Below are 72,089 nucleotides of genomic sequence, written 5' to 3'. Positions count from 1 at the left end.
CTGTGTCACCATTTGTGATACCAAAACCTGTTTTGGCCAAATCTCATTTCTTTATCAAAACTCATTTTTTTTCAAAAACTAAATATACCCTTTTATAGATCTCAAATTCAATATCATCATTATATAAATTTTTGAGTGTTTTGATTAGTTATAATATGTTATAATCTCAAAGTATTATAAGTCGATATTTCAACATTTCAGAAGATGCTCCCTAAAAAAAGGGGGAAAAAAGTAAATCATATAAAAAAATTAAAAAATTATATTTATCTCTAGAGGAGAGAATCCTCTTCACGAATATGTAATTTTTTTTCAAGAAGGTATAGATTTGATAGGAAATTTTTGACGGGAGGGAAACAATGTTGGATTCTGATAAGGTCAAACTTGAGTACTTATAACAAAGAAAATATACATAAAAAATAATTATTTCTTTTTTTTTGCACTAGCTATACATGTGATCTATAAGATATTTTAGAATCAAAACAAAAAAAGATGATTTGTATATACTTTTTTGACGGGAACTACACCCTATATTTTTTACAGTGAAAAAAGGGACTTCAAAATAAAATAAAATGAATAAATTCCTACTCAAAAAAATTATAAAAATTATAGGCATAAAAATCACCCAATTCTACACATTTCATCAGTTTACATCATCTTCATATTTTAAACACAAATACCATTTTTTTTTGTCACTAATGTTGAATTGTTACCTTTTGATATCATGTTTCTTTATAAAAGGTGACACAGGTTTGTGCTTTTACCCTAACATGAACACATGAGACACCAGGATTTAACGTGGAAACCCAATTTGGGAAAAACCACCAATGTAACTAGTTATTAATTTTCATTCTTTTGAAGTTAGTCTTGTTAGGAGCCAACCCTGTTAAAAGTTACAAAATACACTATTAGGTGTGACCCTATAAGAGGATTTAATCACCCTACTAAGAGTGGCCTTGCAAGAGGTCTTAAAACAATTCAATGGAATTGCCACCTTTTTAGAGGATTTACAACTGGTTGTGAAACCAACTTTGTCAAGAGATTTTAGATCACTACTACAATGGTTAGAGACTAACAATGAAATGACGTGATTGTGATGCAACTAAATTGCTAAATCTAGACCTCTTTTCTACTTATACTTGATCCTTCTTGATTGAATATTATTTTCTACTCCACAAGGATACCTACTTATCCTTTCAAGTTCACTTCCTCTCTTTTCTTTTCAATTCTATCAACACACTTACAGATAGACTAGAAATCTCAACTAGACCTTTTATTTATACCTTCCAAATTGTCAAGTTGGCCCAAATAATAAGCAATATTCATCATCGTAGTCAGCTAGAATCAATACATAAATTAATTAAGCTTCATAAGCAAAAATAAGAGAAATCTTTCATAAGCCAACCTTGCTTGGTAGAGACTAACTTTGGAACAATTCTTTGTGTTAACCAATAGAAGCTTAGTTAACACTACGAACTTGTAGAAATCCTTTGGCAACTGAGTGAACTTGGTGAATACTAACTCTATCCAACTATCCCTTCATTAACCGAAGGAGCTTAGTTAACACTCTTTTTTGCCTCAATTCCTTTGATGCCTAAGTGAGATCAGTAGATACTGTCATCTATTTAAAGTAAACCTATGAACGCTTGATAGACAAGGAAAACTATCTTTACTAACCAAGTGAGCTTGGTAAGCATTGTCTATCAATTGATATGGCATTTGTGTAACATCAAAGACAACACATAATTAATCAATTGCATCCAACACATATGTCCCTAGGGGTCCTAGGACCCCTAGGGACATATCTTATTGTTTGAATGGATCAAAATTGTGACCCATTTTATGAAAAAAAAATGTCCTTATGGGTCCTAAGACCCCTATGAACATATCCCATTTGTTTGAATGGGATAAAAGGGGCCATAGGGTACCTTGTGACTCATTTTGACCCATTTTATGACACCATACATCCTTGGGGATCCTAGGACCCCCAACGACATTAAAAAGGGGTTATAGGATACCCTATCACCTCTTTAAAGTCATTCCATGATAACAAATTTATGTAGGTGTCTTAGGACCCCTAGGGATATATCTCATTCGAATGGGTTGAAAGGGGTCATAGTGTACGGTATGTCATATTTTTACCTATTGCATGACAACATGTATCTCTAGGGATCGTAGGACCCTTAGGGACATATCTTGTTTGTTTAAATGGGTTGAAAGAGGTCAGAGGATATCTTATGACCCCTTGCATCCCATTTTATGAGAACATACATCCTTAGGATTATAAGACCCCTAAAAATATATCTCATTTGTTTTACTGGATCGAAATGGGTCATAGGGTATCCTTAGACCCTTTTTGACCCATTCTATGATACACATACATCCCTAAGGGTCCTAATAGCCCTAAGAACATATATCATTTATTTGCATTGGTCAAAAGGAGTCATAGGGCATCCTATGGCCACTTTTGACCCATTTCATGACAAAAATATGTCCCTACAAGTCCTAGGACCCCTGAGGCAATATACTATCAAAAAATGGTTTAAAAGAGGTTATAGGGTACCCTTTAAACCCTTTAAACCCATTCCATGACAACATATATCTCTAGGGGTTGTAGGACCCCTAAGAATAAAAGTCATTTGTTTGAATGGGTCGAAAGGTGTCATAGGATGCTCTATACCCATTTTTCTCCATTTCATGATAATATATGTCCCTACGGATCATAGAACCCCTAGGAACATATCTCATTTGCTCAACTGGGTTGAAAGGGGTCATAAGATAATCTATGATCCCTTTCAACCCATTCTATGTCGACATATGTCTCTAGGGGTCCTAGAATCCATACAGACATATCTCATTTGTTAGAATGGGTTAAAAGAGGTCAAAGGGTATCATATGACCCCCTTTCAACCCATTTCATGATAAAATACATCCCTAGGGGTCCTAGAACACCTAAGGACATATCTCATTCCTTTGTATGGGATGAAAGGGGTCAAGTGTGTTCTACAACCCCTTTCGACCCATTCCATGACTACATATGTCCTTAGGGGTCCTAGGACCCTTAGGGACGTATCTCATTCTTTCAAAATGGTTGAAAGGGGTTAGGGTACCCTGTGACTCCTTTCAACCCATTCAATAAAAAATATGTCCCTAGTGGTCCTAGGGGCTCTAGGGACATATCTCATTTGTTAGAATGGGTCAAAAGGGGTCATAGGGTATCCTATGACACTTTTCAACCCATCTAATGACAACATAGGTCATCTCATTTATTTGAATGGGTGAAAAGGGGTCATAGGGTATTCTATGACCCCTTTCAACCCATTCCATAATAATATACATTCATAGGATCCCTAGGGACATACTTCATTTATTTGAATAGATCAAAATGGATCATAGGATATCATATGACCTCTTTCAACCCATTCCATTTTAAAAAAATGTCTTTAGGGGTCTTAGGACCCGATGGAACATATGGTGTAAATGAATGAGATACAAGTGGTCATAGGGTTCCGTATGACTTATTTTAACTCGTTCAAACACATGAGACCATTAGGAACATATGTTGTCATTGAATGGGTTGAAAGGGGTCATAGGGTACCCTATGACCCCTTCCAACTTATTAAAACATATGAGATATATCTCTAGGGCTCTTAGGACCTATCTGGGAACATATGTTGTCATTGAATGGCTCAAAAGGGCTCATATTTTATCTTATGACCCCTTTCAACCCACTTGTACATATGAGATATGTCCTTAGGGGTCCTTGGAACTCTAGGAACATATGTTGTCATTGAATAGGTCAAAATGGGTCATAGGTTACAATATGAACCTTTTCAACCCATTTGTACATATGCAATATGTCCCTAGGCATCCTTGGACCTCTAGAAATATATGTTATCATCAAATGGGTTCCAATGTGTCATAGAGTACTCTATGACATCTCTTAACCCTTTCAAACATATGAGATATGTTCCTATGGGTTGTAGAACCTCTAGGAAGATATGATATCATTGAATTGGTCAAAAGGTGTCATAGGATACCCTATGGCCTCATTTGACTAATTTTATCATATTATATGTGACCCTAGGGGTCCTAGGACCCCTAAGATAATATGTTGTCATTGGATGGGTTGCAAGGGGTCATATGTTACCCTATGTGCCCTTTCAAACCATTTAAACATATGAGATATGTCTCTGAGGTTCCCAGATCTCGTAAGAACATATGTTATCATCAAATGGGTTGAAAGGGTCATAGGGTACCCTATAGCCTCTTTTGATACATTTGAGCATTTGAGATATTTCCCTAAGAATTTTTGGACCATTAGGAACATATGTTATAATATAATGGATTCAAATGGATCATAAAATACTTTATGACTACTTTCTACCCATTCAAACAAATGACATATGTCTCTAGGGGTCCTAGGACCCCTAAGAAAATGATTTGTCAACAAATATATAGAGTTTATTTAAAAACATGATATATTAAATATATAATATATAATAAAACCTATACTATAATATATACTATAATACAATATATATTATAATATAGTGTATACTATAATACAGTATATATTTAAATCTATATTATAATTCAATATATATTATAATTTAATAATACTATAATATATACTCTATATTACAATATATACTAGACATTATAAATATATATAAAATAAATAGTTACTTGTTATATATACCTATAATCTTATATTCAATTATAGAGACAAAAAAATTCATTTGGGCGACAATATATTAGGTATCTGATATAATGGGTATCTGATATATTGGGCATCCAATTAGGCTTGGTAATTACCAACCCTAGTTGGTGAACTCAAAAAATGTGATTTTGTCCCATTTAAGTGACTACCAGATTTTGAGGAGGTACCACAACTTTTCATATGATCAAATTTGCTAGAATGAAAAGGGTTTTATGAGGATGTCCTCAACTTTCCAGTGATATAATTGTTGTCAAAATATAAGTTCAATAAGAAATTATTACTTATTTCTAAATGAAGATATCTATAAAGTGTTGATGTACATGTTGATTTAAGAATGGATATAACTTTCAAACCGTAAAACATTTTTGAAATCTAAAAGGTGCGTCACATTCTAAGTTTTTCCTACTATAATAAAATTAAGGTGGTTAGACATGGGACTTTTATTTTTCTGAAAACATTTTAGCAAAAAATTCATAATTAATTATTTTCTTAGAACAAAAATATCCAAAAATATGCGTCACAACTGGGCATAATTCTACCTCTTATATCTAGAAAATATTTTTAAAAATTATTATTTGATTATGATTGAGGTGGTCAAACATACACCTATTTCTTATTTTTGTCTTTAAATTATTTTAGTGTTGCATTGAAGTATAAATTTTTGATAGATCAAATTACATTATTTTTAGATAAGACCTAGTAGCTTAGAAACTACATTCAATTTCCTATATATTCTATTCATACAAATTTTTAAAATAAACTTAATAACTAGTTCAAAATTGCACGTCAAGATAACATAAACCTAATTTGTTGATTTTAACTACACTTAAGGGTATAGTTTGACACACTTTGATCATGCACATACTCGAATATTTAACAGACAACCTTTGCGTGTCATTGACTATAGTTGAATATCTTAACTTTTCTCTTACAAATATTATGTTAAAATTTTGAATCACTCTAAATTTTTAATAGTAGCTTAGTTGACAAGTCTTGTACTTATATTTAAGATTACAAGTTCACATCATAAAATGTGACGCCCCATTAATATGGTATACAAAAACACTCCAAAAAGAGATCAATATTTTACATCTAGTCATGTTTCATCAATGCATTACATAGTATCACATAATTTATTGCCTTTTACATTAAATAAATACCTTTTCACTTAATTTAAATAACCAAGCAATCAATACTAACCATTTTACAATTAATCTAAAATATGAGATAGCACTAGGCTGACCGAACCATGTGGAATGTACGAGGTGTTGAATCACTCCATCATTGAGAGAATTTTTGGTATTAAACAACTCAGTAAGAGATCAATTTGAACATTTCTCTATTAACTAGCACTTGCAACAATCAGTGTAAGGGTCTAGCCAATTTTGTTAGAAGTTGTTGTGAACATGACAGTGTAACAAAAGAGTTTCAAAATGAGTTATTTCTTAACTATTTTATTTACTCAATTACTAATTATTTTTAGTAGAATCAAGAAAGAAACACCAATAGAAATGAGCAAATTTCTTCACAATATTAGTAGATCACAAGGAAATTGGATTAACTTTTGGACAAACATTACAATATAGAGTCAAATTTTTTGAAACAAAACTATAGATTGTGAGCTGTGGATATAAAAAATTATTGATGACAAGTATTGTGAAAATAGACATTCTCATATAACCTCCACCTATACTTAGAAAATTGCCATGAAAGACTTTGTACAATTGGCTATAATGGTAACCAGTCTTTCTCATCGTCAAATATTTCTGATTTCAAAATTCATATACATGACACCTCCAAGTTATTTTTTACTAGAGCTAGATGATTCACAAAATATTTTAAGTCTATGATGTAATTAATGGAATTATCTTTTTTGTGCATATTCAAATCACTTCACATTTTTATCATGTTTTTATCTATGTTTAAAATATTGATTTGAAATTGTTGAAGTTGAGTTTGTGGACACTAAAAACTAGAGTTATCCTTGCCAACGTTCTCCATTATTCTATGAGCTTGATCAAGAAAATCATAATATGAACTGATTTTAGTATTTGGACTACCAATAAACACTAGAAAAATAAGCTCATGTTTTACTCTTTTTAGTTGGGACAAAGGATTGTCCACAAACTTTAGATATTTGAAGTAGTGAGATTACACAAGTTGCCTTCTTGAAATGGCTAAACTAGGTGCAACACAAGAAGCTCTAAATAATCTCATTGGGTAGATCAAAGAAATCAATAATGCTCTCTCAAAATATCCCAGCCCAAGATTGAAGACAGGTCTTGTAAATTACACCACATTAAATTTGAAGGTCATTTTATTAGAGAAAGTTAATAAGAAAATATGGTAAAGTTGGGTTATCAACCAAACTTATTGACATTTCAACATTTAATAGCTACAAAAAATGATACATTTACCAACATTGTGACAAAAATCAAACAGAGAAATTGAACCAAATATATTTATAGATAAGTATCACTCCTAGAATGTTTTCAAGCAATTGGTTTGAAAACTATTTATCTTGGGTAATTGAAGGAAAAGAGAAAGATAAACACACACAAAAGAAATTGATTTTATTTCCTTGCCATATACATAAAGCCTCTATTTATAGAGGTGTAAGAACTCTAGATTACCAAACACACTTATTACATCACATAAAATATTAATATATTGCATTGAATATGGGCAACTAGAGGTAGTGGGCTTGACGACATTAAATGGCTAAGGATGGCTATGTGTAGCTTGTTGTCTACTAGTAATGGCAAGATTGTTGGTAGAGGATGACTAAGTAGTTGGGAGAAATTACTCCACCAACACTCCCCTTTAATTTCTACCACTAACATGTCTTGCATGAATACTATCCAATTTTTCTTGTACCCTTCAAAAGTTACTTTTTGGTAATACCTTAGTGAAAATATCTACCAATTGATCTTTAGATTTAAAAAACTCAAGGTAGACTTCTCCATTGTTAATCAATAATCAATTCCTTAATGAAGTGGTACCTTGTATCAATATGTTTTCTCTTTTTATGAAATACATGATTCTTGGATAATGCAATTGTTTATTTGTTGTTGCAAATGATTGTTGTTGGTTCTTCTTGATTATGTTGTAGATCTAAGAGAACTTGGTGGATTATACAACAAGTGACATACTATGAAAGTGGCAGCTGCATATTCTCCTTTAGCTAATGAGATCATTACTATAGGTTGCTTCTTTGATACCCATGACACAACTTTTTATCCAAAGTGAAAGATATACCCAGAAGTGATTTTCCTATCATCAATGCTACCTAAAAAATCTTTGTCAGTATAGCCAATCAATCCAAAATTGTTAGCTTTGGAATATAGGATTCCATATCCTATTATTCCTGCAACATATGTCAATATCCTTTCTCCAACTTGCTAGTGAGAATCTTGAGGTGACTCCATGAACCTTGACATAAAACTTACACCATACATGATATCTAGCCTTGTAGCTGTCATATACATCAAACTTCCAATAAGTCTTTTAAACATAGTTGGATCTACATTTGAGCCCTTCTCCTCCTTGCTAATTTTTTTTCTTGTTGCCACTAGAGTTGACACTAGATTGCAATTTATCATTTTTAATCTCTTCGAGATATCCTTTATATACTTGGATTGACAAATGAAGATATATTTGTCAGATTGAATAACTTCAATGCCTAAGAAGTATCTCATAAACCCCAAATCTTTTTTCATTTCTCACTTGAACATCTCTATCGATAGATTTTTGGTGAATGTCAACTCATCAACATACAAACACACAATCAAAATCTGACCTTCCTTATTAGTCTTTAACTACAATGTGGACTCATTATCACTTCTATTGAATTGATTACTTATCATGTATGAATCAATCCTCTTATACCACACCCTAGGTACTTGTTTCAAACCCGAAAGTTTCTTGTTTAATTTATATACTTGGTTTTCATGCCCTCAAACCTCATAACCAAGGGGTTGTTTACATAGACTTCTTCATCAAGAAAACTATTAAAAAAGAATAAGTTTACATCCATTGATACACTTTCTAATTATTTTGTGCAGTTATTGCTTAAATAGTTCAAACTGTATCAAGTCTAGCAACTAGAGCAAATGTTTCATTATAATCAACCCCATGTTGTTGTGAAAAACCTTTATAAACTAGCCTTGTCTTATGTTTAACAATTTCATCTTTTACATCACATATAGTTTTATAAACCCATTTGACTCCTATACATTCATTTCTTTTGGGTAAATCCATTAATTCCCATGTTTTATCTCTTTTAGTAGAGTCAATTTCTTCATTCATTGAATTGATCCATAAATATCTTCTTAATTGCTTCTTCAAAATACAATGGATCACAAGAAAATAAATTAAAATTTGAGTATATCATGTCTATATTCTCTTCTTCTTGATCATATATCTCTTTTAAGCTTCTTGTTTTCTTACCTTTGTAACTTGATTTTAAAAATGTAGTATCTGATTCATCACTTAAATTTGATTGTGGAGGTGATGCTCCTTGCACAAAGTTTCATAGTGGAGTACTAGGTGGTGTTTGAGTACCTTCTTCCTTAATTTGCTTCATTTTCACTTTGAAAATTGGGTGCTCCTCTTGTGATTTTTAACATTATCATTGCCATCCCACGAATCTTCTTTTTCAAATTTAACATCCTAGCGATGACAAATTTTTTTGGAACAAGGTTATACAACCTGTAAGATTTTAATTCTTCACTGTAACCGATAAATAAACATTTTTCACTTCTATCATCTAATTTTATTCTCAATTCAGCTGGCACCAATGAATAAGAAATACATCCAAAAATTCTAAAATGGGATACACTAGTTTCTTACCATTCCATTCCTTCTATGGAATGTTGTTCTTAATTCTTTTTGTAGGACTTTTGTTCAAGATGTATATAGCACATGCTACTACTTTTGCCCAAAAATCATTCGATTGATTTTTGGCCTTCAACATACTCATTTGCATTTCTGGGTAAGTGCAAGAGGTTGGTCTCACTTTTGGGTAAAAGGTGGTAGTGTTTTTCCTATTTTTGAAATTTCTTGTCAATTGATGTCAAATTTTAAGGCATTTAAAGATCAAATATAAAAACCTTTAGAAATAAAAATTATAGTGTTCATATTCTACTTTTTGAATATGTAATTTATATGTATACCCATATGATAATTTTTTTGGTAGGAATCATTAAAAACCACTTTTTGAAAATGCATGTTTCATGACCATACCACACTTGTGTACGAACACAATAATTTGACACAAATAAATGAATTTTTATAAATCCTTTTAAAGGAAGTTACCACATGCCAAAGATTGATAAAAATGTTTTTCCTTAATTTTTTATTGATTTTTTTAATATTAATTATTAATTGGCTATAAAGGTAAATTATGAAACCTCTAATCTACAAACACCATAATTTGATCAAAATTTCACCTTTTTTCAAAAAAATTTATTTTCTTTTAACTTCAAAAGAATTGTATGTATATTGATGACATATATATTAATTTAAGAAAAACCATAAAATAAAAAAGTTATTAAAGTTTTAGTGAACCTCACTATTTTACATTTAGGAACCACCTTTGATTAAAAAATAATGCCAAAATAGTAAATAAAATCATAACACTATAAAATTTATATTCTTGAAATCAGGATAGTGAGAACTCTAATGAGGTTTGCCTCATGAAAAAATTTGATTCGGAAGACCCTCTAAAAATTATGGCAAGGCTTGAATTTGTCAGTTCAATGCCTTAGCCAAATCTTGAGAGGTCAAGGCCTTGAATCAAAAACCAAGGCGGGAGAAATAAATCTCGCCTCATATTGTAAGAAATGATTGCTTGTTATTTGAAATTCAAAAAGTGGGTGCCTATTTGAAAAAGTAAAATCGATGTTTAAAATTAAAATAAAATAAAAAGAGCGGGCACTCGTATATTTAAAATAAAAAATGGGTAAGGCCATTTTTAAAAAAATTGAAAGATTTCATTTTCTTAAAAATGGGCACCGGATTTAAAAATAAATGGGTGCCTATTTTTTGAAATTTAGATCGAGCATCTGAGCCTAATATGAGTACCCATTTTTTAAGAACGAGCACCCTTTCTAAAAGAGTATGATTTCAATAGCAGACTTCCATGGTTTTGAGACTCAACTTCATGCTTCTACCTTTGAGTATAGTTATGTTCTTCCTCTTTGCTAAACCATTTTTTTTTGGTGTGTATGTTGTGGTAAATTGCTTCTTAATTTAATACAAAAGTCTAGAAACTCATTAGAACTGAATTCCCCATCTCTATCAAATCTTAATACCTTGAATTTTTCAAAAGCTTCACTATTTTGTTTGAGAAAGTATATCCAAGTCTTCTTGCTAAAATCATTAATACATGTTAAGAAATATATACTTCCTCCAAAAGATGGAGTTTTCATAGTTCCACATATATCAGTGTGAACTAATTCCAATGGTGCTCTTGCTCTATATGAAATTGTAAAACTTTAATGTACAGGCCACTTTATTTTTGAGCTATTTTGTTTGAGAAAGTATATCCAAGTCTTCCTACTAAAATCATCAATAAATGTTCAAAAATATATACTTCCTACTAGACAACTTTCTTATGTTGTTTTGCCAATATACAACTTTCAAATGAACTTGGAGGTTGCTCTATTTGAGGCAATCCTTTCACCATATTGTTCTTTTGTAACAAGCTCAAAGCATCAAAATGAAGATGACCATACCTCAAATGTCATAGCCATGACTGATTGCAGAATATTGTCTTGAAACTGACTTCTTCTACTCATTGAATGTAATGAATCTAAAGTGGGAACATTCAATTTTGTGTCATGTTGACCCTTTCAATTAACCTACTACCATGATTTCTATACAAAATTGTGCAAACATCATCATCAAAGGAAACTTTGTAACCTTTTTGTATTAGTTGACCAACACTCATGAGATTATGCTTTAATCTACACACAAAATACACATCAGGAATAAACCATTTTCCTACATTTTTGGTCAAGACATTTATAAAAACTTTTCCCATTAGATAGACTTTACTATCATTTCCCATATTCACTTCATATTTTATAGAATTATCCAAATGAGAAAAAAAATCTTTATTTCCAATTGTATGATTACTGCATCCACTATCTAGGAACCATATATCAATAGAATTTTCTTGAGAAACATTACAAGTCATGAATAAAATTCCTAAATTTTTATCAGATACATCTAAGTAATTACTACTATTCTTTTCATTCTCCTTTTGTTTCTTTCTACATTCACTTGAAAAATGACCACATCTCTACAATAATGACATTGAATTTGAGATTTATCAAATCTTGATGATGGGTTTTGGAATGGACTTCTCCCACGTCCTTCGTTCGAACTCTGAATGGATTGATTTGTTATTTCTTCTTTTTTGGAATTACATTTCCATCTATTCTTCTACCTCTTCCTCTCCCTCTCCCTCTTCCTCTTCCTCTTCCTCTTCCTATGCTAGAAGATACATGCGATCTAAAAGCATTCTCTGAAGAAGAATTGTTATTTATGTTCATTCTTGATTCATGAGATCAAAGTGAACCTGTTGACTCATCAATAGAGAGTGTTGTTAAATCCTTAGATTTTTCAATGACATAAAATTTTCTAAGCAAATTCTGAAGTATCTTTTCAACAACCTTTTGATCAACCGAATCATTGCTATAAAATCTAATCTGATTAACCACATTCATTACTTGATTTAGAAATTTATCAACTAAGTCTGAATCCATCATATGCAAATTTTTAAAATCTCATCTTAAAGTTTGCAGTTTGCTAATCTCTACTTTTGATGTCCCTTGATATGTTGTTTTAAAAATATCCCATGCAATCTTAAACTTTTTAATTTTAAAAACCTTGGGAAAATTTGATTCATCTAAAGATTGTTAAATTAGAAACAATGCCTTAGCATCCTTTTTCCTATTATCTTGTAATTTATCTTTTTCATCTTTTGGTAATCCGAACTCATCTTGTGATGCTACTCCCTAATGCCATATTACAACTTTAGTTTACAATTTTAAATTTTCCTTTGCAAAATAACTATACCAATCAAGTCTAAGACAATGAAGTATAGCTTAAACAACCAACAATACAATACTTATTTTTCCCTTTCAACAAATATTTTCTTGTTAGACTTCAATCTTTGAAATCAGCTCATACCTTCTCTTAAACATTAAACTGGCAGTATCTTTGTAGTAACTTGACTCTAGCTTTACAAACTTACTTGATCTATAATCAACATAGCATTAGAAACCCAAACCAAAAAATATTTTTCTTTCAGTTAGGCTTTGATACCAATTTGAGGGCAAAGAGAAAGATAAACATACACAAAAGAAATTAATTTTATTGCATTGCCATATACATAAAGCCTATATTTATAGAGGTTTGGGCGAATGCATCAAGTTGTGTTGCCAAAAAGATGACACACAACTCAAAGTTTTAAAATTCTAAAAGCATGTGGTTGGGCTTGGGCTCCACAAGCCTAAGGCTTGTGGAGCTCAAGCCTAACTGCATGCGCACTATAGTGCATACACACTTTTAAAACCTAAAATTCTTTATATATGGGTTGTAAACCTGTGGCCCATTCTATTTAATTTTATTTCTTTTTACTATCTCCTTCTTTCCCCTCAACAACGCACAAAGGATTTGTAGAAGTTGAAAAAAATTCTCTCTCTCCTCCTCAAAATGCCTCCTTGTTGCTGGAGATCAAGATTGGGAACACGTAGTATATTTTCTGTTGTTGTTTTTGCATTATTTTGTATGTTTTTACATTATTTTGTATGTTTTTCTAGTTTTGCTTCAAATTTGTTTATTTATTTAAAATAAAATTGGTTTCTTAATAGGAAATGTGAATAATCAATCACTACATCCCTAGCTTGATCAACAAATCAAAATGAAAACCCTCGACAAGATCAAAATTAACTTCCACAACCTCCATCGATTCAAAGACCTCCTCCTCGCACCCAAGACAATATAATGAATGAAACAAAAATAGGGAAAAATGGATTAGAAGCAATCATTGGTAGGTTGAATGCTTGTGGGAATACTAATCCTATGAGAGCATAATTGGCATCCTCTCTTGAGTCCATTATGAACTATGTATCTTATGTTAATGGTCAATTAAATAAGTGGCATGCTAAGAGAGAAGAACAAAGAAGATATTATGCAAACAAATTATCCTATAAAGATGTAAGAAAAAAGGAAATATCGAAAGGTAGCATATGTGCATTGTTTAAAAAGCCTGGAGAACAAGACATTTTTAAACATACAACTAAAAGTTTCTCCATCCATTGGTGCATACATGATGATATTAAAAATAACTTTTGGGATAGATGGTGGATGTTCTTTGATGCCCCTTCTTGCAATAATCACAAGGTTTCAATGTATTTCTTAAAGAAACTATATTGTGAATTTGTCCTTTGGGAGATCTCCAATTATTTTGATATGTTAAGTTCTCAAGGTGGAGGTGGAGGGTCATCACAAGAGGCTAGGGACACATCATGACCCTAACGTAAATATTGTACATGTTGTCAAGCCACAGGGTGAGCATGTGATTATTCATTCAGCTATGAAGGAACATGTAGAGACCAGTATTATAGGGACTATCAATGCTTTGGCATATACCCTCATTCATTATGTCAGTCCATTAGTTGAGGAAGAGCCTTCTTTGCATCACAGTCACATGTGCACATCATGTGGATCCTTATGCATGTTTGGCAATCATGTTGAAGACATTATGGATGATAGGCTAGTCGGGCTAGTCACTAATGACGTTCTTGAGTGACACATTTGGCATTGACACACACATAAATTATAATAATAATAAACTAATTTGATAACATTTCATATGTATAGTGAGTGACTAATTAATTAACATTTCTTGACATTGTTCAAAATTTAGGGTAAGAGCATTGATGGCCTTGGTACAGATTCTTAGCCCTATTTTATGTCTCGTTGATGAGTCAAGAGGTATGTATCAATTTAATAATTTAAATTAATACATATATTTATTAAGTAACCATATAAAGGATTGACAAATTTTTTTATCCATGTGCATTAGTTCTCTACTGGACCATGGACATTCACAAGGGACTCTAAGCCTAGGCATGATACAAGCTTCCTAGAGGTACATTTGTTTCATGTTAATTTGATTCATTTGATTATATTATATTCTATAAAATATTTAAATTGTATTAAATGATTTTCAGTTGTTGACGTTAAAGACTCCTCATCTTTGCTAGTCCATTGATTGTGGATTTGCTGCCATGATGGCTAGTTCAAAGGCATTGACCAAGGTATGAAAGATTTTTCATAGTTTTTAGTTGTTAATTATAATAGTTAGTATTGAAATTTAAAATTGTAGTTATAAGTAGGATCAAGTGATTATATTGATTGAATATTTGTAGGGCCTTGTTACTCTTGATTGCCAGTGAGCCTTTGAGATGAATGTATAGAGTGACTATTTGATAGTGGTAAGAAAATAATTAATTTTGTTTGTACATATATTTGATTTCAATTTATAATAATTATTTTTTCATATCTACTTTGTTTGTATCAGCTCTAGTTAGAAAATAGCCTAAACAAGAGGATGGGCGAGCATGTGAGGAAGACCCCATCATCTCCCTCCATGCAATGACCAAAGACCTCTAGGGATTTGTTTCCTTCCCCTCGTGGGAATGAGAAGATATAGCGATAGACACACATGTATAGGAATTAGTGGACATATATCTTGGATTTTATGTTAGTGGACATATTCGACATACATTTGATGTGTATATGACATTTTATATTTGATGTATGACATATATTTGATACATGACATTATTAGACTTATAACATTATTGGTTATCATAATATATGATATGTTTGTTCATGTATGCCATTATTGGTTATCATAATATATTATATGTTTGTTTATGTATGACATTATTGGTTATCATTATATATACCTTATTTTTCTTATTTACATTTTAAACACATTTCTTGTATTTGATATTAATGTAATTTGCATCCAAAATGATGTAGAGTGCTCACACCAAAAGCTAGTGGATTTCCAACAAGAACACTTTTAAGGAAAACTACCTTTCCTACCTTCCTAAGTGTCTTCAAAGACTCTTTCCAACTTGGTTATAGCACTAAAAAAACTTCTACCCACCTACACAAAACTACTTGATCACTTTCCCTATTCAAGACTTGGGAAGCAATAAGGGAAAAATGAGCAAATTTGAGAAATGGAACCTAATCAACTTCTTGCTTCAAACTAACACCTTAGACACTTCAAGGAACACCTAATGATGAGGTTTCTACAACTAGTTTACTCTCCTAACATGCATTTTGCAAAATTTCTCTCAATAGGCCTAATTTCCCTTGTAGCCCTTTTTGTGGTTTTTTGCCAACAAATTTGTTTTTCTCCACTAAACCTAGCAAACAAAATAGGTATTTGGATATTGATACAAGAAGAAGGTGGTGGTACTAGATTCTTATTACCATACTCTCATCACTAGGCTTCTTTCAAGCCTACCAAACATATTACCATCAGTCCCTTAGGACTCTTCCAAGGCTAGAGACCAAGTGGTTGGCCTATTCCTTATGACAACTTCACCTATTCCAAATGTCTCTATGTAACCCTTAACAAACTCAACCAACTACCTCTCGCAATACCCAACACCTCCACTACCTTACACCCTCTAGGATCTTTCACAAAACCATACCCCAATAAGCTTCCAAAAGAATTAACTAATTTCTATTTAAGTGGTTTCAACATTCATAAGGTGCTATACACCTTAGTGGGCTTCAAAACATCAATTCTCACAAAAAAACCTTAAGAGGCTCTTTCTTGTAGTGCTACATTTGGGATTTTAAGGTATGAAATCAAGATATCTCCAAACAATTACCAAAACCAATGAGGGATTAAGATACCTAATACTAAGCTTGACTAAATTCCAAAAACATAGACTCCCAATTGTTCAATAAAGCATATAACTTATAGACTTGAGTCTAGACAACTAGGTCTGAAACATACCTTCTAATTCCCAACTCATTAAACTTTGAAATAGCAATAACAAATGAACTTGTTTATAGGTGACCTCAAGTTCCTTGACCTTAAAAACAAGGATTTCTTTATTACCATAAAAAAAACATGTTTAAAATGAGGTACGTGATCACCCCTTTACCTTCTATCATGAGTCTCCATCATTGGATGAGATGACATATCCAATTTCCACCTAGGTGCCTTGTACCACAAGTTTCAGCATCACCCAAGATAGGGCCACAAAATCAAAATAGAATCTAATCTCTAAAAAGAGAGAGAGAGGTTATTGTAAATGTCAACAACATGATCGTGTAGCACTTGGAATTGCATCCACACCTCGCATGAGCTCTAAGAAATGCCTCGTCAAAGATTGCTACCCTATGGTATTTAATGACTTGTGGTCAATTTGGTTTGGTGTGCCCAAGAAAATTTGAGTGGTCAATGGGATGGGATGATCATGGAACTAGGGCTTACCTGTCCACTCAAAGCTAACATAATAGATAGTTTGATCCCATCACGAATAGTTAGAGAGATTCACTAGTTGGTGACTTTGTACTAGCCAACACTACAAGTTTCAGCATCACCCGAGATGGGGTCGCAAAATCAAAATGAAATCCAATTTAAAAAAGTGAGAGAGGTTATTGTAGGTGTCATCAACACAATCCTGTCGCACCTAGAATTGCATCCATACCTTTCATGAGCTCTAAGATATGCCTCATCAAATATCACTACCCTATGGCATTTAATGACTCTTAGGGTCAATTTGGTTTGGCATTCCTGAGAATGATAAAGAGGTCAAAGTGATGGGATGATATTGGAACTAGGGTTTACCTAGCCACCCAGAGCTAAAAAAATAGATAGTTCAATCCCACAATGAATGGTTAGAGAGATTCACCAATTGGAAACTTTGTACTGGCCAACACTACAAGTTTTAGCATCAGGCAAGATAGGGCCACAAAATCAAAATAGAATCCAATCTAAAAAAAGTAAGAGAACTTATTGTAGGTTTTGGAAACATGGTCCTATAGCACCTATAATTGTATCCATACCTTGCACGAGCTCCGAGATATGCCCCATCAAAGATCATTTCCCTATGGTATTTAATGAATGTTAGGGCCAGTTTGGTTCGGTGTGTCCAACAATGTTTGAGAAGTCAATGAGATAAGATGAGCTTAGAACTAGAGTTTACCCAACTACCTGAAGCTAATGGAATATAGAATTTGATCCCATGATGAAAAATTAGAGAGATTCACCAATTGGTGACTTTGTACTAGCCAACACTACAAGTTTTAGCATCACCAAGATGGGGCCACAAAATCAAAATAGAATTCAATTTCCAAAAAGAGAGAGGTTATTGTAGGTTTTGGAAACATGATCTTGTAGCACCCAGAATTGCATCCATACCTTGCATGAGCTCTGAGATATGCCCATTGAAAGACCACTGCCCTATGGAATTTAACGACTCCAAGGGTCAATTTGGTCTGGCATGCCTGAGAATTCTTCAGTGGTCAAAGGGACAAGACAAGCTTGGAACTAGGGTTTACCCAGCCACCTAGAGCTAACAGAATAAATAGTTTGATCCCATGACAAATGGTTAGAGAGATTCACCAGTTGGCAACTTTGTAGTGGCCAACACTACAGGTTTCAACATCACCCAAGATGGGGCCGCAAAATCAAAATGGAAACTAATCTCCAAAAAGAGAGAGAGGTTATTTTTGGTTTTAGAAACATGATCTTGTAGCACCCATAATTGCATCCATACCTCACACAAGCTCGGATATATGCCCTATCAAAGATCGCTGCCCTATGACATTTAATGACTCTTAGGGTCAATTTGGTTTAGTGTGCCTAAGATTGTTCAAGTGATCAACAAGATAGGAAAAGATTGGAACTAGGGTTTACTTGGCCACCTGGAGATAATAGAATAGATAGTTCAATCCCATGATGAACAGCTAGAGAGATTCACCTATTGGTGACTTTGTACTGGACAACACTACAAGTTTCAGCATCACCTAAGATGGGGTTGCAAAATCAAAAGAAAATTCAATTTCAAAAAAAGAGAGAGGTTATTATAGATGTTGGTAACATCACCTAGAATTGCATCTATACCTCGCATGAGCTCTGAGATATGCCCCATCAAGGATCATTGCCCTATGGTATTTAATGACTCTTTGGGTAAATTCAGTTTGGCATTCTTGAGAATGTTTGAATAGTCAACAGGATTGGACAAGCTTGGAATTAGGGTTTACCTAGCTACATAGAGCTAAAAAAATAGACAGTTTGATCCCATGATGAACGGTAAGAGAGATATGAACAAGATATGTATGCCTAGGCCACTTTGTGCAAGATACGAGAAAAAGTTGCTAATTAGGTAAAATTGGGTCTTTTAGAGTTTTTGCTAAAGATAGGCCAGGATTAGGGTTTTTTTTTTTAAAAAAATTTGGAACCTTTTCCAAGTCCTAGAATTGAAATCTAGTGAACTTTGCAAAGTCGCACTTTTTGTGCGAAATTGCAAAAGTTGCTAAAAAATGAAACTTGGTCAGAAAGGAGTGTGAAATATAAATGGAAACCTTCTAACCTTTCAAAATATGTTTCCCATGCTCATATACCTAAGCATGGGTAGTTAAAACTTCCCAAACCTCCATTTGGAACTTTTTGCAAAAATTGCAAAAGTTTCTCAAGCAACTTTTTGAGCAATACAGGAGGGGTTTTCAGAGTGTCAGGGGACATAGAAATTAGAGATGTGATAGAGAATGAAGATGGGGACCCATGTGACAAGAGCAGAGGTTTAGACAAGCCTTTTTCACCACCCAAGGTGGATCGGTCTGGGGAACTTTTGACAAAATGGTTGTCTCTTTTTGGAGTTAAACCTACTAGTAAGTCTTCCTTTCCTCCGATTAAAATTCTATCTAGATTGGAAAAGGGTTCTTGTACGATTGCTATTTTAAATGAGTTGATAGATCATAGCATTGCTTCAATGGCTTCTACCTTGGTGGGTAAGTTTATTGGGCCAAGGTTGAACATAGATATTGTAAGATCTTTCACTTAGAAGAAATGGAACCTTAAAGGACAAGTCAATGTAATGACAATGGTGAAAAGATTCCTGTCTTTTGATTTCACTTGTAGTGAGGACTTGTCAAACATCCTATGTGAAGGGCCTTGGAGTATAGGTCGCTCAACCCTAGTGCTCCAGAAGTGGTCTTCAAAGTTGAATTTGAATGACTCATTTTTTGTGCAAGCACATATTTGGGTAAGACTTCTAGAGCTACCTATGGAGTTCTGGAATGAGGATGTGTTCATGGGGGTGGAAAATTCCTTTGGTGATCTTTTATCTATAGACTCAATAATGGCTTCCAGAAGGAGACTAACGTATGTTAGGATCTATATTGGAGTGAGGGAAGGGGTCGATATGCTAGAAGTTGTGTGTTTTCACTCAAAACTTGGAACACATATTCGAAAATTGGATTATGAAAGTGTTCCTTTTGCTTATTTTCACTACCTAAAATCTGAGCATAATGTGAATCAATTTCCTAAGGGTAAAGCTGAAAATAAAAGGATTCCAATTTTTGCTAAAGCTGGAAAGGAGAAAAAGATTTGGAAAAAAAAGGATATAATGGAAGGTCAAAAGACCCAACAGATTTTAGAGGAGGTCCCAGATGCTCCAATCATAGGAGGGAATGAACTAGTCTAGAATGAACCAAAGGTAGAGAAGAAAGTGGCTAAGGTCTTGTCTTTACCAAATATTATTGAGGTGGAAGACCTAGTTAAAATAGTGGAAGGCCCTGTCAAAGGAGGCAATAAGTCATATCATAGTGACTCAAATGTAGACAAGACAGTGGATAAGGTTTTGTTTGGATCTAAGTTAAGTGAGGTGGAAGAACTAGTCAAGAATCTTGGATGCCCCGAAGTCAAGGAGGTGAATTCCCCAGCTAAGGTGGCTATTTTGGTTTCATCTCAAGTGGAGAGGAAGGAGAATAGGATAGAAAATGATAGTTTGTCGGAGAGAAAGGGGGTACAAGCATTGAGTAATGAAGGGGAGTTAGAGAGGGAAAATCAAGAGGAAGTTTTGGGAGTTCCTTCTTCTTTTAGGAAGGACAATTTTGTTTCATGTAATCTGGAAGAGAGATTTGAGATGGACAATTCCTTATCTCTAGTTAAGATGGAAAGGGTTGATGACTATTTTAAGGAAAATAAAGAAAAGCCTAAAAAGAAAAACAACTAGGAGCCCTCCCAAGCTTCTCCAACATAGGCCAGGAGTGGTGGAAGACCGAATGTGGGAGGGAGGTTAAGGTTAGAAGGAAGGAGGCTTGTTAGTCAAGCCATACAAGATGAGGCCAAAAGGAGTTTGGCAGATGGGAGCCAATAGACTATTTTGGAATGTGCTTCTAATTTGAAATGAAGATAATTTCTTGGAATATAAAGGGCCTCAATGGGGTCCATAAGCAAGAAATTCTTAGGAATATGATTAGAGATCAGAGACCTGATATTTTGATTATTCAAGAGACAAAAATGAAGGAGATTTTGGGTAAGATGTCCTTTAGCAATAATAAGGTAGGTGAGTTTGCAGACTCTAAAGGTGTGTCAGGAGGTTTGCTTACTCTTTTTAATAATAAATAGTTCAAATTTACCTCATTTTATAATGATGGTAATATTCTCTTTTGTAAAGTGTTTCATTTGCATTCCAATGATTATTGGTTCCTTTTGAATGTCTCTATCCCTAATTCTAAAAGGGAAAGGAAGAATTATTGGACTAAGATTTGTGATATGGTTCAAACCAATAATATGAATAAAAGTATCATTATGGGGGACTTCAATACTCTTCTAATGAATGAGGAGAAATTGGGAGGTTTGGCCCCAGATTGGGAAAGCAAGATGGATCTCTCCAATTTTATTAATAGTTTGGCTTTGTTGAATGTGAATCTTTCAGGTGGAACTTGCACTTGGTCCAATAAAAGCATTGGAAGTGATTGTATTCAAGTTTGTTTGGATATAGCTCTTATTTCTCTAGACTAGCTAAATTATTTCTCTTGCAAGCTATCCCTACTCCCAAGATTTGGCTCAGATCACTCCCTTATATCCCTCTCGCTTGTCTCTCTTGAACCTACACTAGTACATTTGAGACCATTTGAGACCATTAATGGTCAAAATTTTGACCCAATTTTCGACCAAACTTCGACCAACTTCAACCAACCCATTGGTCGGAATTTTTTCGGTCAAAATTTTGACCAACCTTATGTTGGTCAAAATTTTGACCAATACGTTGGTCGAAAAACCTCAATTGCCATTTGCAAGTTCTGACAGGAATTGGTCAAAATTTCGACCAATAAAGGTAGAAATTTCCACCAATGAAGGTCAAAATTTTTGACCAAGCAAGGTAGAAATTTCGACCAACGAGGGTTAAAAATTTCGTGGATTAAGGTAGAAATTTTGACCAATGAAGGTCAAAAAATTTCACTAGTGAAGGTCAAAAATTTTGACCAATGAAGGTAGAAATTTCAACCAATAAAGGTCAAAAATTTTGACCAACGAAGGTAGAAATTTTTACCAACAGAAAGGTGTAAATTTTTTTTCAGGCATTCTATAAAACAGTCACATGTCTTGCGTATGATATGACATTTTGCATGCATCCTGCACTCTCTCATCCGACTGATGATGGATTACGGAGAGTGATATGAAACCATGATGCTAAAAAACACACACAATCAAATCCAAAATGAACTTGCATTACAAATGGATTGTGGAAATCTGATATTGTTAATTTTGCATGCATGTCTACCAGGACAAATATATGTTTAAGTTGTGATTGTCCTGGTAGACATGCATGCAATTTTACCAATATCAGATTTCCACAATCCATTTGTAGTGCATGTTCATTTTGGATTTGATTGTGTGTTTTTTAGCATCATGGTTTCAGATCACTCTACGTAATCCATCATTAGCCAGATGAGAGAGAGTGTAGGATACATGCAAAATGTCATATCATACGCAAGACATGTGACTATTTTATAGAATGCCTGAAAAAAAAATTACTAGTGAGTTGGTCAAAATTTCGACCAGATAAATTTTTACCAATGGGTTGGTCAAATTTGGTTGAAAATTTGATCAATGAAGGTGGAAAAATGAACCCAAATGCACTAGTATGCTCGCCAAGTTGACTCTTTGAGTTCGGTCATCAAGTCACCCCACCAAAGTGCCTCAACAAGGTCAATCTTTAGATCTGCTCATCGAGCTTACTCACCAAGTCAGCTCGCCATGTCACATCTCTAAGTGGCCTCACTAAGTCGGCTCGCCAACTTGCCCCACCAAGTTGCCACTTTAAGCCCACTCACCATGTTAGATCGCCAGGCCGGCTCCCAGCCAAATCAGCTCACCAAGCTGACAATTGAAGTATGCTCACCAAGTCGACTCTCTAAGTTCGCTCACCAAGTCCGCCCCCTAGGCCAACTCTCTAGGTCAGCTCACCAAGTTGTCCCAATGGTTTTACCACCTTGCCCCAATAAGTGGGCTCACTCAGTGTGCTTACAAAGTTGCCCCATATAGTTGCTTCTCTAAGCTCGCTCACCATGTAAACTCACTTGGTCTGCATGCCAAGTTTTGTCATCAAGTCACCCCACCAAAGCACCTCATCAAGGTTAGTCTTTAAGTACACTTAGTAGGTTAGCTCACCAAGTTGCTTCGCGAAGTCACCTCACCAAGTGGCCTCGATAAGTCAGCTCACCAACTTGCACCACCAAGTTGCCACTTTAAGTCGACTCGCCATATCAACTTGCCAAGCTGACTCTCATAGTCAGCTCGCCAAGCTGACAATTCAAGTACACTCACCAAGTCAACTCTTTAAGTTTTCTCACCAAGTCTGCCCTAGGTCAACTCTCCAGGTCAACCCACCAAGTCACCCCCACCGAGTCACCTCAATGAGTTTACTCTTTAAGTCAGCTCACCAAGTCTATTGTTCAAGTATGCACGCCAGGTCGGCTCGCCAAGCCCACCAAGTCATGTCACCAAGTTGATTGTTCCAGCTTTGTTACTTTTATACCAACTAAAGCTTGTGCTTGGACTATTGACTTGACCTATCAAAGGCCCTGCAAATGATTCTTCTTTTACATTGACTGAAGGAAGTGTATAGCCTGAAAATTTTTTTTGTACTTGCAGAGTTAAGGGCACTACTGAAAAATGGCCCAATTCCTGATGTTGATGGTTGAACTTCCTAAAATAAGAAAAGACGACATCAATGCATCAAGCAAATTGTTATGTGCTCTACTTTTCTAATAGAAATATTGGAAAAGCACCCAAATACTATTGTAATAATCGATAAAGCACACAAAATAATAATATGAAAGATTAAATTGTATAATGAACATATAACCCAGTCAGACATATAACTTCGCATTTCATTACTTTGTAAGTCCAATAAGCAGGAAAGCCAACCTGGTTTAATATAGTTTTTCCAATTATAGTTACCTTTTGGTCAACTTAACTAAATTGCTAATATAATAATATTTTTAGCTCAAAAAAGGGACATGTCCCCTTCTCAGTCTTAATCCATATTAAAAACTTGGTGTATGCAATGTAAAGGCGGAAGGCGATTCAATGATCATTAGCCATGCCATTCAAAGCAGGAGATTTTCAAACTAGACAAGCATCAATATTAAACAAAAACATTGACTTGTCCTATATCGTCAGAGCCCTTTCCCTACACCATGCATATAGACTTTAGAGAAATCAATGATGAAGCAACTAATCAACTAACTATACCATTGATAAAGAAGTGGAGTGCGTAATTGACAAACATGTAGATGCATAGAAATCTTTTGATACTACGAAATTATTAAAAAGTTGCTATCTCCAGCATTGATCTTCAATCATATAGTTTGGCAAAGGGTAAAATTTCATAGGATTTGGCCTTACACGATAAATTATTGATGAGCAGCATTGGTGACTTGAGAAGCATGCAAATAAACTAATTTCATAAAGAAACATAATGGGTGAGTACAAAAACTATAATGACATTTATGTAGGAAGAATTATGAACATTAAGTTGAAAGTGACATCTATGCTAGTTGTGATATTCATATCTGTTGATATATGACAGCTTCAGTCAGATTATCTTCATAACAAGTCTAAAACTATACCAGCTTCATATCTAAGTAAGTTGAATCATGTGCATAATATATATATTCAATATCTTGTATATGGATCAATTATATTGGATTCAGTGAGTTACTGAACACCAACTAATCGTGACCTTTCACAATTAAGAGCCATGACCGATCCTAAAGTTGCTATTGAATATAATATATATATGCTTTCCTAATGGGAAGATACACATTGAAATCAAGAAATGTGACATACTTCCTACAGTTTGAAGATCATCATATTTGCAGAACAATACTTATCATCTTAATCAACTATCTCATCTTAGCTAGTATCAGAGCAAAATCTGGGAGACATAAAAGTTACAATAGGATAGTCAATTGGCAGGTGAAAAGGATTCTAGTTGTCCTATATGAAAATAACTTCATGAAGCGATAATGGAAGAAGGGCGTTAACATTAGAGGAAGTATTTCAACACCTTCTTAAAATCGCAATATTAGAGCCACTCGATCTTAGGGGTCTTTCGAAGGACTAAAGTTGAATAAAAAATGGATTGCTGATAAACGTGAACTTATTATGAATATTTGGAGCACAGGTGGTGAGACAAGGAAGTGAGAGCACATGTCCCAAGTTTCAGATCTCCTGCACAGTGTTGTGAGATCAATGTTTGGACATGTACTTGTGTAGGTCATAGTATAGGATGGAAAGCTTCAATGATGAATTAGAAGTCTATGTCACTCATGAATGTATATACAATGCTTCTTCACTCTTTGCATGGATGTCTTAGCATCTGTGGCACATTTTGGGACCACTTGTAGCTCCCAATCCATGTTCAGGTTGTTGAACACTACAAAACTCAGGCAAGTTAGGCAATCAATTATCAATGTTGTGATAGATGCAAAACATGTTCAACATTCTTGTTTGCACTTCAATGTTGCTGAACATCGGAGGGAGATAAGATGGACAATGCCAAGAAGAGATATTGGAGATTGTTCGATGTCAATGCTCATGGGCACCACGACTTGGGAATGTTAGAATGCCAATGGTTGATTAATGTCAGTGGTCAAGTCAGCACCAAATATGGGCACTGTCGATGTTTGATGTTTGTTATGGCATTGCAGATTAATCAAAGTTTGGATCACATGATGCTTGAATATGGTTGCTTCAAGGAAATGTCACATGATGTGCTTAATCTGCTGATACAATGTTCTCGGAACATTCTGCACATCAAATGTCTAGTACAATCAACATTGAGATGATTTCTTTCAAGGCGCAGTAGAATATACTGAGCACTCCTTATTTAAAGATGAGGATTTGCAATGAACATGGTAGATGCTTGCAGATGATGCAAATTTAAGAGAAATACTCATCTTTCCAAGCACTTGTTGAATGGACTTTAGGGATGACATGACAGTGCTGAGCTGGAGATGTATCGTTGGGTTTGATGGATCTATATGCTATTGGGGGATTGGGCTTGCTAGGTGGATGTGTAATGCTATGACAAAGCTCTGCAATAATTGACTTCTCTAGATTGAAGATAAAGATTCATGGTGGCTTGGTGTAGATAGCTCAGCCACGATATGAATGCTACCTATGTGACTCAGCTGATCATTTGGAGTAGATTGGGTGGTTGCCAGGAGAGATATAAAGTAACAAACTTTGCATCAAATCAACCGGAGCTCTTGATTAATATCTTTCTTGTGATTTGATTGATTGCATTTGTACCTACTGAGAAATCACCATAACATATGAGGCAATCATTGTTGGGTAGTACAAGCAGTCATCTAAGAAATTATCGCCATGCAAGATTACAGAATCATAATCAGAAGAAACAGTTTCATTTTTCAATAATGTTGTCCAATCTGCAAACTTAGTGTAAGAGAGGTCACAGGGAAGGACTTCCATCAAGCCAACTAGCTTGGAGGAGAAGTAGGAAATGAAACTAAGACAATTCTTGAAGAAGCATCTAATGAAAACTTTCTTTCAAAATCACAGGCTCCTGTGGCATTGAATGAAGAAGAAGTCACTGTTGTAACTTTGAGGGGGTTTGGGATCTTGCATTTGAACACCCTCATTCATTTGAAGGCCCAAAGATATTTTTTTACAGGCATCGTACTTATGAGGCCTATGCCAAGTTCAAGATGTATCCAAAATTTTATAGTACAGAGGAAGTGAATGAGATCAGAAATGATGAGTATGGGTTATCTAGAAAAGACTGAAAAGACTTTGAAGGGTTACTTGGCTTATTGTGGATTTGGACTCTTTTCTTACCTAAAGCAGTTGCAGCATTGGGAATCTTCTTCATTTGGTTTTATCAGCAATATCTACAAACTTGAGCTCACATGCACTAATTGAGTTGCCTAAGGAAGGAATTGTGGAGCATGATATCAGTGATAGGATAATGGATTATCTTAGTATTTCTCAAATGAATCAATTAAATGGATGGCACAAACTGCAAGGGAATGAGCCTCGTGATAATGGAAAATTGATGATAGTGTGATAGGGAAGAGAATTCAATAATAGAGGCTAAGTATACTTTATTTTCTAAGTATACTAACTTCTGCTAATTCTACTAACTGCTACTGATAATGGGGCTCCAGGACTGCCACTCCTTGTCCATGCTTGCATTGTATTATTCTTAATGAGAAGGGTTCAAAAAAGAAGACATTCCATCCAGGAAGACCAAAAGGTCAAAGGAATAACCTCCAACTTGAGCACCTAAAACAACACAAACAAAACCGAAGTAACATAACAAAGTAGAAAGTCTACATGTAAAACTGAGCAAATAGAAGCTAGCAACAAGTATGTAAGGAAGGGTTGGGTACTCCTAAAGCAATCTCTCCATGTAGATAAAAATGTTCCTAGTCTAAAACTCATGGACATGTAACAAAGATTTTGGAACTATTATCCCTTGCTTAGCCACCTCAAAAGCATGCATACAAGTGGCTTTGTCAACTGGCCTTTTCCTTCACTTGATCGTATACTCTTTGTATTCTTTTCCTTTTATGTTCTTGGCTATTTGGATATCTATGATAGCTTGAACTTCTTTTCTCTTTAGGGGCAATTATCATACCCAACTTTTCTTGTAACCTTTTGAAGCTGCTCCTTGTTTTCACAATTTTGTTCTTGCTAACAATAATATGAATCAATATAATGATCATTAGAAAGGACTGAATTCACTAAATCATATTAATGAAGTAGAATTTTCTAAAATACAATGTTGTTTCACATGATGATACTTTATATAAAAACCCTACTCAAATTATATTTTCATCTAATACAAACTAATTCAACTCTCTCTACCTCAAGAAACTTGAAGTCTAGTTGAAGAGTGAAACAGATTCCTTCTTGAGTCAGCAATGAGTGAATAACAAGAGAAAACCTTTTAGGTATGCGTATTGGATACTGGTACACGAGTCTGTTGAATTTTTTTGCAAATAGAGACTACACATTAATTTCATTAAAAATGAGATTGCCAATAGGAGTTACAACACATGAAAATTAAGAGAATAAATATAAGACTAAAGAGAGTGGAGGACATGAGGATCACTCTTTGCAATTCTAAATAATATCTTTTGAATTAAGAAATTGATCTCTGCTTCATCAAGAAACATTAGATTGCTTCTTTCTTTAATCACTAATAAACTAATAGAGCCACCCAGAAAAGAAATATGAGGACTAACATATAGAAAGAACTCAAATGTTAGAGAAAAAAGAAACTATTTATGACTAAAGAACTCAAAAAAGTTCAACACAAAACTTTGGTTTAGAAGATAAAATCATACAGATTAATGCATCTTATGCTTATACACTTTGAACTGTTGAACATTAGGATGTAAAATTTAGATTAAGATCACCAAAATCCAAGGAACTTAACATTAGGTGACTACAGGTAATGTCAAAATACAAATTCAATGATCCACTAGAATAGGATCTCAAAAAGATAGGCAGGTATGATGTAATATTTAATTTCTACATATATAACTGTATCTAGAACTAGTTTGTTATTAACATAAATATTAAAATTTCACCTGAAAAAAAAAAACTGTATCCCAAACCATGTCTAATTCAAAGGATACCATCATTGAATATTTGAATCAGTATTGATAGTATGAAAATCATACATGTATCCTTAGAAGATTGCACCCTCCTTTCCTTAGTTGATTTGGCGAAGCAAGGACTGGTTGAGTTTCACCTCACCATCACTAATATCTTGCATGTTGAAGTGGTCATAAAACTTGCATCAATAGGTACATTTCCCTCCTAAAGAACCGATCACCTTTTACAATAGGATTTAATCAAACCTAAAGAATGAACCTAACATGGATCACTCCAAAAATGATAGCCTGTTTACAACTTTAATAAACAAGAACTCCATGAAACTATCTCCATGACATTGTAGATAAGTTATAACAATGAGGAATTCACTGAGCCATTTAAATTAATAAAACAAATCGCCATCCTTTAAATATAAATTATTTAGGGCAATGATCCTACATGTATCAATTTTTAAAATATTAACATAACCCTACGAGAAGTACAGCCATCATAATAATGAAATTAATTGTCATCATTTTCACATCATAGGGACATACTTATGACACTCCCATTACTCTTGGCAACAAAATGCATATTTGTCTCAAATTTTTGAATTTTTCGTTGTTGACTGGAACAACGTGCAGATATTATTCAGCCTTTAAATTCTTACAAAATTAAATAATATAATGCATTTTGTTTTTTAAATATGGAATCTTTGCTCAATTCTCACCATCAATGACAATAAGTTCCCTCCAGTATTCACACAAGGAATACAATGGAAGAGGACACATTTGATGTCCATGCTGCTGACATCAACAGGCATATAGTCTGGCATTGACACAATGTCCATATTGGTGTGCATCTAAAACCATTCATATTCTATAAAAGGAGATTCTACATCACTACATAGAGTAACTCAGAGAAACTAAACTAAACAAATCCAAGGGTCTTTTTTAATACATTGAAGAGAATAGAGACACTCCAAATCTATTCTGTTATTGAAGAGTACAATATAGACAGAAAATGAAGCTATGGCGCAGAATTTATGTAGAAGATACTGACCTGATGTTAATTATTTATTCACAAAGTGCTCTAGTCGTCAATATCCTTAAGACTGAATCATAAGCATTTTTGTAGTAAAATCATGCATCTAGAATTAGAAACAAAACAAATTAGAGAAAATGTCTTGTACCCTAGATAACTATGGTGCCTATTTGCAAAAAAAAAACATTGTAAATTATGATTTTGTACTAGACCATGTTGATTGTTGCATAACAAGAGAGTTTTTTGAGTTTCTATCAGCGCTCTAGACTGCAAGTTTAAGTCAAGGAATTGCTCATCTATCTCATATAATTCATCTAATGTCATATTATATATCATAAACACAATCTTATATACCCTTGTATTATTTACACATTTCTAGAACTAAGAAGTTTTTCAGTGTCTTGAGCTATAGACAGAATCAGTTTTTATCATGCATCAAACAATCAAATTTTAGTTGAGCCATGGAAAAAAGCTATTTTTATTCACGAATCAATCTGGATATTGTGCCAGATATCTTTTGAATGGCAACCATTTCTATGAAATAATTTGAGCATACATAAGACTTGCATAGGGGAAGCTAAAACGAAAAAATCCAGTTGATGCTTAAATGTTTAGGGAATAATCAATGGAACAATGAAAGCACCCACAAGGCCAGAAAATTGATACGGGCATTGGAAAAATGCTTCTAAATTGTCTAAAAGGCTCACTTAGATATAAACAGCGGGGAAAGACTTCTTTTGAAGGCATGGAAGACTGGATAATCATAAGATAACCATAGTAAATTCTGGCCTAAGATATAAGATAGTTCTGATATGCATAAAGGGAGCATAGGAATTAAGGAAGGATTAATGGAAGAAGGGAGGGGAAGATAGTAAGGAAGTACCTTCATTTGGTCAACAATGATGAAGAGTTTGACCTTATTTGAAGGGTGGTAATTGTGAAAGGCTGTGACCAATGCAAGTGGCACATGTGGTGAACAGAAGTGACTCTTACATTGTAAGATATAAAGAAGTGGTTTTTTTTGAGGAGGGCATCCAAGGGAGATAAAGTTGGGGAATAACATATTAATTTAAAGTGGTGATTCAATTTTTATGACAGGTGTTGAACCTTCCATGAATAATATATAAAAGAAGAAACTTTTTTATGATCATTTACCATTCATCACTTCCAAATACATTAAATCAACACACAATCATCACTCCTCAATTTATGAATTACAACATTCATTTAGTCATCATTCACTAACTATCAAATTGTCAAATCAAAGGAAATCATTCTATCATTCATCAAACATCAGTTGGGAATAAAACAGACTTGCAACCAATTCTTCAATTAATTCAATCTATGTGCATGCTTTATGTAGCTTATCTTGCAAAGCCCGTTCATAAAAGGAGTGTAAGCAATAACATTAGTTGGAATTTCTTTCTTGTCCATTTCTGCCCACAGTTTAAAAGCTTGTTCTACATTACCATTCTTGAGATGTTCATCAATCAATACACTGTGTACAGTATTGTCACGAATCAAACCTTCTCCAAACATTTCCCTCAAAAGAAAATGTGCCTCATGTATATTACCTTCCTTGCATAACCCAATTGTAAGAGTAGTATAAGTAATCACATGAGGCAAAATACCACTCTTTACCATATTATCAAATAGTTTGAATGCAACACTTGTGCAGGCAACCCTGTAGTGTCCAGCAATAATGATATTATACGTAAAGTTTTTTGGAGCTAGACCATTTAGAATTAGTTGGTTTAAGAGTCTGACTGCTTCTTCTAGCCTGCTAGCTCTACAATGACCTGAAATGAGCTGTAAGTGCACATATCAAGAGGTATGTTCCTTTCAAGCATGTAATGTAATATTTGATTGCCTAGCTTTTCTCTGCCAAACTTGAAATAACAAGCAATGAGAGTGTTGATCCCTAGAGCAACCTGGCTAATGTTGACAGAGAAATGTGCTTGGACATTGCAGGAGTGGATTGAACTTCAAGAAATTAATTTGGATTGTGTTAAGTATTTAAGGAAGATGAGAATTCTATGATAGTTGAGCAGCTATATGTGCTAATGAAGATTTCTCTGTTTTTTATCAGAGTGTTGAGCATTAGCATTGATGTAGCCCTACTCTCTCGATAGAGAAATCAATTAACCAAGATAAAAAGGAGAGTGCTGTTAGGATTTCCTTATTTGCTTGCCTAAATGTTTGTCTTAGGCTTCCTTTGGCCCTTACAGCTAAGAAATTTTGTGCTAGCAAATCAACTTCTGAGCATCATACCTGTCAGGACGATATGCTATATTGCAGCTTGTGTAATGTGGAGGTATGTTTTAGATATGTAAAACTTTTCTAAATTGAATTTGCTTATCAGAATCTATAATTAGTGTGGATATTAAATGATTATCACCTAACATACCAATACTAATCTTCTTTAGTTTCAATATATTTTGGTTAAATAATCTGTCGTTGCCTATGCAAGTGAAGGAGAAATGGATCCCAACTCCATCTATTTACAATCAAGTCATATTTTCTAGCTAAAAAATCCTTGTAGAACATTTTTGATGGATGCAAACACTTTTGATCAACAAGGTTTAATAATAAAGCATATGACAAGACTGCATATTAATTTAATGTGAGCATATATATACACAACCATATCACTAAAGAATCCCACTATCTATGCCCTGAATGACATGATGCAAATCCTTTCACTATATGCCGAATATAAAAAATATATCAAGAGACTGCACTCTACGCTTTAGATCTAAAGAATTTTGTTGCTTGCTTCAAAATTATAGTGGTCGATTACTTGGAAATAATGGTACAATTGAACAACCACCACTAGAAATTAGGTTCGAAATAACACAACTTAGAAGGAAAATACCATCAAATCGCCTTTTATTCAAAATACCATCAAGTTAAACCCTTTTTCCGCGTACTCCTAGCCACAAATCGCAATGGTAGGCCCATACCGGCCTAAAGAAACAATAGGCCACTAGAGCAGTTGTTTATCTTCCACCAGCCCAGGAAGTTGTTTACCTTGAATCCGCGACAGAATAGCAGAGACAGTTGATTGGGTGGACCGGGAAGTGGTGTGCACGAGTCTTTTGGGTGCAATACAATAAGATTAGGGCGAAAAACATAATGTATTTCAATTTTTTGCTAAAGATGAACCAAGAAGTTGTTTACCTTGAATCCGCGGTGGAATAGCAGAGACAGTTGATCGAGTGGACCGAGAAGTGGTGTGCACGAGTCTTTCGGGCGCAATACAATAAGATTAGGGCGGAAAACATAACGTATTTCAAGTTTTCGTTAAAGATGAACCCGTGTTGTTCAAAATTTTGACCAACACTTGTGTTGGTCAAAATTTCGACCAACAGGGGTTCATTTTTAACCAAAACTCATCACAATTCGACCAAATTGACCCCAAATTTTCAAATGGTCAAAAGTTTTGGTCAAAAATTTGAGTCAAATGTACTAATGTCTGCTCTTCTTCCTATTTTTCTCATAGTCTTGAGCACCATCTTCTGATCCACAGACCCAACAACTATTATCTTGTGCATGCTCATCTCTATGTCTACAGTTTGCACACCTGCAGAGTTTTATGACAGAATTATCAGCTAAAGTTTGAATGATTTAACATATCTTATTTAATACCCTCCTTCATTAGTTTCTCCATATTGATATTTTCTTTGGCAACAGTTCAAACAACAACAATTTTCATTCCGCACATTGTAGCACTTGCAGGATTCATTCCATGAGCTGAGATAGTAATGATAGAAGTTTTGATTCCCATCTCCCCTTGCTTAACGATAAGCATATAACCTTTACAATATAAAGGAATGGAGCATCCTCAACATTAACAGTGCCCAATTTCTTTAATCCACTAATAAATGCTCACACCAAACCATGTATACATTCTACATTTTTTTTCAATCCTTCCAGACCATGATAGATTGCATACATAGAAGATATATTGTAATTAATGCCTGTATCATGTAGATATTTCTAGTGGCATTATCTTGCCTGATGTGTTGCACCCTTGTCTACATTTCCATCCTTAGCACAGGATTCCTATGGGAATCCACATTAACTCCAATAATCCTCCCAGACATCATTCATTTTTACTCTTAAGATGTAACCAAGCAATATGAATGAGGGGCCCCCATAGTCCAGGGGGACACCAAATCTTTGAGAAGACCCAAAGATGATATCCACCCCAAATTGTTTTGTGCTGGTCTCATTTTTAGCTTGTCGCATGTTTCCCCAATAAGACTTTGTGTTGCCTCCCATTATGACTCTAGTGCCCATCGGATAATGCATTGGTTTCTAGGAGATCTTGGGTTCATTCTTTACTTCCTTCACAGTCCTTGACCCCAGTTAGAATCAGTTGTGCAATTGTTTCACCATACTAAGTATTGGTTCTATCTTATATCTCCTCTTAAACTATTGTAAAAGACTTAGCGCAACAGTAGTTGAAGTCATTGTATAGTGATCCATTATGTACAATGTGAGTCATATGGGTACAAAGTGGAGAGTGTCACCACTCTGTACATTTATGGGTGTATCATACACTATGAAGTGGCAAGCACGTGCAGGTTGAGGTGAGTCCTACGAGGCATTATTGTATACTATGAAGTAGTCATACAAGAAATATCACCCACCAGTACATCACATATTGCATTGGACTACCAGGTTCAATTATTCTTATGTGCACAATACATCAAGCAAATTTAAAAAGAAAAAGACGCTTCACCCTTTTTTCTAGTAAAAAACTGGCATAATTGTTCATGATTTTCTTGATATTGGATTTGTCTAAAAATGAAAAATGCTTCTTGGGCTTTGAGGTCAGGCTGAAGTTTTATGTAGTTTCAAACAAAAAAAAGTCTCTCAAAAGAAGAAATCCCAGTTCATGGCCAAGGAAGAAATTAGAGGATGGAACCTGGTTTCATGCGCATGGATTTTATTCGTAGCCATGGACTCGCAGATCTACAACAGAGTAAGTTCTCCCTAACTGTGCTTTCTTAATCATCATTGAGATTTTGAGTAGAAGATTTTGAAAAGGAAAAAGTGGATCCAAGGAACAGAATTGTATATTCATTGTGTATTAAGCAGCTTCAGACAATGAGTAACCTTCAGTTCCTTAGCTGTGGGAGAATGCATGCAAAATGGGGAGCCTGAATGCTTCAAATTAATATGATATGCTTCAAACAAACTTTGAAAAATATAATGTTACATTCTTCCTTACTGAAATTTAAAGACATCTATCGGTTCATTGGAAGAAATAGAAGTTTCAAGCTTAAAAAATGACAAACTAGGGCACGCCCACGGCTTCCACTATTACAGCAAGTCATTCTTCCTAAATACTCCACCAATCGATCTTAGCTCAAAAAGAAAATGGATGAATGAAGACAAGAGAAACTTACAAAGAGCATCTACTAGCGTTTCACAGTGAGGACAGATCTTTGGCGTTCAAAGGGCGAAAATCATTTTTGCAAGAAGCTCCTGCGCGTGGGAAATTTCATGACAATGAAATGCGAAAGCCCTTTTTGAGTTTTGCATTATAAGCCCGTGTTGGTCAAAATTTTGACCAACACGGGAATGGATTTTTTAAAAAAGATGTTTTCCTTTCAGATTTCGACTAATCTAAAACATTTTAATGGATGGTCGAAATTCTTGGTCGAAAAATAGGGTCAAATGTACATGTGCTAGGAGGACCTTCCCTTTTTGGTTTAAAAAGATGGGGACTTTCCATCTTGGTTTATTGAATAGGATATGCTATTGGTGAGGTATGGAAGTGGAAGGAACAACTATGTTTAGATTTGCTAAGAAGTTGAGTAATATGAAATGGATTATTAAAGTTTGGAATAAGATGGATTTTGGCCATATTTTTTAGGACAAAGAGGAGTTTTCTGTCAAGCTCACTTCTATTTAGGACACTATTCAATAGGATGGATATAATGATTTGAATCGGAATGTTGGGATGTTTATTTTGACTGACTTGCACAATATTATAAGAAAAGAGGAGAAGTTTTGGAAGCAAAGATCAATAATTAATTGGCTTAAAGAGGTTGATTAGAACACCAAGTTTTTTCACATTTATACTCTTAAGCATAGAGAAAATAACAGAATATCAAGTTTAAAAAGGGGGCAGGATCTTTTAACAAGAGAGAATGATATTTCTACTAAGATTGTTTCTTATTTATCTTCTCTTCTATCATGGGATCCCTTGTTATCAGAGGTTGATCAGAATGAAATTGTCTCTTGTCTCCTATAGATTATTCAACCCCATCATAATAAAATGTTGAGGGTGATCCCAAAAGCATAGGAAGTTAAAGAAGCTTTATTTTCTTTGCCTACTAACAAATCCCCTGGACTAGATGGTTTTTCAACTTTCTTTTTCCAAAATTATTGGGAGGTGGTGACGGAAGATGTGGTGAAGGTTGTTTAAGAATTTTTTGGAGCAAGAAGCATTCTAAAGGAGATCAACTCTACTTTCTTGGTCCTCATTCGTAAAGTTCTTGGGGTAAATTCTTTGGATAAATTTAGACCTATAAGTCTTTGTAACTCTTCCTACAAGATTATCTCACAGGTGTTAATTTCTAGAATTCTTAAAATTCTCCCTTAGATTATATCTCAACAACAAATGGGTTTTGTCCCTGGAAGATAGATCTTAGATTCTATCATGATGGTTCATGAAGTGATTCATTCCATGGAAGCAGGAAAAAGAGAAGGTATGCTTCTTAAGCTGGACCTTTCTAAAGTCTATGATTAGGTGGACTGGACTTTCCTTGGTTTGGTGCTTCAAGCTTTTGGCTTTGATCAGAAAGTTTGCAAGCTTATATCTCAGCTTATTTCTACTTCTTCTCTTGCAATCTTGGTAAATGGGGCTCCCTCAATTTTTTTCAAACCTTCAAGAGGGTTAAGACAAGTGGATCCTATCTCTCTTATTTTGTTCATTATCATGGTTGAATGTATTGGAAGGTTGATTGAGAGGAATAAACAAGGAGGGATACTTAAAGGGATTAAACCATCTTCGAGGAGTGCTTCTTTTTCTCATCAGCAGTTTGTGGATGATATTATTATGGGAGGGGAGGCATCTATTAAAGAGGAAAAAGTGATGAAGGATATTTTGGATATGTATTAGAGGATTAGGATAGCTTATTAATTGGGAGAAAAGCTATATTTTCTTCACTAATACTCCAAAGGATAGACAAAGGAAAATTGCGAGGATTCTTGGGTGTGGAGTGGGAAAGCTCAATTATACTTATCTTGGTCTCCCTATGGGTACTAAGCCTCTTGATTCTTTCTGGAATGGGATTCTTGACAGGTTCAACAAGAAGCTAGTGGGGTGGAAAGGGGCTTTTCTTAGTCAAGCAAGCAAATGTCTTTTGGTTAAATCCACTCTTTAGAATCTCCCAATGTATGCCCTAAGACTATTCAAGATACCAGTTAAGTTTGCTGACAAAATGGAAAAGATATAGAGAGATTTTATTGGTCTAGCCTTGAGGTCGGAAGAGATATCCCCTGGTGGCTTGGGATAATGTTTGTCTTCCTAAGTGCTATGGGGGCCTAGAAATTAGGAAATTAAAGCATCTTAATAAAGCTCTTCAAGCTAAATAGATTTGGCACATCTTTAATAGTATAGGGGAATGGAGAGATATTTTTGTTAATAAGTATGTCAGAAGACCTATTATATAGTTCTTGCTCAATAATGAAGACATCCCGAATGGGTCTATCATTTGGAATGGAATCCTTAAGGCAAGGGACTTAGCCAAAGCTAAGATTAAGTGGAAAGTGGGTCATGGTGAGGGAATTCTATTCTGGCATGATAATTGGTTGATTCAAGGCCCCCTTATAAATAATCCTATCTTTGAAAACTGGTCAAATCTTTGTATAAAGCAATTTGGTTTGAAAGTTAGTGATTTTAGAACAAACCAGGGTTGGAGAGACCTGTTTGTCATTTCAGATGACCTCAAGTTGGTTATGATAATGTTGAACTCTATGTTTCTTAATAATAAGAGAATTGAATTAATATGGGGAGACAACCCTAATGATTGTTACTCAATTACATTGGGATATAACTCTCTTTGGAGCTTGAATGAGAAACCCCCTTGGGCTAAAGCCTAGGTACCTAGTCTTTCCCCAAAGATAAATGTTTTTTTTTGGGCTGGCTTTACAAGACAAAATTCTTACCTAGGATAATTTAATCAAAAGAGGGCATTATATGCTAGGTAATATATGTATATTGTGTAAAGATCAAATGGAATTGGCTAATCATATGTTTATCCATTGTATTTATTCAAGGGAGGTTTGAGATAGCTTAAACAATAACCTTGGGGTAAGTTGGCACAAGTCAAGTAATTTACTAGATTTCTTTTGTCAATGGAATAGTGCATTTACAGGCACATATTTGTAGGATTTAAGTACTTAGTCTATGCCTCATTTTTGTTGGGGAGTCTAGAAGGAAAGAAACAATAGAATCTTTAGAGATAGAGAGGAACCTGCTTTTGTTCTGGCAGAAAAGATATATAGAAGCATGAATTTAATTTACCTAGTTAGAAAGGGGGGAGATATTGAAAATAGTGGTAACAAGAAGGAGAAAGATAAGGACAAGAGGACTAAAAGATAGGAGGTAAATGGTTGCTCCCTCCTAAGGGATGGCATAAAGAAAATTTTGATGGTGTGGCTAAAGAAAACCCTGGACCTTCAGGTTGTGGAGGTATCATTAGAAATAGCTATGGTGGAGGGGTGGTGGCTTTTTCCCATCCACTGGGTTATCAGACAAACCATTATGTAGAAGCCAGTGCTACATGCCACACAACGAAATTAGCTTTAGACATGGGAGTTAAAAAATTATGGTTGGAGGGGGATTCAAATAACATCATAAGGTGTATTAAAGAGGTCACCCAACCATCATGGTCCATAGCTAATATTATTGAAGAGACCCACTCCTTTCTTGGTAATTTTGAAAGTGTCCACATCACCCATGAATATAGGGAGGAAAATTCTGTGGTAGACTGGTTTGCCAACAAAGCAGTTAGGCAAGAAAAGGGGATGATTTGGCATTTGGGGCGGTAATATCTTGGAAGAAGAGAAAAGCATAATTGAGTTGGACAAAATCCAGGGAGGTACGGTGGATATCAAATTCTTACAAGGGTTATTAATGAGAGTTGGGGTTTAGGTATTTATAATTATGGCATTTATGGAAAATGTAGTTAGATGAGGTTATTAGTGTTAAATCAACACATTTCCTGGGTCAATTTTTTTCTCTTCCTTTACCATTTTTGGGGAAAAGAAAGACATATCAGTGATTATCAGAGAGGCATCCATCAGGGTTTTTAGAGGTTGGAGAAGGCCTATCAAAGGTCAGAGTTTATGAGAATAGTTGTGTTGAAAATACAAAAATGGTGGAGGAAAGAAGTAGGAAGGAACCTATTGGTGAAGTAGATAAATGGAAGCAAAGGACTAAAGTCTAGGAAAAGTTGGACAGGGTGGTATAGCCAACTATATTACTAAACTTCATGGTTTCGACCTAGCGATCACTAATAGTATGGTTGATTCATGGAAGGATTGGAGGGTTAAAGTGGATGGGGTTTTGTTTTAGGTCACTGAGGAAATCATTGCTCTTGTAACTAAAATTCTAGTAGAGGGGTTGAAGTTTTATAGAGATAAGAAGGTGTTAGCAAATGTTGTGAAGGATTTTGCAAAGAATACTGAGGAGAGAAATGAGCCAGTAAAGTGTGAAACTTACTACAAAATGGATTCAATCAAGAAGTTATGGAGGTATGTTTTACAGGCTATTATAGAGTATATTTCTTTGGACACTAGATTTGATAGAGTAAGAACACATCATTTTGTTTTACTCAATCACTTTCACTATGGTGTCAAGATTTTGTTCCCTTTTTATTTATATACTTCAATGTGTAAGGGTATTTCTGGGTACAAGAAGAAACCCTCTGCAAATCTAGCCCTACATGAGGGGATATTTCTTCTAATTGATGAGCATTTCAAGGCTCAGACCATAAGCAAAACCCCCTTACAGAGAGTGGATAAATCTGTGGACACGGGAATTTCTAGCTTCTCGTCTAATTCAGAGGATGTCCAAAGTATTAGTTTGGAGGGTGAAGAAAATATTTTTCTTGGAAAGAAGGTCAAGGAGTTAGAGAAGAAATTATCCTCATCAATTAAAATCCTGAGCAAGAAGAGCCCTAGAGGAGATAGGTCTAAAATTTTAGGTCAGAGAGATGAAGAGTACAATGAGGAAGGGTATGATATGAAAATTGATGAAGAGGTTGAAGAGGAGGTGGAAACTAAATCAGTGGAGCTAGTGGCTAAAAAATAGAGGAGGTCTAAAGAGAAGGAGGCAAAGAGGATTTTGGATTCTGGGCTAGAGCTCTCTGCCATTCCTCTTTCCCCTATTCATCCTCAGGAATAGGACAAGGAGAAGAAAGATGGTAAGGGAGGAGAGGTGGTAATTAAGGATAGATGTATGTCCTAGAGAAACTTTAATGTAAGAACTTCCAAAATGGGTATAGTTAGAGAGGCTATGAACCCACAAATTTTAGAAGAAAAATAGGGTCAGTTCCAGTTGGAGGATCTCATTGATCCAACAATGGTGGCCATTATAGATAATGCAAGAGAAATTGGCATGAATTTTATTAATAATTCTAGAAACATTATGATTGACAATTTCAGGTTAATCAAATGGCTTTACCATGAATTGGAGGAGTTCAAAGAGAAAATAGGACAGCTAGAAAACAAAAGGAAGATGCCAGATTGTGGTAATTTGAATGAACAGGGGGATCGACTTAGTTTGGTTGAGAAGAGAATCTAGAATTTGGAAAACTACAATCATAATCTAGCAAATAAGATGATATCCATTCTAACTTCTATCAATGAAAAAATCTTGTCCCTTGTTGGAATGCTGAAAGTCATAGGTCTTCTAGATGAAAATGAGGAAAAGGAAAGAGAAAGAGCTAGAATGGAGGAGGATGTGATGACTAACATTACCTTCAATAGCATGGATCCAGATGGTTAGAATAAGCAAGAGTAGATGGTTGAGGAGATTAACAAAGCCTATGAAGCAACATAAACAATGTAGGAGCTCGAGAGGAAGATAGAGGAATAACTTTAGTTTTTCTTTTTCTGTCTTTCAAACTATTAGACTGCTATAGGTTTTTGGTTAGCTAGCTTTTTGTCTATCTATTGTATTGGCCCTTTTGTTGGCCTCCATTTTTTGGCTGGACTTTAACTTCTTATTATCAACCTTTGGCTTTTTGTCTGTCTGTTGAACTGGCCTTTTGGTTGGCCTTCATTTTTTAGCTGGGCTTTAACTGCTTATTATCAGCCTTATGATATGTTTTAACTCTCAAGTTTCAAAATCCCTGTAAAACCTATTTTTCTTATCAAAAAAATTTTGAACAACTTTGCAACTTTTGAGCAATTTTTTTTCTTTACATCTTTTACTCAAATGGGTCCATCTAGGACTATTCTAGGACCCTAGTTAAGATTCCTAGGACCTATAAGGTAACCAAATATCTTAGTTACCTATCCCTAACAAATTTTAACCTATTGAGAAATGTTTGGCTCATTGAGAAACTTTTGACCAAACTAGGAATTTGAGTGTTTCCCCATAATTATAAGCTATTTATGAAGGAATGCAAAGAATTAGTAAAAGCTTTTTCAAGAATACATACTCTACTAGGCTTTGTTTCTTCTGATGGAATTGATGGCATTCACAATACATACTATGTCACTCCCAATGAATCATCTGATTAGTTACTACTTTGTAAAAATAATCTCATTGATGTTATCTTCAATTCTTATATAGGAATTAGATGTCTAGAATATATTTGGCGATATTAAACATATATGGCATTCATTCAACTTTCACATTTTTCAAGCATGTCTACTAACCCATTGCAACTCTTCTTCTTTAACATACACAACATTAATAATGAAGAAATATGTGAAATACCCAACTTGCTTTGTCTATGCCTCATATTTACTATTTTGTCTAGCATATCTCCTCTAATGTATATGGTTCCATAGTCACATGCATTATCTATCCATGCTTTCCAACTATGCTATGTGAAAAAATTGTCTCATTTATACTGCTCTTTGATGAATGTCTGATTCTATTTCAAAACTCCAATTCACCTTCACCTATGCAAAATGTGTTTTCTTTTGTATGACAGTGTATTTGACTTTTTCTATAAACTATGTTCTTTTAACCTACTAAAGAGGAAGGCTTTTGGGACACCATCATTTCATCTCTTAATCTTGGTAGTTAGATTAGGCTAAGCTCAATGTGGGATCCCTATAAAGAATTATTGGTGAAACTAATTAGCTGAGATGAGAAAATGTATTTTTTGGGGGGGGGGATTGTACAAGCACAACTTGTTGTAGTTACCTAAAATGTATGGATATGGCCATTCTTATATGAATACCAAGGTAATGTAGTTATAGAGGGTACTTAATCTGTGGTATAGATAGATTTAAGGAAACCCTTGCAGATTATAGTTTTCAATGCTCAATTTGGTATTAATTCTTCCTCGATCATCGTGCATTTTCTCCAATTTTCCATATATCCTATAGTTGATAGCAAATTTATCAGTATATGTAATTATTTCATTTTAATCCCAATTTTTTGATTGGGCCTGTACATTTTACCTGTAGTCTTTTTAATTTTTGGGCAAAAAAATTGGACTAAAATAGGTGATGCCATATGGAATCATGAGTATTTGTGTGTTTGTACATGAGTTTAACATGTCATTCTATGCAGGCACACGTTGAAAACCGATACAGTCATGGCATATGTCTTTCACCATTTGCCTTTATTTTGTGCCTTCTCTTTGTGAAGCTCATCTCATCTACACTCTTCATCATTCTGGACTCTTCGTTATTCTGGTTATTTGTTGCTCAGCCTGAGGGGGAATTCTTTTGAGATATTATTTATTTTGTCTCTACTGCAATAATTTGCATACATGTATACAACTAATAATTTGCGTAAATGCATACCAAGTTGTAGGGTTCAAATGGATTTTTCCTTCATTCTCTTTGTGGCATTTGAATGTGGAGCATTTTATAGGGAGAAATTATGAATCTTTTTAGGTCTTTTGATTTTTTCTAGTAGTCTAGATCAATAAATTACTAGAAAATAGGCCACCATAGATTCGTGGGTGTCTCCTTCTGAGTTCTTTTTGAGGCATAATATAGGATACTGGATGTGTCAAATGCATGTGAGTAGAATACAACGTGATCTTTTCAAGCCCTCCACATTTTTTTTAGATCACTATTTGGGTTTTCTTTTATATCCTTATCCATGGATCATAGTTTTCAATGGCCAGAGTGGACACTAGTAAGGGATGTGAAATAAATTGTTTAATGTTGAACTTGACGAAGGAATTGTCGTAGGAAAGGATTTTTTGTTTACAGTTTGCTCGAGAAAAATAGTGTCTCAAACTATGAGTAAATGTTTTGAATGAGATTTGGCTTGTGTCGAGGTCAGAAATGGCATCAAACGCATCTACATCTACATCTACATTGACTATTCAAAATATGGGCTTCCCTTCGATTTCATTTGTGGAAAATGTGCTGACATTGTGCATGTGATACAATATCTGCCCTCACTACTCTCCAAGAAAAGTTTCTATACATTAACAAATATTCAAAACATTGAAATTAAAGTATTGCATCTAATTTGAAGACATTATGCAAGTGTAGTAGTTCTCTTATTTAAAATTTTCTATAATTTATTTATGCTTTCATAATAGTTGTTTGTGTATCTAGTTCTTTCCCTATATGTTGTTTATGCCGCAAGTCAAAGGTCTATTAAGTAATTCTGAAGGGAATTCTTTTCACACTCTTTGCAAGAATTACATGAGAAAAATTAGGCCAAAAGAAACTGGCAATACTGATTAAACTGAAATTTTCTATATTTTACAAAAAAAAAATTGTGAGAAAATCACATAACACATCTACTGCATGTTTGTCTAGCCATGTAACAAGGCACAACTTTGATGTGGTAAATGACACAGTGAATTCAGCATCAGTCAGTTTGTTATCTAGTGCACAATCACTATTTTGTAGATAAATTTTATTTTAACCATTTTCAGAAAGATTTTATATAATGGCTATATATTTTCCAAGTGGGTTGAATAAATTTCTTTTGTCATGCAAGATATGCATTTGTAGGGAATAGGGTTGATTGATACCACTAAACGTCAAGTAGTTTCCATTACCTTCCACTCAAACCATGAATAGGTTGCTTAATCTAATGCAAATTAGTGTGCATATTTGATCATATCATGTTTTAACTTCCAAAATCCTTATGCATTATACTTAGAGAGGACTAAACTATATTTATAGTTATGTTATTTCTAGTGATGTGCCCTATGTCTGCTTCTCTATACTGATTGTTGTATTTTTTATTCGCATCATAATTGTAAGCTATTCATGAAGGAATGCAAGGAATTTATAAAAGCTTTTTCAAGAATACATACTCTGCTAGGCTTTGTTTCTTCTGATGGAATTGATGGCATTCACAATACATACTATGTCACTCCCAATGAATCATCCGACTAGGTATTACTTTTGAAAATAACATTCATTGAGTATATCTTCAATTCTTATATAGGAATTAGATGTGTAGAATATATTTGGCAATATTAAATGTATATGGAATTCATTTAACTTACACATTTTTCAAGCATGTCTACTAATCCATTGCAACTTTTCTTCTTTAACATACTTGATGCAGGAGACTCCCCTTAATACCATAAACTCATATCAAAAACAAAGAAACCACAACAAATGCAAGAAACAAAATATGGACTTCTTATTATCACCACAAATGTGGAATTACAGAATTCTCAATTACAATATGCTAACCCAAATGGGCACCTTCATTATAGTAATCTGCAAGACAGTGTTACAAACTATCACCTAGAGCTCTCCTAGACAATGTTCAGGCCTTTCTTAAATAGGCAGTTTTATGCCACCAGGGAAGGTTTTAGATGCTCAAACTTAATACCTAGGGTTGATAGACCCTAACAATATACATAGAGTCGGCCAAATACATCTTTGACAAATTATTTTAGAAATTTCGGTAGCCCAACTTTTGAAGGCCATAACTCATGAACCATTGCTCTGATTGGCTATTATAACCACTTTCTAGAAATGCCAACTCCTAATCTACAGTCTTGGAACCACGCTAATGCCCTCGCCTAAATTTTTTGGACCTCATCCAAGCACTCTAAGGCCTCCAACGGTGAGCCTGAAGATTTTTCTGTAAACTTTTCCATCAAAAATCCGTAATAAATTCTCTGATACTTAAGCTAGAGAAATGAGATTTTTATGGTAGGCTTATATCTCTAAAATGAACCTTCCTGTATAAAAGGAGAACATTTTGAGTTCGTATGACAAACTTACTAAAAATAGCAAGTTCCCATAAATAGTGAGCACCCTGTCTACTAGTCCTTATTAAAATAGAAAAGGCTGAAAATAAAATATTTTTAGGTGATGCAAGATTGTCCTTACACCTAGGATGCTCCTACATCAGACACTTGAGATAATTTGAGAAGTGACCCCATCATGTCTTAGGTGTTTAGAGGAAAACCAAGACAGTTGACCTCCTCCTTTGCTAGCCATGATGAATCCTCAACTAGTCTCCCTTTCCATTTGACTAGATATTCCTCATAAGTTTTGTTTCTCGTACTTTTCCCAATATGACTATCTAGTATCTCTTCAATCTCTTTAGTAGTTGAACTAGCTACTGGAATGCTCCACTAGGCTTTTGCAACTTCATCTCCATCACCTCCTTCATAATACTCTATCAAATCTAAAATATTAAATACTGGTGAAATATTCAATTCAATATGCAACTCCACTTCTTATGCATTTCTAGAATCATGCCTCTTCACTATCTTGCACGGTCCAAACTTCTTCATCTTCAACTTATTATATGTACCTACCAAAAAATGCTCCTTTCTCAAATGAACCATGACTTCATCTCCAATCTGAAATTTCTTATATCTCCTTTTCATATCTGCCTTAGTCTTATACTGTGTATTCATCTTTATGATGTGCTTCCTCACCTCCTCATGGATGTTCTTCAAATGTTCAGCAAAATCTTCTACTTCAGGACTACTTATATCTCCCTTATCCAACTTCCTTAATTCAGAAACATTTCTGGGACTACTCCCATATACAATCTGTAATGGTGATTTATCAGTACTCCTATTGATAGAATTATTATATGAAAATTCTTCCTGTGGTAAAATCATATCCCATCTTTTTGGTTTATCTCCAACCAAGCATCTCAACAAATTTCCCAAACTTTGATTGATAGCTTCTATTTGTCCATTAGTCTATGGATGATGTGATGATCTGAACTTCAAATCTATCTTCAACTTCTTCCATAATGTACACCAGAAATACCCAACAAATTTGGTATCTTGATCTGAAACTATACTCTTTGGGAGACTATGTAATCTCACTACTTCTTTGAAAAACAACTCTGCTAGATGAACAACATCACTATTCTTCTTGCAAGGAATAAAATGTGTCATCTTTGAAAACTTGTCAACCAACACAAAAATAGAATCATGCCCATGTTGTGTCCTTGGTAATCCAAGAAAAAAATCCATGTTGACATCCTCCCATGGCTTCTCTGGTATAGGTAATGGGTGATACAACCCTATATTCTGCTTCACTCCTTTCGCCATCTAACATAATCGACAACTTTGTACAAACTTCATCAAATCTTTCTATAACTATGGCCAATAATAATTTTCAGCAACCAAAGCTATAGTTTTATCTCTACCAAAATGTTCAGCCAATCCTCCACTATGCTTCTCCTTGATGAGGTTCTCTCTCATTGAACTTCTTGGAATGCACAATTGGCTTCCTTTGAACAACATATTATCTCGGATTATAAAATCCAACCACTTTGTCCTGGCAAGTGTAACAGGTTATGTACAAGCCTTCCATGCTTCACCAAAATCAAGATCATCTAGATACAATGTACTAAGTTCCTTGAACCCAACCACCACTATCTGCATTTTTGTTAGCAAAAGTTGTCTTCTACCAAGAGCATCTACAAATTTGTTAGACTTCCCACTTCTATGTTTCAAAAAAAATGTATAACTCTGCAAAAACTCAACCCATTTTAAATGCCTTTGGTTCAATTTTCCTTGACTATTCAAATATTGCAAAGCTTGATGATTAGTATATAAAACAAACTCCTTAGGAAGAAGATAGTGTCTCCACTTCTTCAATGCTTGAACTATAGCATAAAATTCTTGATCATAAACTAAATATTTTCTTTTTGCATCATTCAACTTCTCACTAAAATAAGCGAACAGTCTACCTTCTTGGCTCAAAATAGCTCCTATTGTAGTACCACTAGCATCACAATCTACTTGAAACACCTTGTTAAAATTAGGAAGTGTTAAAACAAGCTTCTCAGTAACTTTATATTTCAATATATCGAAACTCTTATCTACTCATATAGTCCACTTAAACTCGTTCCTATCTCCTCTCATTATTTCAGTCAAGAGTCCACAAATACTACTAAAACTTCTCATGAAATTTCTATAAAATGTAGCGGCCAGTCCATGAAAATATCTTACCTCTATTGTACTCCTTGGAGTAGGCCATTCAAGGATAGCCTTCACCTTCTCTAGGTCCATTTTCATAACTTCTCCTGAGACTACAAATCCCAAGTACACCAACTCCTTCTTTACAAAACTGTACTTCTTCAAGTTTATCAACAACTTTTCTTCCCTCAACTTTTCAAACACCTTGCAAATATGGATCAAATGCTCCTCCAATGTCTTACTAAAGATCAATATATCATCTAGGTAAACAATGATAAACTTACCTAGAAACTCCTTTAGTACCTCATTCATGAACCTCATGAAAGTGCTTGATGCATTGGTTAGCCAAAAAGGCATGACTAACCACTCATATAGTCATTCCCTTGTCTTGAAAGTAGTCTTCCACTCATCACCTTCTCTGATACGAATTTGATGGTACCCACTCTTCAGATCTATCTTTGTGAAATACTGAGCTCCACTCAAATAGTCCATAATATCATCCATCCTTAGAAAAGGAAATCTATACTTGATGGTGATCTTGTTGATAGCATGAGAATCTATACACATCCTCCATTCTCCATTCTTCTTTGGTGCTAACATTGCTGGTACAACACATGGACTTAGACTCTCTTGAATCAACCCCTTCTACAACAACTTGTGAACTTTCTTTTTCAAGTCTTCACTTTATGTTGGTGTCATTCTATGTGCTGCCTTGTTTGGCAAACTAGCTCCTAGAAACAAATACATCCGGTGACTGATCCTCCTCATTGGGGGAAATCCATTAGGTGCATCATCTAATACAATATCATAAAACCCTTCCAACATTTTTGCAACTTCTGTAGGTACCTCCTCTACTGCTTCTTTACTATCTTTGGGAATTATAGCAAAACACATATGCTCATGTTTCATACTTTTAAAAAACTATTTTCCATCAACAAAACATATTTTGGAAGGACTACATACCTTTTCTTCTTTATCCTTCAATGGTTTCAACTTATGTTTCACTCCATCCTTAGTTAGAGTGTAGGTATTTTCTCGCCCATCATGTACAACATGCCTATCAAACAGCCACAACCTACTCAACAACATATGACATATGTCCATAGGTATGATATCACATAGTATCTCATCCTTGTAGCTCCCAATCTTGAACTTCACTAAGCATTGCACATTGACCATAACCTTGTGGTCATCTTACACCCAAGGAATACAGTATGGATGTGGGTGTTTCTGTCTCTTCAACTACAACTTGGTGATCATCATTTCTAACTCTAGATTTTCAGTACTTCCACCATCAATGATCACATCATAACTCTTATCTTCACATCTACACCTTGTTTGAAACAAACTCCTTTGATCAAGTTCATTCTCACCACTCAACGGGACTCTTCTATTAACTAGGACTTCTCCTCTTTCAACATCTTCAAAATGTGAGGATTTGACATCTTCATCAACATGTGTAACTCTTGCTTGACCTTTTTTTCTTTGATTTGTTCTTCCTTTGTGTTAGGTACATTCAAATGCTTTATGCCCTTCTTCTCCATAGTGAAAACATTTTCCACGGAAGCCTCCTCTTCCAAATCCTTGTCCTTTGCCTCTTCCTCTCTAATCTTTATTGTTATGATCATGGAAATGATTCGAATTGTTTCCCCTTTGGTTTTGGTTGCTACTTCAAGCCTCATCCTTGTTCTTCTGATCATCATTACAACCTCCATAAGATCGTCTGCTAGATCTTCCACCATGACCTCTTCCACTATTCTTATTGTCAAACTTCTTGTTCAATTTCTCCTCAACTCTTAGGGAAAACTGGTATGCCTCCTCAATAGTGCTCATTTGAACCAGACTTAGCTCATCCTGAATGCTTGGCTTTAACCCATTAAGATAACAAATGACTTTCTCCTTATCAACTTCTACATGGCCGATTCTAATGGGAACTCGATAGAACTCTTTGGTATACTCTTGAACAGATTTTTTCGCTTGCTTCATTCCTTGCACCTTCTTTAACAGATCAAACTCATAATCCATAAGAATGAATTGTCACTTTATTTTAGCTATCATATGATCCCATCTAGTGATTTTGTCCTTTCAATTTCTATTTTGCTCCAACTAAACCTCTTGCCACTAGATCTTTGCATGTCTCTTCAATTTTTCCTTTGTGAACTTGACCCTATCTAGATCCTCAATATCTTCATACTCAAAGTACTCCTCTAGTTCATTGATCCAATTAATCAGCTCTTCTAGGTTAAGATTTCATGAAAATGTGGGAACCTCAAACTTAGGTCTTTTTCCAATCTTGGAGATGGCCTTAAAAAGCCCTCTTCCTCTGGATTTAGAACTGCCTCTGCTTCAACATTTTCTTCTACTTCATCCTCATCCTCTCTTTCATCTCTTGCAAAAAGATATATTCCTCTTCATATTTGTTCTTCCCATGCTTGTATTTGCCTTTGTAGGGCTCAGAAACCCTCAGGTGTAACACCTACAACTCTTCTACCAGGCTCTCTTCATGGAGGCATTTTGGTCTACACACTAAGCCCAAACCACAGTCCTAGTGCAAACTTCCTCACAATTGGCGATCTATCCTCACACTCAAGAACTCTAGCTCTAATACCACTTGATATAGAAGACTCCACTTAATACCATAAACTCATAACAAAAACAAAGAAACCACAACAAATGTGAGAAACAAAATATGGACTTCTTATTATCACCGTAAATATGTAATTACATAATTCTCAATTGCAATATGCTAACCCAAATGGGTGCCTTCATTATAGTAATCTGCAAGATAGCGCTACAAACTATCACCTAGAGCTCTCTTAGACAATGTTCGAGCCTTTCTTAAATAGGAAATTTTATGTTGCCCGAGAAGGTTCTAGATGCTCAAACTTAATACTTAGGGCCGACAGACCCTAACAATACACATAGTGTCAGCCAAACACATCTTTGACAAATTATTTTAGAAATTTTGATAGCCCAACTTTCGAAGGCCATAACTCACGAACCGTTGCTCCGACTGGCTATTATAACCACTTTCTGGAAACACCAGCTCTTGATCTATAGGCTTGAAACAATGCTAGTGCCCTTCCTTCAAGTTTTTGGACCTCATCCGAGCACTCTAAGGCCTCCAATGGTGAGCCTAAAGATTTTTCTGCAAATTTTTCCACCGAAAATCCACAATAACTTCTCTAATACTTAAGATGGAGCATTCAGATTTTTATGGTAGGCTTATATCTCTAAAATGAACCTTCCTATAGAAAATGAGAACATTTTGAGCTCATATGACAAACTTACTAAAAATAGCAAGTTCCCATAAATAGTAACCACCCTGTCTACTAGTCCTTATTGAAATAGAAAGGGCTAAAAATAAAATATTTTTGAGTGATGCAAGATTGCCCTTACACCTAAGATGCTCTTGCATCAATACTACACATTAACAACGAAGAAATATGTGAAATACCCAACTTGCTTTGTCTATGATTCATATTTACTATTTTGTCTAACATATCTCCTCTGATGTCTATGGTTCCATAGTCACATGCATTATCTATCCATGCTCTCCAACTATGCTATGTGAAAAAATTATCTCATTTATATTGTTCTTTGATGAATGCCTAATTCTATTTCAAAACTCCAGTTCACCTTCACCTATGCAAAATGCTTTTGCTTTTGTATGACAGTGTATTTGACTTTTTCTATAAATTGTGTTATTTTAACCTACTAAAGAGGAAGGCTTTTGGGTCCCCATCATTTCATCTCTTAATCTTGATAGTTAGATTAGGCTAAGCTCGATTTGGGATCCCTATAAAGAATTTTTGGGGAAACTAATTAGTTGAGATGAGAAAATGCATTTTTTAGGGGGAATTGTACAAGCACAACTTGTTGTAGTTACCTAAAATGTATGGATATGGCCATTCTTATATGAATAGCAAGGTATTATAGTTATAGAGGGTACTTAATTTGTGGTACAAATAGATTTAAGGAAACCCTCACAATGAAAAGACTAATCATTATCATGCTGATCTTATTTTATTAGCAGTGAAGGCTCTATTTCATGTGCATTTATTGATTTGTCCAAGTTTTTATCTCCCAATTTTGTTATCTTTCAATTGCAGATATTTAATTGAGATTTTTAAATTTTCTAGTTGGTCTAAGACAAATCAACTACAATTAAAAGTTTCAAGATTAATAATGTTCGATTCAAGACACCAAATACCTAGGTAAAATTTCTAGTAGATTATTGTTATCAACTTGAAACATTGAAAATATAGAAACTGATTGCTTTGAGAAGAGAGTATCATCTAGCTTCTACATCAAATAGAGTTATAGAGTATGATAAAGGCTTCCGCATCAAATAGAGTAATAGAGTATGATAAAAGTTGAAGTTGTGTCTTTGGCTATGCATTTGGTTTCAATACTCATGCTTACCTTATGTATTCTACTTCTTTTACATTCATCTTAGTAAAAATTATTTACACATTTTGAATAGTCATTTTGTTCCCCTAACCTCAGGATGTTTGTTGGGTGCTAGTGTTTGTTGTGTGAAGAGTAATGTTATTCTATTTCTATAAATGTTAAAGTGAGTTTGTGCAGGTGAAAATAGGTGAAATGTCCATTACTCCCCTATCTAAAACTTTAATCACTTGAAAAAAACCAAATTTTGTTTTCAATGGAAGCAAGCTTCAAGGGTATATAAGTACTCTCTAGCCATTGACCTTTGTATTCTGATATTTTCACATATTTATAGACTACAGGGCCTATTATAAAAATGGATCATTGCAAAAACCTTCCTCCTCGAAAAGCTCACAAAATTGCCACATCATAAAAAATAATGTAGACTCCAAAATTGAATCCAAGTCAATAAATAATAGGTTTTTCCCAAGTCTTTGACATTTCTTGTTGTTCAGCATAAAATAATAATATAAAATAATAACAAAAATTTAACCTTCACTACTCGTAGATTTTGAATTTCTACTTTTATGGTATTAGATTGCAATTTATGATATCAGATTGAATTGAATGTGAAGTCTTTATATAATCTCTCTTAGAAAAACAAATTTACATACCCTCTTTCAATGTTCTTTATTCCTCTCTCCTCACACAAGGCACGGACTTGAGCTCTATAGAGCCCTTGTTTAAAAATAGAATGAAAGAAAATACGAATATATTTCTTATAAATCAACTTATAAAATAAACAATCAAAATCAAATCTTTATAAAAATATGATTAATTTATTGATATATAAAATTAACCAATTAGCAAATTCTAATTACTTTGATTGCATAAGATTCTCGCAAAATTTATTTAAAAAATGAAAAGAATATATTAGTTTTAAAATAGAAAGAAGAAAATATTTGAACTGCACAAACTCTTCTTACTAAAATCAAAGTTCAATAGGGCCCCGTTTGGTTGGGGAAGATCAATTTGTGTCATAACCAGGTTATCTTATAACCAGGTTTTCGAAAACCTGATTTTGTGGTTTGGAAAGCTAATGGTCCGTTTGGTTGACACAGAAGATGAATATACCGTGGACCTCACAATATTATTAAAAAAACTGTCATAAAATTCAAAACCTGGTTTTAATTTCAAATTCCACCTTTTTGTTGGAAGAAACTTCTTCCAATTTTTGACCAAAATTGGAAGATAAAATTGAAGACCAGGTTATGATTTTAACCAACCAAACACCAAAGTTTTTTTGCAAAACCTGGTTTTACTCCTGATAACCCGGTTTTGACCCTCATCTTCCAGCAACCAAACGGGGCCTAGAAGTTTCACGATAGAAAGTTTCTTAAAAGAAAAAGAGCAATTATCCAAGTTAGCTCACATACCTAATTTATAAATTCTTAATGTTGCAAATTCATGAACGAAAAAGTGACTTGTTATTTCAGAAGAGATGACAACTAAGAGAAATGCTATGGGCTATACAATTTTCGCTTGCATCTTTCTTTCCGTGATTTTCCTTGTAACAACTACAGTAATCTCTCCAGCTACAGCGTTAGGTAAAGTGTATTCTGTTTTTTATATTATAATATTTTTTAAATTATTTTTTCTTTGCAAAGTTTACACATTACTTTCAATATTAACGAGGACGAAATATTTACTGATACCCATAAATTCGATTTCAGCTTCTCATACAATTCCTCCTCCTATATGTGACGCACCTGTCGGCAGTAAAGATGAGTGTGAAAAAAATTGTTTTCCTCCCAAATCATGCGACTATATTGCGGGTAAATATCGTTGCTGTAGCAGTTGATATGGACCATTGCAAGTCTAGAGAATAATATGAGAATATGAAATGTTACTCTTCTCACAAAATAAAATAATCAGCAATTGCACGGCAACAAGGTACAACAAGGACGCATAGCGTCTAGTTCCTGCCGATGTATAATTTGTTATTGCATTAGTCATACAATTAGTTCGTAAAAAAATTTGAGTTAAAAAATAAATTGTATTATACTTGTATATGCAAATACAACATTGACTAATAAGCTAATACAAAATTTAAAAAATGAAATGTCATTGATACATAATGTATATTGATTTTGTTGTGGTAAAAGAAAAATATAGAAATACATTTAAATCATATGTGACCAAGAGAATGTCTATTTTGTATTAAGCAATTAATGATGAGCAAGACAAATAATAGTTTTTGAAAAATAATGTAGAGGTAGATTTATTTTGTTTGGATAATTACATTGATCTATCTTGTGGTACAATTTTTGTCATTATGTGCCAATTTTGTTTTAAATTGAAATAAAAATACTTCAACAATATTGTAGAATGTAAAAAAATAAAATAAAAAAATTTCAAGATTGTTATTGTTCTCAAATGAGTACAAAATATTTATGATACTTTTAAAAATTCATTTATTATTGTCTTTAGAATAAGTACAAGATATTTATGGTGCTTTTTCAACTTTATTTATTACTCATTTTTTTTCCACATTGGAGTGTATAAAGTTCTTAAGTGAGCCAAAAACACTACTGTAGCAAAAAACAGCCAATCATATTGAAGATAAATATTTTCTCTATAATTCTAAAAACTTCAATATATATTAAAACTTTAGAAATCTAAAAAGTTGTCAAAAAATACTCAAATCTCATTGGACAATTAAATGGAACAGTTGCATTTCGATGAATGCTATAGTATCCTGCCTTGGCAGGAACTAATAACTAATGTTCCCGTTGGACCATTAATTCATATGGAGAAATAAAATTTTAAAGCTAAAGTTCTAGTGGAAGTATTTTTAAATTGAAGTTTATGAAATAAAATTTTAACTTTTGATTGGTGGGAGACCAATTTTGTCCGGATATATTGTTTTTTCTAATTAAAAAATCACAAAAAAAAAGGTAAGTCATAGGAACATATTTATTATTAGTCAGAACTATGACAAATTTAGTGGAACCCATGGTGTGGATTTTTACCATTCAGCTTCTTCCTTTTAAGAATTGCCCATAAAAATAACATATGTATTATACAAACTATAATAAAATATGAATGGAATAAAGGGAAAATACTTAAACCTTTTTAATATCATAGTAAAAAAAAAACTTATTGACATGTGTCATTTGATCACTAATTTATAAGTAAATAAATTAAATCATTATTTATCTTATTACAAACTATTAAACTAAAATCATATCATTCAATTTTAAAATTTTAAATGCAAAAAATAATAATAACAATATTCTTTTATTCCTTTATTATTAGATAAATAGATATTTTAAAAACAGTAATAAAAAATTATCTCTTCAAATAATTTTAAAAATATCTCAAGAAAATTCATATCTTTATTTTTTTTTTTCATTTTAAATATTTTTTAAATCATTACCAACTACCTTCCATATCTTTCAAATCTACAATTTATTCAAATTCAAATTTTAAATTCAAAAAATAATAATATTCTTTTAATATCATTTTTATGAAATAATTTTTTATTTTTTTAAAGTTCGCTCTTTAATTAATTTTTTTAAAAAGAATTAACATTCATATCTTTATAACTTTCTCATGTTATTAAAATTCTTTTATATCATTATTTTTTATTTTTTATTTTTTAGACTGCAGGAATCAGTGCAACACGGCCCCCCTATAAACTGCAGTGTGCCTGGTAAACTTTTTAACGTGACCAGTAGCGCTGGCGCGACATGCCCATTGGTACCACAAGGACGGGGGAGACTAGAACCTGTGACCAACGGAAGATTTAGCCAACCGAGCTAGGGCCCCCGCCCTATATCATAAGTATTTAAATATATAGGACCATCTTTAATATAATTAGATATGTAATGCTACAAACAATGAAAAATAATTACTTTAAATCAAAATAACTAGATATGAGCTTCACATCAAAATAGCTAGACACAAATGATACAAACAAAGAAAAATGCCTCCAAGATTGAAATAGATTTGATAAGATTGGACTGGACAAGCTTAACGCTAATTTAAGACATTAATTGTGAGATCAAATATATGGAGAGAGAACAAAAAAGACACTAGGTAATTAAAAGCTCATTTAGTAGTATTGATTTGTAAGGATCAAAGAAATGTTTATGTCACAAGGTTTTTTTAAACTATAAATTGGAATCTTGTTCAATCTCATTTAGAAAGAGCACTAAAATGAGTTAAAAATGGTTAGGTTTTTTAAAAACTTGCATAGATTATAGTTTGAATTATTCTTTATTATTAATTTAAATATTCATATTTTAATTGATTTAACTATAAAAATCTATATGCTCTTCAGTTTTACCAATACAACTTTATGCTTAACCTATACTATCTTAATTTAAAAACTACGACTAGTGCTTATTAAATTCCCTCCTTTTTCATTGTTAATGATTTTCGAATGATTCAAGAAGTTATAGGCTTTGTATTGAAGAGAATAGATTTTTCCACAATTCATAGATAATGTTTGACAATATTTTCGATAGACTTTGTAATTTTTATTATTATCAATGTTCAAACTCTATGATCCATCATTGGGATCTACCCTAAAAAATCTCAAACAATAGTTTGTATCGTTCATGATATTATATTTTTGAACATAATATCTTTATGTTTTATTTTAAAATTATTTTTTATATGAAAATATATGTATATATAATATTTTTATAAGGTTAGATAATAATCTTATTTTGTTTTAGGCAAGAGCCTACAACACAATGGTAAATTGTGAGTCTCTTATTGGAGAGGTCTTGGGTTTGACTCTACACAAACTTAATAATTAATAATTAATCGTATAATAATAATGAATCTTGGCTTCGGCCTCTTACCAAACAAAAAATTAAAATCATATTTTGTTTCAACACTTTTATTATTTATTTTTACAAGTTGATCTTGAATTTAATATTTTTTATTTATTTTTATTAAATAAATATGAATTTCTAAAGGGTCTTGATTTGTGTACAAATATAAAGATTAAACTTTAAACATATGATACCAAAATAAATTTAGAGGAAAAAAATGAAATAGATAGGACAACACAATGTAAGATTATAAAGAATAACATAATATAATAATACATAGCACTAAATAGTCATACTAAGCCAACATAATCTGAAATGATGGGGATTTTTAGTTAACATTAGTTCTCATTTCCTTCCTAATTGAAACACAATTATGGGCCATGTACTCTTCTATGATAGAGAGGGAACAATCATCTTTCTCAACCAAATGCCTTTCTTCTTGCTGTGAGAACCTTCAAACATATTTGTAGTTTTAGGGGTGAAACCATAATCCACCATTTGATCCTCTTCTCTAAGGGAAGATGAATGCTCATAGTTAAGATATATTTGTTTTCTATTTAGGCCCAAACTAAATCACTCTCCTTTGTAGTTACATAAGAGGAATTAGCACTACCCTCTTAACTATAAGAATTGCAAGCAACAAAATGAATTTCATGTTCTAATTTATGTGCCCATTTTTCAAGCATAGAAGAAAAAGTGACATCAGTAGACAACACCTTGTGATATGAATATCAGGATTTAACTGTGTGATTTTTGAGTCAAACTCGATGACCCATGTTTCATGAGTAGTGATTCAACATGAATCCATCTCTCATGAGAATAAATGGAACACTTAGCACTCATTGGATCTAGGTGATGCTCACATGTTGAATCACTACTCATGAAACATGGGTCATCGAGTTTGACTCAAAAATCACACAGTTAAATCCTGATATTCATATCACAATTTGACTAGCTGTGGAAATCATCTCCTACTTATCAATTGATGAGACAACACCTTGTTATTTTTTTCACTTGCACTAAAAATATAGCATAAAGCATACATTTCATAGAACTAGTGATAGGGTCAATACCACATAATTTCCCAAATGGATTGGCAATGGAGACAAGAATCTTGTTGTTTCAAGGTTTAAAGGGCAACCATGGTAGCCAAACCCAAATAGGGATCTTTTGAAACTAGGAAAAAGGGAAACAATTGTCAACCATAGTGATTTGCCTTAATTTGGTCACCCAATTTTTGAACATGAGAATCTCGTCTTTTTATAGAACCCGTCTATGAACCATGGACAAAGGGAACACCACTACAAATGACTCCATAGAGTGATTTTCCACCCCACATGGATCCTCAACCTTTAGGCTTGACTAACAATCTTCAACATGATGGAGCTCATTGTTGAAGGGACCATTTTCTACCTCTAAGTGAGAAAAAGCATGAATCCACCTCCAAGCAAGTATATATATATATATATATATATATAATCACTTTCACTTGTAAAAATATGTTATTACCCATATTTTTACAACCAAGGGTGCAAGTGCTGACAAGTAACAGAACGTCCTCCTGTCTTATTTTACAACCGGTTGTGCAACTTTTTCTAAGTGTCAGAAGCATCTCCATGATTTTATAATATATGTGACAAGTTGTTTTTAGTGAAAATGAGGTTACAATCATTTTGTGCAATGCAGAATCAGTTTATATGTTGGGTGGGGCATCCGATAAAATAAATAACTGAGAAGCCGCATAAGTGGGGCTTGGTCGAAATGTCTGTCCATTTCCCAATACCAAATACAGCATGGTCCTGCAAATATAAAATTCACTGCTTTTGTTCAAAACAGGCGCATTGAATGTATTGATGCATATGTTGGGGATACACATGAACCTATCTTCCTCCACAATATTAGGCACCTGTAGAATATATAATCTTGTTCCCTCTAGTGGAAGACAACTATATGGTATTAGGTGAAGTGGGTATTTATAAAGGTATTTCTACTTATTTCGTCTTTTTTTTTTTAATGCCACTGTTTCTTTGTCTATGATCTTCTGTCTCATTATTTGTACCGCCTGTTCATTGATAGTTTGGACTGATATTGCAATCATGGTACTCAGACGAAAATGGAATTGACTGATTCAGTCGGGCCATTTTTTTATTGAATTTTGAAATTTTACTTGAGTAGAAGGATGAGTTTCGTTTTAGATAATCTTTTTTATTTTGAATAATAAAAAGTGTTCATTATTCACTAGTAGGGGTAATTCTAAAGATAAGGGGGAGATGATTGTAGCCAATATATTAAACCTTCATGTAAGCACCAATAATAAGTTGGAGGGATGATCCTATTTTACAGTCTCGTAATTTCACTTTCAATTGTAATCAAGACCTTGTCCACAAAAGGCAGCTTAAAACTTGAAATTGATTGATGAAAATCTAGTCATATGAATGACCGTTAGAGCCATTGGAGCCTTAGCCTCATTATTTGTTCATGTCTTTAGCCTCTTGGTGCCAATAACTACAATGCTACCAATCAAATTCCAAACCACACACCATGCATGGCAAGAGCCCGAGTTTCTTATTAGTATATCATTGAAGTTGATTTTAATCCATCCCTCACTTGGTGCACTCTATTCCCCCATATCCAAATTCAGGACAATTTAATTCACTTAATATAAATTTTAAATTTTCAAAATGACAAGTTGTTTTTAGTGAAAATATTGAGGTAACAGTCATTTCTGCAACCCACAACTCTGAAGTAACAATCCAGAACCAGTTAGTTTTTTTGGTGGAGCATCGAATAAAATAAATAAACATGTAAGAAGCTGCATAAGTGGGGCTTGGTTGAAATGTCTGTCCACCCATTTCCCAATATTAAATAAAGCATGGTCCTGCAAATAATATATTCACTACTATCTTCCTGCTCAATATTTGGCGAGTCTGTAAAATACATAATCTTGTTCCCTGGAATGGAAGGCCACTTTATTGGTATTCGGCGAAGTGGATATTTTAAAATGTGTTTCTATTTTATTTGAATGCCGTTGTTTCTTTGTCTCTTATCTTCTGTCTCATTACTTGTATCTTTGCAAGTTGTGTTTATCGATAGTTTGGACCGATATTGCAATCATGGTAGAGATACCAAAATTGATTTGACTGAATCAGTTGGACCATTTTTCTAAATATTGAACTTAATAAATTTAAAATTAACTAAGGGGATGTGTTTGGTTTTGGATAATCTTTGTAGATTGCAGACTGAAAAGTGTTCATAATCCAACCAAAGGAAATTAAATTATCGAGCTGTTATCCTATATGGTGAGCTAATTTGGAAACTATGGTCACTACGTACAGTTGACGATTATTCTAAAATGTTCTATTAACTCTGGTTATAGAATGGTTTGTAAGTGATTAAGGAAAAAGAAAACAAAATTTAAGATCTTTTGAAGAATCTAAAGATAACTAGATGATATGGATACTTAATATAATGATAAAAAAATTATATTTTTAATAATAAATTATATTTTTAATAATAAATTATATTTATTATAAAGATAGGTTGATGTATCTATTGTTTTTATGACTACAATCATAATTCTAAAATTTTAAAATTAAAATTAGAATTAATTTATGTTCTATTACTTATATTGTTAGACTAGCTTATATTTGTATATAATTTTATGTTAGGTGTACTTTTCAAGGTAGTTGTCATTTAGTTTTAAAGAGTGCAAGAATCACCTTGGAACCATTAAACTAAATTCACTTGAGAAAATCATAGCACCTTGAATTCATATAAGGATTCTTTTTTTTTTTTGGTAGATTTACATCCTGAGTTGCAACCTAATGCTTTTTTTTTAAAGTGTGTGTCAATTATAAAAATATATATCACACAGGATACACATTGGGTTGTCTTTTCCCTTGCCTTAACCGTTGGGGGGAAGTTTTCATTTCTCAATCTCTTATTTCTTAGAACTAAGAGTTTACTTTATCTAGGATATGTGGTCTTTTTAAAATAATGTGACATCCTTTATTACACAAAGTTATTTGTGTACATTAGGATTTTCTTTTCCAAGATATTTACATCCTAAGTGATAATACTTTCCTTGTTTGTGAAGTTTGTGTCCATCCTAAGGTATTTTTTGGGTTATCTAACTAAGTGTAGAGATTATAAATGCTCCCATAAAAGAGCTTATAGGATGACTTAAACTGCCAATGTCAAGATTGATGAATTTCCTAAGAAGACTAAGGGAACAAGAAAAAATGATTTTATTAACCAAAAGAACCTAAATTGGTTGAACAAAATAATATGGAAGAAGAAATGGTGCAATTGACTAAAGAATAAGTTCCTAGATTTGAATAGTAACCCCAAGGTATGTGAAAGTCAAATAATTAGTGATAGAAATGAAGGTGTTTTGACAAGAAGCAAAATAAAGAAAGCACATGTTCGATATCACAAATTGAACCCAAAACAACAAAAGAAGCAATCAATGGTGATGATAATTTGATTGGGTGAAAGCTACACATGAAGAACTATACCATATTGTGTAGAATGAAACTTGGACACTTTTGCCAAGAGCTAAAGACAAAAATGTGATAGCAATCAAATGGGTATTTAAGAAAAAATTAAATGAGGATGGTAAAGTAATCAAACACAAAGAAAGGCTTGTATGTAAGACATATGCATAAGAAAAAAAACTTAGATTATGGTGAAACAAATTCTCTTATTGTAAGATTGGAAGGTTTTAGGATACTCCTTCCTTATGTTGCATTCAAGAAGTTCAAAGTATACCAAATAGATGTAAAATGAGAACTCCAAAGGTGGAGATCTACATTGAACAACCAAATGGTATTGCATTGACTAAGGACAAGATCAACATGATATGTGAATTTCACAAAGAGGTATATGGTTTGAAAGAGTCCACTAGAGCATGGTATAAAATATTACACTATAATCACATTAAGATTGGTTTCAATAGGACTATTGATGATAGTAATGTTTACTTAAAGATTTCAAAGGTCAAATGGTATTAATTGTCAAAGTCTTTGTTGATAACATAATCTTTGGTGGTGCTTTGGTGGTGATGATCAGATCAGTATGTCTTTTTCTAATGAGATGAAGAAGAAATCAAAATGTCAATGGTAAGGGAGATCAAATTCTTCATAGGTTTTGCAAATATCTCAGTTGGATAGTGGAATATATATTAGTTAGTCAAAATATGTGAAGGAGGTGATGATATCATTTGGCACAAACGATGTTAAATTGGTTGGTATCCCAATGGTTACTATTGATCTCATGTTGGTTTTGACATATGAGTGACAATACACTTAAGTCGTTACTTAATAGTACTTAGTGCATGTTGAGCAAGTAGTGTCAGATAACGTGCATGCTGGGCAAATATATAGTATGTGTCACACACCAATATGTGCCAAGTCACTCCAATGATGAGCAAGCTAATACATGTCAAATGATTCAGATGCCGAGTGAATAGTGCATGCCGAGTCATTTAGAGGTCATATTATACCATTGAAGATGTAATGGATGCTGAGCATCAGAAGTTTCAAGTGTTGAGTAAACAATTTTGGACATAGTTGTTTGTAATGGCACAAACTCCTATGTAAACCATTTTTGGGGCAACTTAAGGATTTTTTTATGAAGCTAGAAGATAAGAAAAAATCTACATTAGGATTCTTAGGTATGTGCAGGATCATGGTGTGCCAAAAAGTGATAATGTGAAAAAAATAGAGTTTGAAATTGTCTAAAAGCGTTTCAAAATTTGCTCTGACTTTTTTTTTTCACCTATCCAAGTACCAAACCTAGAAAGTAAGGCCCAACCCTTATCATATACCTAATATCGCCACTATTTAAAAAAAAAAAAAAAAAAAAAAGCCAACCTGCGTGTTGTTTTAAAAAAGACAACCTACAAGTTGGTTGTTTCACGTGGGGTTGATGTGGCAAATATCGAATATCCAATATTGTATCAGATATTTGATATAATATCAAATACCTGATATCTGTCAGTGTTTATAAAAAAAAGACAACCCATGGGTTGTTATCACAATGAGATTTTCGTGCGCAGGGTTTTGGGTATTAGGTTTGATATCGTGTATACGATATAAGGTAATTTTTTTTTTTTTTATCAATTTTAATATAAATTTAATAAATTTTATCATGAATTTGTTAGTTTTCGTTGAATTTAGGGTTTTTTTTATAGAAATTATTAAAATTAAGGTTTTTTAAATATAAATTATGTTTTGCAAATTAATAGGAATGTCTGATCAAAATGATGACACTAAGGCAAGGAATACTATTCCTCGTAACCCCCCACCAAATGATCTAGTGCCCCCACAAAACCATCCACCAAATGATCCTTTACCCCCCCAAAACCCTCCTCGAATTGAGGATTTGATAAATGAAAATCTTACTGAATTGAGGGGTTTGCGAAGAACATATAATAATGTACCTGCATTGGCTCCTATGTTATCCATGTTAAACACCATAGTGGATAACATTGAAACCCTTACCAATGAACAAAATGTCGCTCTTCATTGGCGTGATGAAATGCATGAGGTGTTTGATGATGGTTGGACTATGATGAGGTTGTGGCCCTCAATATAACCAAAGATGATTTGGCTGCCCTTTTTGTGAACCCAAAAATCAATTTACCAGTCAACAAAAAAAACCCAAACTATCAATTAAATACAAATGACACCATACGTGCAAACTTTTGGGATCGTTGGTGGATGGTTTTTGATATCCCTCCACATAGCAATTTAGAGGTGCCATTTTATTTCCTCATAAAATTGTATGAAGAATTTGTGATGGACCTCAAGGTGAACTATTGGAGCATGAAGCCCAACATGGGTGTAGGGTTAGGAGCTCCTCAAACTAGACCCTCTTCCTAGTAGAAGAAATCTGGCACTTTTGTCCTCCCTATTGATGTCCCCCCACCTCCTTGAGTGCAGCATCCTGATATTATAGCAGAGGCTAGCTCACAGACCATTAGAGTCATTCATAAACTGAGTAGCCTATCGATATCTCAAGCTAGGTTATTCTTGCCTCCCCATGTTGATGATGGTGGCACCAGTTCATCATCAACTAGCTCATTACATGTTTGTGTGCCTCACACTTACATTACATGCAAGAATATTTGCCTGGGTCCCATAGGTGATCTTCCTGAGTATCATTTTGTATTAGACGAGGATACACTAGACAAATGTGTAGAGGCTATAGACCTTGATGCGAGGAGGGGAATGCAGAGGCATGGACTCCTTCTATGTCGGTACGTGGATACATTTTTTTGTTATGACACATGCAATTTAGAGTTAATTTTTATAATAGAGTAATTTTAATTGTTAAGCCATAATGACTTATACATGTATGTGATCTTCATTCATGTTTAGTTGATGACTGAGGAGGAGCTGAGACAAGTTGATGATGCCACGCTCTCGGCCATTTCATTTTTCCTTGAGACATCTACGGAACATTATGTTGTGTTCTCATTGTTTTTTTCTATTTGATATTGTAGCATATATATGGTTTCTAATCTTTCTTTTATCTTGCAGGTACCACATGTCCCTGGGGGACAAAGTGCAGGGGATGAGCTAGCACCCATTGACAAAGGAAAGGTAATTAGGTTCTTTCGATTTGATTAAATATTGATGCATTCTTGTAAAATGTTTATGGTATTGAAATTTAATTACATTCTTTATTGTATATAGGATGTGGCTTCTGGTGATGAGCCCATACAGATTCTGCATCATAGACGCTCAGGCATTTCCATTCACACCAAGAGCCCCATTGTATGTATAAGTATCATTTATTTTTTATTTTCCTTATCTTCATAAATAAATTCAAAATTGAATTCCGTGATATTAACAACTGCTATTTTGTATCTCATAGGAAACTCCCAGTGCACATGAGGTTCGACAAGAGAGTTTTATAGATTTGATGATGCAGCCACTACATCCTGAGGAGCAGCCTACTCTAGTAAGTTGTAGTTTGAATTCATGATTAAATATGTTATAAATGTAGCATGCTATGAATTAGAATGTTATAGTTTAAGTTTTAGATTCATCTGACAAACATATTTGAACATACACAAGCCACAATCAGTGAGGTACAAGCATTTCCTAGGGCATACGAGAGGACTCCTGACCGACACAGGAGGTCGACGAGAGAGGTATTTATTATAAAATTTTAATAGTATAAATCTTCATTAAAAAAAAGATCATTATGCATTTGAGTAATTCAATGTTACATACAAAGAATCATATAAATTTACTAGTCTAACTTTGGGTTTTCATTTTTTATTTATGTAGGAGGCATCTGATCCACCTAGTGCAGTGAAGAGGTTGCATTTTGATCATCCACCAGCACACTAGAATAGTATAGTTGTCATAGGATGCATCATGAGACATTTTGAGATGGCATATGCCACATTGTTTACAAAAACATTGATATTATACACATTCCAATGGCATGATCAGCCACATTTTGTATATGGATCTATGTATTTTGATATATATTTGTGTACTTTGTTTATGGATAAATGATCTTTGATATATATTTGTGTAATTTTTCTATGGATCTATGTACATTTTGATATATATATTTTTGTCATTTATGTGCACAATGATATACATATTAATTTAGTATCTAGTATTGTTCAATTTATTGTGGATCATGTGTATCATTCATGTTTATGGAATATCATTAATTTTCATCATGTTTGTTATATTCGATTCAAATGCAATAATTTGTGAATAACATTTTAACAACTTTTATTATCAAATTTGGATGCAATGTTTAATTTGAAGTGCTATCAAGACATAAACACACTTGTTAACCTCCTACACAAGGTTCACATAACCCGTACTGATCCACTTAACTAAATTGGCTTCATTAATGCATGCTATCATTTCACACCTTATATAGATGTTTCCAACCTTGTATGGTCGTGCTCAAACCCCTGACTGACTCTTTGCACTCATTTTCACTTTGCAAGAAAAAGTTGCAAAAGTTGCAAAATTGCAACTTTTGCAATTTTGAACAATTTTTGTTATAACTTTAAATACTTAATTAGAGAATTTGACCAAACTTGGTAAGGGGTTATTGATAGCTCTTACAAGCTTTGAGTTATGACCTTCGAAAGATTGACCTCAAAATGCACTTAGAGCACCTTGGAGACGTGCTAGTATGGGGTGGCCACGGATGATGGATGGTCTCTGTGGCCGAAACAAGGGTGTCAATAGGGTTCACCTACCCATCTAGAGCTAACAACACTGACGATTTGATGCCAAGATTAGCAATTTCAAAGTTACGCTGCAATGCACCTATGAACTGAGGCACACTGCAAGTTTTGGCATCGAGCGAGATCATTGTGTCAAATCCAAATGGAATATGATCTCTCAAAAATGAGATAAGTTATTTTAGGCCTCGACATCACTGTCCTATAGAATTTGACATTTTATTGATAGCCCTAGCAAGCTTTGAGTTATGACCCTCAAAAGATTGACTTCGAAATGCACTTAGAGCAACTTGGAGACTCCTTGGTACGAGGTGGCCATGGACGATGGATGGCCTCTGTGGCTGGAACAAGGGTGTCACTAGGGTTCACTTTCCCATCTAGAGCTAATGGCACTGACGATTTGATGTCAAGATCAGCAGTTTCAAAGTTATGTTGTGGTGCACCTATGAACTGAGGCACACTACTAGTTTTGGCATCGAGAGAGATCATTGTACCAAATCCAAATTGAATGTGATCTCTTAAAAATGAGATAGGTTATTTAGGCTTTGGCATTATCGTCCTTTAGAATTTGACATTTCATCAATAGCCCTCACGAGCTTCGACTTATGACCCTCAGAAGATCGACCTCGAAATGCACTAAGAGCACCTGAGACTCCTCGGTATGGGGTGGTCGTGGATGATGGATGGTCTCCATGGCCAAAAAAATGGTGTCACTAGGGTTCACCCACCCATCTGGAGCTAATGGAACTGATGATTTGATGCCAATATCAGCGGTTTCAAAGTTACACTGTGGTGCACCTATGAATAGAGGCATACTACAAGTTTTGGCATCGAGCGAGATCGTTGTGCTGAATCCAAATGGAATGTTATCTCTTCAAACTAAGATATGTTATTTTAGGCCTTAGCATCACCTTACTATAGAATTTGATGTTTCATTTATAGCCCTCATGAGCTCCAAGTTACGACCCTTAGAAAATCAATCTCGAAAAGCACATAGAGCACCTTCGAGACTACTTGGTATAGGGTGGCCATGGATGATGGATGGTCTTTGTGGCCAGAACAAGGGTGTCACTAGGCTTCACCTGCCCATCTAGAGCTAATGGCACTGACGATTCAATGCCAAGATTAGTGGTTTCAAAGTTACACTATGGTGCACCTATGAACTGAGGCACATTATGAGTTTTGGCATCGAGCAAGATCGTTGTGCCGAACCCAAAATGAAATGTGATCTCTCAAAAATGAGATAGGTTATTTTAGGCCTTGACATCACTATCCTATAGAATTTGATGTTTCATCGATAGCCCTCATGAGCTCTGAGTTATGACCCTCAGAAGATCGACCTCAAAATGCACTTAGAGCACATTGGAGACTCCTCAGTACAGGGTGACCGCACTATAAAAATGATACTCTCTAATAATCTTCTGATTATCTTTCACACTATCAAGGGCATGTCTATATGTTATGTGGACAAAAATAGCAATCTGAATGGAGTTGTAATACTGAGACTGTGTCTTATTTTGAGGTTGCAATGTGTAGTTCTCAGCAAAATCAACAACTGATATAACAGTGCCAATGGGAAAATTCTCTTTACACATTCTAAATTTTTGATCCAACCACTGAGACCTATGACTATGTCTTACATACTTTTAGAAAAGATTTGCCTTGAAATTTGAAATAAAACTAGCCACACTGATTTCTTTTCCAACCAATTCACATCTAGAGCCCTCACCCCCACTCTTCAATGTGTATTTCACCATTTCATATACCTTTTTTTTTACTATTGTATTTCCAAGATCTTGTTCACACCCTTCATGGAAACATGTGTCAAACTTGGATAAGCCACCACATTCTAAACACTTCTCATTTAAGCCAGCATTTCTATAAAAGAAACAACCATCAACTCTATAAAAATTGATCTAGCAAGTCTCTTGGTGATTTTGGAAGCCCACTAGCACCACAATTCTCCAACATTTCTTTACTATGCAAAGTAGAATGGATGGAGCGTAATAGTTCATGGTGCATAGAAAACTCGACATGATATTTGCAACAACATGTATTTCAAATTTTAAGTGGCACACAATAAAATGGCTTCAAAGATTCAAAAGCCATTTGTGATATATAAAGACTTGGATGACTCTCTCTAAATTGTTTGAACAACATAGTTTGACTTACCTCCAAATAGTGTTTAGGACGTGTGGTCTCTGATGCCAATTCTCAACTTTAACACATCTTTAGCATTGGGTGATACTCGTGAGCTAGAGTGCCAAAATTGTGTAATTTCTTCCTTCAAATCATTGGATAGCTTCTTATCAAAACATGGAAGTCTCCCACCAAAACCCTATTTTTCATTTTGAAGAGGATCATCAATTCTCTCTCATCGACTAAGTGCTCTTCTCAAAGTAGTATGGTTTAGGTTCAAGTCAATACAAGTTTGTCTCATATATCTACCATTTCTCAAATGATGACTTACCAAAGAGGTTGTAATAACCCTTTGAGCAACTCTCTTATCCTTCTCCCTGCTATTTTTCCCAATGCTATTGAGTGCACTGAAAAGATTCTTCACAATAATGGCATTTTTTCCAACTTTTTATTGACATGAATCTTCAATTTGGAAAGCATAAGTCTCATCTTTTGCATCTTTAATAAGTGCATAAAATGCTGACATTGTTTTGCCATTGTCTTGTTGCCAAAAAACATCTTATATAGTCTTGAAGCCCATAACTGAATGGTTCTTTCTAATTTTTTCCTTTCCAAATTGGTAATAATTGTTTCATCAATTTCAATTATCCATTTTGGTGTTCTAGAACCTTCATGTTGATTATAATTAGGAGATATGTAAGGTTCCTGTGAATTGTCATGTTTGACATGGCCAATTATGGAATTTACATTATGACCTAGTAGCATTCCATCCTCAAAATTTTCATTCTCAAAATTTTCAATTCTGGCATTATCATTTTCAATTGGTATATTTTCATTCCCCAACTACACATATTCATTATCTGACCCTATGATTTCACCTTCGACTAATTCATCGTCAACTTGACTAATATTTAACATACCTTGTCTTTTCCTTCGATGTTCTATTTTGTCCCTTTCCCTATATGTCGCAATGTATTCATTGGATACCTTCCTTTTTCTTTTAGCCTTTCGATGACTGTTGCTCCCCATTTAGATGACAATATCAGACACCTAGGGATATATTATCAAACTTTTTTTATTGTTTGGGCCCCAAAATGTGACTTTTCCTACAACCCATGAAAAAGGCCCACAAAAAGTGATGTTGTCGGGTCTGCAATCATAGGGAATATTTTGAGAAAATCATGCCAATAAAATCAGGTGTCTGATTTTAGATCGGATACCCAATTTCAAATCGGACATCTGATATTGGCACCCAAATATTGGAGGAAAAAATGAATTACTATAATGTATTAGCTTATAATATTATTATATGAGTTATGACTAATCAGTTATGAATTACCAAAATATATGAGTTATGAGTTATATATTAGCTTATAATGTATTATAATATTATATTATTATTAAATATAAAAATATATGTTATTGTTATTATTAAATATAATAACGTAATACATTATATATGTTATTAACATATAATAATATATTATGTTAATATTATATATATATATATGATTATTATATTATATTATTATTATTTTTATTATATTATTTACTATATTATTTTTATTTGTTACTATATAACAACATATAATATTGTTGTTGTTGTTATTATTATGACTTATGACCTAGGGACATATTAGAATCATTTATTTGGGTCGAAAGAGGCCATAGGATGACCTATAATCCCTTTCGACACATTCCATGACGATAGATGTCTCTAGGGGTCCTAAGACCCCTAGGGACATATTATAATCATTTATATGGGTTGAAAGGGGCCAAAGGATGACCTATGACTCCTTTCGACACATTCCATGACGACATATGTCTCTAGGGGTCATAAGACCCCTAGGGACATATTATAATCATTTATATGGGTCAAAAGGGGCCATAGGATGACCTATGACCCCTTTCGAAATATTCCACGAGGACATATGTCTCTAGGGGTCCTAGGACCCTTAGGGACATATTATAATTGTTTATATGGGTCGAAAGGGGCCATAGGATGACCCATGACCCCTTTTGACACATTTTATTACAACATATGTCTCTAAGGGTCCCAGGACCCTTGTAGATGTATTCTAAATTTTTATATGGGTCGAAAGGGGCCATAAGATGACCCATGACCCCTTTCGACACATTTTATTATAAAATATATCTCTAGGGGCCCTAGGACCCCTAGGGACATATAAGAATCATTTATATGGGTCAAAAGGGGGCATAAGGTGATCTATGACCGCTTTCAGCACATTCTATGACAACATATGTCTCTAGGGGTCCTAAGACCCTTAGGGACATATTAGAATCGTTTATATGGGTCGAAAGGGGCCATAGGATGACCTGTGACCCCTTTTGACACAATTTATTATAACATATGTCTCTAGGGGTCCTAGGACCCTTAAGGACATATTATAATTATTTATATGAGTCAAAAGGGGTCATAGGTCGACACATTTTATTACAACATATGTCTCTAGAGGCCCTATGACCCTTAGGGACATATTAGAATAATTTATATGGGTTGAAAGGGGCCATAGGATGACATAGGACCCCTTTCGACACATTCCATGATGACATATGTTTCTAGGGGTCCTAGGACCCTAGGGACATATTAGAATCGTTTATATGGGTCGAAAGGGTCCATAGGATGACCTATGACCCCTTTCGACACATTTTATTACAATATGTCATTAGGGGTCCTAGGACCCCTAGGGACATATTATAATTGTTTATATGGGTTGAAAGGGGTCATAGGATGACCTATGACCCCTTTCGACACATTCAATGATGACATATGACCTCTAGGGACATATTACAATCATTTATATGGGTCGAAAGGGGCCATAGGATGACCTATGACCCCTTCAACATATTCCATGATGACATATGTCACTAAGGGTCTTAGGACCCCTAGGGACATATTATAATTATTTATATGGGTCAAAAGGGGCCATAGGATGATCTATGACCCCTTCCAACACATTTCATGACAAAATATGTCTTTAGGGGTCCTAGGACCCCTAGGGACATGTTAGAATCATTTATATGGGTTGAAAGCGACCATAAGATGACCTATGACCCCTTTCAACACATTCTATGATGACATATGTCTCTAGGGGTCTTAGGACCCCTAAAGACATATTATAATTGCTTATATGGATCAAAAGGGGCAAAAGGATGACCTATGACCCCTAGGGACATATTATAATCATTTATATGGGTTGAAAGGGGCCATAGGATGATCTATGACCCCTTTGAACACATTTTATGATGACATATGTCTTTAGGGGTCTTCGGACCCCTAGGGACATATTATAATAGTTTATATGGGTTGAAAGGGGCCATAGGATGACCTATGACCCCTTTCAACACATTTTATCACAACATATGTCTCTAGGGGTCCTAGGACCCCTAAGGACATATTATAATTGTTTATATGGGTCGAAAGGGGTCATAGGATGACTTATGACCCCTTTCGACACATTTTATTACAACATATGTCTCTATGGGCCTTAGGACCCCTAGGGACATATTAGAATCAATTATATGGGTCAAAAAGGGCCATAGGATGATCTATGACCCCTTTGGACACATTCCATGACAACATATGTCGCTAGGGGTCCTAAAACCCCTAGGGACATTAGAATCATTTATATGGGTCAAAAGGTGCCATAGGATGACCTATGAACCCTTTCGACACATTTTATTATAACATATGTCTTTAGGGGTCCTAGGACCCCTAGGGACATATTGTAATTGTTTATATGGGTCAAAAGGGGTCATAGGATGACCTATGACCCTTTTCAACACATTTTATTATAACATATGTCTGTAGAGGCCCTAAGACCCCTAGGGACATATTAAAATCATTTATATGGGTCGAAAGGGGCCATAGGATGACTTACGACTCCTTTCAGCACATTTCATGATG

Source organism: Cupressus sempervirens, chromosome 1 (assembly GCF_028749045.1).
Source record: "Cupressus sempervirens isolate cs-2001-9-10 chromosome 1, ASM2874904v1, whole genome shotgun sequence".
Classification (NCBI taxonomy): domain Eukaryota; kingdom Viridiplantae; phylum Streptophyta; class Pinopsida; order Cupressales; family Cupressaceae; genus Cupressus; species Cupressus sempervirens.
Note: the sequence above shows the minus strand (reverse complement) of the source record.